At 43.8% G+C, this 72,089-nt stretch overlaps 2 protein-coding genes across 2 annotated transcripts in view; both read right to left on the bottom strand.

Annotated features, from left to right (window-relative positions):
* Positions 1–4,154, bottom strand: part of LOC311107193 (fibronectin type III domain-containing protein 4-like) — a gene marked incomplete at both ends in the record, with an annotated part of 83,488 nt that extends 79,334 nt beyond the window's left edge. Inside the window, one exon of the mRNA XM_084149681.1 lies at positions 4,079–4,154. Within this exon, the coding sequence (XP_084005807.1) occupies positions 4,079–4,154 (76 nt within the window). The remainder of the gene's footprint in view (positions 1–4,078) is intronic.
* Positions 4,155–37,914: 33,760 nt separating this feature from the next.
* blk (BLK proto-oncogene, Src family tyrosine kinase) lies at positions 37,915–65,556 on the bottom strand. The gene is made up of 13 exons (XM_084149678.1): positions 65,476–65,556; positions 64,048–64,191; positions 61,167–61,197; positions 60,739–60,832; positions 60,007–60,105; positions 59,710–59,813; positions 59,267–59,416; positions 53,325–53,477; positions 52,780–52,959; positions 50,538–50,614; positions 48,956–49,106; positions 41,051–41,182; positions 37,915–38,784 (listed from the first exon to the last, which is right to left on the bottom strand). The coding sequence occupies exons 2-13, from the start codon at positions 64,138–64,140 to the stop codon at positions 38,582–38,584; spliced, it is 1,467 nt and encodes a 488-aa protein (XP_084005804.1). The 5' UTR covers positions 64,141–64,191; positions 65,476–65,556; the 3' UTR covers positions 37,915–38,581.
* Between the last annotated feature and the right edge of the window lie 6,533 nt (positions 65,557–72,089).

Genomic DNA, 72,089 nt, shown 5'->3' with positions numbered 1-72,089 from the left:
ACAAAATATAATCTCTATTTATTTAACTCAATTTAAGGTTTCCTTGCTTCACATTTCCCGCATTGTGTCGGAGGTCGGTGTGTCTGTGTCAGTCAATCTGCTATGGTTGACCATTCCTATATCCTAGGCCCGAGACTATCACTTTGTCTTATGAGAAAATACTTCTGTTACACATATACAGTGCCTTCAAAGAGTATTTACACAGCTTGACTTTCTCCACATTTTGTTGTGTTAGAGGCTGATTTTTAAATGGATTACATTTTGATTTTGTGTCACTGATCTACAAACAATACCCCATAATGTCAAAGTGGATTTAAAAAATATATTTTATTTGACAAATTAATTAAAAATGAAATGGCTGAAATGTCTTGCGTCAATAAGTATTCAACCCCTTTGTTATGGCAAGCCTGAATACTTTTTAAAGATGACTGGCAAAAGTATCAAACAACATAACACTTAATAATAATAATAATAATAATAATAATGCTCATTTAGGCTTCATTACATTTTGTGAAGATGTCATTTTCTGGCCACAGAATGCAAGGATGACATCACTTCAGGGCGAAAAGAACAATGACTTACTACAAGGAACACAAGCTACAGACATGACTTACTGCAAGGAACACAAGCTACAGACATGACTTACTGCAAGGAACACAAGCTACAGACATGACTTACTGCAAGGAACACAAGCTACAGACATGACTTACTGCAAGGAACACAAGCTACTGCCATGACTTACTGCAAGGAACACAAGCTACAGACATGACTTACTGCAAGGAACACAAGCTACAGACATGACTTACTGCAAGGAACACAAGCTACAGACATGGCTTACTGCAAGGAACACAAGCTACAGACATGACTTACTGCAAGGAACACAAGCTACAGACATAACTTACTGCAAGGAACACAAGCTACAGACATGACTTACTGCAAGGAACACAAGCTACAGACATGACTTACTGCAAGGAACACAAGCTACAGACATGACTTACTGCAAGGAACACAAGCTACACCCATGACTTACTGCAAGGAACACAAGCTACAGACATGACTTACTGCAAGGAACACAAGCTACAGACATGACTTACTGCAAGGAACACAAGCTACAGACATGACCTACTGCAAGTAACACAAGCTACAGACATGACTTACTGCAAGGAACACAAGCTACAGACAGACCTACTGCAAGAAACACAAGCTACACCCATGACTTACTGCAAGGAACACAAGCTACAGACAGATCTACTGCAAGGAACACAAGCTACACACATTGCTTTTTAATGTTCTAGATCAGAAATAACACTGGCATGATTTGAGAAGACACTTGTAAATCTGGGCAATAAACACGTATGTCAATAATGATTACTCGTACGCCGATGATGAGATATGGTCTAGCTTGCTAACTAACATACTGTATCAAGGATACTAAATCAACCCGGACCAAAATATTACTGTAGATCATTTTATTATGTATTATTTAGCAGTTGAATAAAGAAAGGTTTGGAAAAACAGGGAAACCTTTGCCTGTCACCTTTAATGACAGTCTCTTCATAAGGAGATCGTATAGGGAGCTTCCTCACATCAATGCCTTGTTAGTAAGATATATTAAGGTGAGTAATTCAGTAACCATGTGTTAATAATCACTGGCTAATTAGGAACAGGTTATAGGTTACTTATAAAAGTTGAGGTAAACAATCAGGTCATTAAAATATGCCAGATATGAGTCTGAATCATTTGTGATTACTTGATAACAATTCAGCACAACATGGTGCAGCAAATACAGCTGCACCCACAGCATTAACCCCCCATCCTACCCACAGCATTAACCCACCAACCTACCCACAGCATTTACTCACCAACCTACCCACAGCATTAACCCACCACCTACCCACAGCATTAACCCACCAACCTACCCACAGCATTAACCCACCAACCTATCCACAACATTAACCCACCAACCTACCCACAGCATTAACCCACCAACCTACCCACAGTATTAACTCACCAACCTACCCACAGCATTAACCCACCAACCTACCCACATCATTAAACCACCAACCTATCCACAACATTAACCCACCAACCTACCCACAGCATTAACCCACCAACCTACCCACAGTATTAACCCACCAACCTACCCACAGCATTAACCCACCACCTACCCACAGCCTTAACCCACCAACCTACCCACAGCATTAACCCACCAACCTACCCACAGCATTAACCCACCAACCTACCCACAGCATTAACCCACCAACCTATCCACATCATTAACCCACCAACCTACCCACAGCCTTAACCCACCAACCTACCCACAGCCTTAACCCACCAACCTACCCACAGCCTTAACCCACCAACCTACCCACAGCATTAACCCACCAACCTACCCACAGCCTTAACCCACCAACATACCCACAGCATTAATCCACCAACCTACCCACAGCATTAACCCACCAACCTACCCACAGCATTAACCCACCAACCTATCCACAGCATTAACCCACCAACCTACCCACAGCCTTAACCCACCAACCTACCCACAGCATTAACCCACCAACCTATCCACATCATTAACCCACCATCCTACCCACAGCATTAACCCACCAACCTACCCACAGCATTAACCCACCAACCTATCCACATCATTAACCCACCATCCTACCCACAGCCTTAACCCACCAACCTACCCACAGCATTAACCCACCAACCTACCCACAGCATTAACCCACCAACCTACCCACAGCATTAACCCACCAACCTACCCACAGCATTAACCCACCAACCTACCCACAGCATTAACCCACCAACCTATCCACAGCATTAACCCACCAACCTACCCACAGCATTAACCCACCAACCTATCCACAGCATTAACCCACCAACCTACCCACAGCCTTAACCCACCAACCTACCCACAGCCTTAACCCACCAACCTACCCACAGCCTTAACCCACCAACCTACCCACAGCATTAACCCACCAACCTACCCACAGCCTTAACCCACCAACATACCCACAGCATTAATCCACCAACCTACCCACAGCATTAACCCACCAACCTACCCACAGCATTAACCCACCAACCTATCCACAGCATTAACCCACCAACCTACCCACAGCCTTAACCCACCAACCTACCCACAGCATTAACCCACCAACCTATCCACATCATTAACCCACCATCCTACCCACAGCATTAACCCACCAACCTACCCACAGCATTAACCCACCAACCTATCCACATCATTAACCCACCATCCTACCCACAGCCTTAACCCACCAACCTACCCACAGCATTAACCCACCAACCTACCCACAGCATTAACCCACCAACCTACCCACAGCATTAACCCACCAACCTACCCACAGCATTAACCCACCAACCTATCCACAGCATTAACCCACCAACCTACCCACAGCATTAACCCACCAACCTATCCACAGCATTAACCCACCAACCTACCCACAGCATTAACCCACCAACCTACCCACAGCATTAAACCACCAACCTACCCACAGCATTAACCCACCAACCTACCCACAGCATTAAACCACCAACCTATCCACAACATTAACCCACCAACCTACCCACAGCATTAACCCACCAACCTACCCACAGCCTTTAACCCACCAACCTACCCACAGCATTAACCCACCAACCTATCCACAGCATTAACCCACCAACCTACCCACAGCTACAGCGCATATGTCTGCACCCACAGCATTTACCCACCAACCTACCCACAGCATTAAACCACCAACCTACCCACAGCATTAACCCACCAACCTACCCACAGCATTAAACCACCAACCTATCCACAACATTAACCCACCAACCTACCCACAGCATTAACCCACCAACCTACCCACAGCCTTTAACCCACCAACCTACCCACAGCATTAACCCACCAACCTATCCACAGCATTTACCCACCAACCTATCCTCCACGGGGACTGCGCATACAATGTCCCCATGTGCAGTTGGATATTATATTTTGACACAGTGATTGAGAGAGGATTGCTAGAAACAGTTAATTAGAGACTATAACCAAACATATTCTATATTCACTTACTTGCTCTGACCAAGAACATGTCGCTGGCGAAGAGCAACAGGATCACACAGTTCACAAACACCAGCACACAAGACATGGCTTGGTGTTTTAGTCTTCTCAGATCTATAGATCAAAATGTATAGATGTCCGATATTCAAGCACCCACTTGTAGGCTACTTAATTCATAGCATATTGCTTTTTTTTTTACTATTAATTTCCCGAATCATCCCTTATTATCCAAGCGACCATCGAAACCGTTGAGTCGAAGTATTCAGAGTAGATCAATTAACTTCAGGTATGTGACAAAAGAGATCATATTGACGAACATTTTGTCAACACTTCCCGGTACATTCATGTCCACAATAATCCCATATGTATTCCTTAACCATCACACCGACTTCTCTCCTTTCTCAAACCGCGGTACCCAAATGGAATCTCACGGCGTTCTGATGCCTCCGAACTACTCCAAGGCTTTTAAAGGAGGCTTCTTAGAAATCGAAAGTTTATGCCTGTGATTCTCAATCTCCTATTATGTGAGTTCGTCGTGCCTCTCGTGGTCAGTGCATATAGGCTACAGGTAACCTGTGACTGAACACGAGGTCCCTGAGGGGACGCGTTGAGAAGGTTCAGCGCGCTGGAACTATAGACAGACAGCGCCTTGGGCAGCAGGCAGCGCGCCTCTCTCTCTGGTGGCCAGCGCTGCTTTCTGATTATTTATTCATGTTGATCTGTTATTCTGCAGTGCCACTCTCTCTCTCTCTCTCTCTCTCTCTCTCTCTCTCTCTCTCTCTCTCTCTGCTTCAATGGAATTCTAAAGACCACAGCCTTTTTTATAGCAGCCTTTTTTTTTATAGCACTTGGCACAACAATGTACAATTGGAGCATGTGTTTAATTCGAGATTATAGTAAATTGACGCTCTATATCGGATGATGACCAGTGAGTGATTGTATTTGTTCTTGCTGTGTAATGGGCTCTCGCTCACAGCGAGCTCTTTTTTTTTTCTAGGGAGATGTCAAATGAAACCGTGTTCACCGCAATATGATTTAGCGAGACGCTTGTATGATAGCGATAGGCTAATAATCACAGGGTTTAGAACTACAGTGCGAACATTTTTTGCTGTCACGTCTGAACGTAACAACCTGTTTCTGTTTCTCTCCCTCGAGCCATAGTTTTTATTTATTTACGCAAAATCCTCCTCCATGCATGGAATTAAATCGTTCGTGTGAAATTCGGTGTATAGTCCTCAATACAAACTATTTTATTTATTTTTTTAAACTCCACCTGTCATATCATTATTGAAATTATTGGCAATGATTCCTTTCAAGAATCATACCTATTATGTAGTCTCAGACAGATCCACAGCCATGTATTTAGATATATGCCTCTGGCCAGACACAAATTGCGTTTTTGGATTGTCTGTGGGCGTGGTGGTTATAGTGGCTGCATGGGTGGGGTGCGTGTCTCTCTCAGCTCACGTTGCACACATGCACACGCACACCATTCATTACATTAGGAGTTAGGAGCCTAACCCTCTGATGCATGTTTAATGGGAAACGTGCGGTTCCTCCGAAGTTGTAGGCTAACGTGGAGGCAGGATTTTAGCCTAAGGATGAAGAAAAAAAAAAAGTTGCTCATTTTCTTCCACAGCCTGAGGCTACATGCTATCCTATCCCAGTCTCAGCAAATGTGTGATGAAAGCCGACACAGTGCATGGTCACGATAACTCCTATTAATAATTGGCTGTATCCATTCATCGTAGGCCTAGGACTGATTTGAGGTCCATATCTAATGCCTCTGTAGCTAGCCTGTTGGGTGTTGCGAGCAGCACACCATGCAGTAAATTCCCTTTTGAAAACTGTCTCTCCAAAAGCTGAAAAGTGCGGTAATGCACACAAAATGTACAGTAACCTATCAATGTACCTCATGTTTTAGGCCTACCTCATTTGCCTATTAATCAGTTTGAATATCGACATTTGAATGTTTTTATTCTATCAGCATAGATGGGGTTAAATTGAACTCAGAATTCCATTGACCAGATTGGCACATTCAACAAATCTCTGATCTAACAAAGTGGATATTCATCAAATCCGTCATGATTTATGGACAGTGAGGGGAAAAAAAGTATTTGATCCCCTGCTGATTTTGTATGTTTGCCCACTGACAAAAAAATGATCTGACCTCCTCCCTATAGGCTGTCTCACCATTGTCGGTGATCAGGCCTACCACTGTTGTGTCATCAACAGTGGTAGGCGGGGCGGCAGGTAGCTTAGTGGTTAAGAGCGTTGTGCCAGTAACTGAAAGGTCGCTGGTTCTAATCCCCGAGCCGACTAGGTGAAAAATCTGTCGATGTGCCCTTGAGCAAGGCACTTAACCCTAATTGCTCATGTAAGTCGCTCTGGATAAGAGCGTCTGCTAAATGACGTAAATGTAAATCAGCAAACTTAATGATGGTGCTGGAGTCGTGTTTGGCCATGCAGTCGTGGGTGAACAGGGAGTACAGGAGGGGACTAAGCACGCACCTCTGAGGTGCCCCAGTGTTGAGGATCAGTGTGGCAGATGTGTTGTTGCCTACCCTTACCACCTGGGGGCAGCCCGTCAGGAAGTTTAAGATCCAGTTGCAGAGGGAGGTGTTTAGTCCCAGGGTCCTTAGCTTAGTGATGAGCTTTGAGGGCACTATGGTGTTGAATGCTGAACTGTAGTCAATGAACAGCATTCTCACATAGGTGTTCCTTTTGTCCAGGTGGGAGAGGGCAGTGTGGAGTGCGATTGAGATTACGTCTCAATCGATGGTGCTGTCATGCATGCTTCAGTGTTGCTTGCCTCGAAGCGAGCATAAAATGCATTTAGCTCGTCTGGTAGGCTCGTGTCACTGGGCAGCTCGCGGCTGGGTCTCCCTTTGTAGTCCGTAATAGTTTGCAAGCCCTGCCTCATCCGACGAGAGTCAGAGCCGGTGTAGTAGGATTCAATCTCAGTCCTGTATTGACGCTTTGCCTGTTTGATGGTTCATCTGAGGGCATAGCGGGATTTCTTATAAGCGTCCGGATTAGTGTCCCTCTCCTTGAAAGCTGCAGCTCTAGCCTTTAGCTCGCTGCGGATGTTGCCTGTAATCCATGGCTTCTGGTTGGGATATGTACGTACGGTCACTGTGGGGACGACGTCGTCGATGCACTTATTGATGAAGCCGGTGACTGAGGTGGTATACTCCTCAATGCCATTGGAAGAATCCCGGAACATATTCCAGTCTGTGCTAGCAAAACAGTCCTGTAGCGTAGCATCTGCGTCATCTGACCACTTCCGTATTGAGCGAGTCACTGGCACAAAGCAAGGTCCATACAGAATTGGTTTGTCGAGATCGTTTTAAATTGTCATGCTACTTTACACGGTTGCTAAAGTAATCGTCCCGCAATCCCTTCTCTTAAGTCAAGGTATGAGTCGAGAAATCTGCCTACTTTCCTCGAATGTATGTAATGTCATGATTCCAAAGCTATACGATACTACAGATGGCAAGTTAATTATCTCACATCTCGGAAAAGATTTGTAATGTTTTACCCATCTCCTCAAAAGTATCTTTACCTAAGATAGGCCAAAGCCTGTCATTTCCAATGGGAGCAAATGAATCATAGTGGGCAGAACAAGCAAGGAGGTGGTCAGAGCCAAGCACGAGCTAGTGAGATCCTATTGGAGCGTTCTAGCACTTATTTGCATATTTCCGTTAGGGAACGCCTACCCTGTAAAGTGCGCGTGACTCAATAACTCAATTCACCCTTGCACTCCTTCTAAACACCATTAAAAAAAACTTTGACAAAGTGTAAAGTCTACAAAACGCAGTCCACTCTGTTTGTTACAGATTACAGTTTTGGAAACAGAAAACTGTATGGAGATCAAATGTTTAATTGATAATAAAATTAGCAGAATGTATGCCAAAATCCATCTAGCTCCATCATCTCCCACTGCCGGCCACTGGGCTTCCTCTCATCACCATATTTGGTAGTGAATGGAAACGCCAACCGGACGCTTCACATTTATACATCCAGTGAAATATCTGGCTCATCGTTCTATCTCTGGTTCCCGGTATTTCCATGGTAGCTCTTGGTGATGCCATGTTTCAAAACAACTTTTATGTGTGGCTGTATACACGTATTCATCGTTTGTTGGGGTATTGATCTGTGGAAAGTTTCTACCATCAATATCAGCCAGCAGGATGCTAATAGAGCTTTTCTTATATATGGATGTTGTCATGGTTTCTATGCGCTCAACATCATCAACCTTCTGGGCACCCGCCGTTCAGTGGAGACGCAAAAACTAAAGCAGGAAGCACCAGTGACTCGGTCAATAAAAAAGTGGTCAGATGAAGCAGATGCTAAACTACAGGACTGTTTCGCTAGCACAGACTGGAATATGTTCCTGGATTATTCCAGATGGCATTGAGGAGTACACCACATCAGTCACTGGCTTCATCAATAAGTGCATCGATGACGTCGTCCCAACAGTGACTGTACGTACATACCTCAACCAGAAGCCATGGATTACAGGCAACATCCGCACTGAGCTTTCAAGGAGCGGGAATCTAACCCGGAAGCTTATAAGAAATCCCGCTATGCCTTCCGACGAACCATCAAACAGGCAAAGCGTCAATACAGGACTAAGATTGAATCGTACTACACCGGCTCCGACGCTCGTCGGATGTGGCAGGGCTTGCAAACTATTACAGACTACAAAGGGAAACACAGCCGCGAGCTGCCCAGTGACACAAGCCTACCAGATGAGCTAAATTACCTCTATGCTCGCTTCGAGGCAAGTAACACTGATACATGCGTGAGAGCATCAGCTGTTCCGGATGACTGTGTGATCACGCTCTCCTTGGCCGGTGTGAGTAAGACCATTAAACAGGTCAACATTGACAAGGCCGCAGGGCCAGACAGATTACCAGGACGTGTACTCCGAGCATGCACTGACCAATTGGCAAGTGTCTTCACTGATATTTTCAACATGTCCCTGACTGAGTCTGTAATACCAACATGTTTCAAGCAGACCACCATAGTCCCCGTGCCCAAGAACACTAAGGTAACCTGCCTAAATGACTACAGAACCGTAGCAATGAAGTGCTTTGAAAGGCTGGTCATGGTTCACATCAACAACATTATCCAAGAAACCCTAGACCTACTCCAATTTGCATATCGCTCCAACAGATCCACAGATGATGCAATCTCTGTTGAACTCCACACTGCCTTTCACACCTGGATCCTCAACACTGGGGCCCCTCAGGGGTGCGTGCTCAGTCCCATCCTGTACTCCCTGTTCACTCATGACTGCATGGCCAGGCACGACTCCAACACCATCATTAAGTTTGCCGACGACACAACGGTGGTAGGCCTGATCACCGACAACGACGAGACAGCCTATAGGGAGGAGGTCAGAGACCTGGCCATGTGGTGCCAGGATAACAATCCCTCAACGTGACCAAGACAAAGGAGATGATTGTGGACTACAGGAAAAAGAAGAGGACCGAGCACGCCCCCATTCTCATCGACGGGGCTGTAGTGGAGCAGGTTGAGAGCTTCAAGTTCCTTGGTGTCCACATCACCAACGAACTATCATGGTCCAAACACACCAAGACAGTCGCGAAGAGGCCACGACAAAGCCTATTCCCCCTCAGGAGACTGAAAAGATTTGGCATGGGTCCTCAGATCCTCAAAGGTTTCTACAGCTGCACCATTTAGAGCATCCTGACTGGTTGCATCACCACCTGGTATGGCAACTGCTCGGCCTCCGACCGCAAGGCACTACAGAGGGTAGTGCGTACGGCCCAGTACATCACTGGGGCCAAGCTTCCTGCCATCCAGGACCTCTATACCAGGCGGTGTCAGAGGAAGCCCCTAAAAATTGTCAAAGACTCCAGCCACCCTAGTCGTAGACTGTTCTCTCTGCTACCGCACGGCAAGCAGTACCGGAGCGCCAAGTCTAGGTCCAAAAGACTTCTCAACAGCTTCTACCCCCAAGCCATAAGACTCCTGAACATCTAATCAAATGGCTACCTGGACTATTTACATTGCCCCCCCCACCCCTCTTTTATTCTGCTGCTACTCTCTGTTTATTATCTATGCATAGTCACTTTAATAACTCTACCAACATGTACATATTACCTCAATTACCTCGACTAACCGGTGCCCCCGCACATTGACTCGGTACCGGTACCCCCTGTATATAGCCTCGCTATTGATATTTTTACTGCTGCTCTTTAATTATTTGTTACTTTTACTTCGTTTTATTTTATATAGTATTTTTCTGTGAATTTTTTTTTTGTATTCTTTCTTAAAACTGCATTGTTGGTTAAGGGCTTGTAAGTAAGCATTTCACTGTAAGGTCTACACCTGTTGTATTCGGCGCATGTGACAAATAAAATGTGATTTGATTTGATTTGATATAGATGTGTCCCAAAAAAAAAGCTTTTGAGTCCCAAATGGCACCCTATTCCCTATATAGTGCACTACTACCCCAAAAATAATAAGTTCACTAATATAGGGAATAGGGTGCCATTTGGGACTCGAAAGCTTTTTGTCCAGCCTGACATTGGCCTACTAAATATTACATTAGAGTTGCCATGGCAGCTGTCCTGATCCCACAGTGTCTATTTGTAGAACTAGCGGCAGAATACCTCCGACCATTACAGGGTATTGGGGATCTATTGTGAATGGTTTCTCCTTAAAAACAGAACCTGTATGCTCTCAACATTGACAAACAAACACCATCTGAGCTTTCCTTGTTATGACATGGCTGTCTAAAGCTGGGATTCATTCAAACCCGACATAGCAATGTTTACACAGTGTCTTTATTTACAGTATTCATCCCGGGCCCACACACTTCTAATTCTGAACAGTGAAAGCTGTGAGGGGGGGCGGGGGGGCGGTGGGGCGGGGGGGGGGGGGGGGGGGGGGGGCGGGGGGGCGGGGGGGGGGGGGGGGTCGCCCTGGTAGTAGGTGTAGGTTTTTATACAGGACCCAAGACCAGTCTGTGAGGTAATTTGACCATTGGAAAAATAGCTACTGTGTAAATACTGCAATGCAGGTTTGATTGAATTGAGGCTACTGTAACAGGTGTAAGAAGGAGATTAGACGTGTTAAAGATGTTAGAGGTGTTAGTTTAAATGAGTTCGAACATTGACATTTTATTTTACGCAAATAATAAATTTATCCAGCTCTGATGGTGCTGTCACTGTTTAAAATGCACAGGGGCTCGCTTCCCAAACCCACACAACATCTTAGGCTTTTGGACTCAACACAGAAGGGGCATACATTTCTCGCTTCACCCTCCCTGCGTCAGCTGAACCATCTTTCCTTAATATTGTTAATGACTTTAATTATCCTGATGAGTTTTGTAGCGTCCAACAACCCCAAGGTTGCCTAAGGAGAGAGAACGCCCAAATTGTAAAATTTCCCCCTCGCTGGCTTTGGGAGAGAATCAAATGTTAATTGCTTTTGTATTCAGTGCTTTGTAAAAGTACTTGGTGAGAAACACCAGAGCTTTAAATGGAGTCCAGGGATGAGTCGCAAAATGGGACCCTGGTCAAAAGTTATGAAATATATTTACATTGTAGTCATTTAGCAGATGCTCTCATCCAAAGCGACTTACAGTTAGTGCATACATTTTATACTGGCCCCCCCGTGGGAAACGAACCCACAACCCTGGCGTAGCAAGCACCATGCTCTACCAACTGAGCTACAGGGGACTTAGAGAATAGGATGCCATTTGACACGTACCCGAAGAGTTTGAATGGAGTTGCTTATGGAAATAGCTAAGGCCTTTCCACTTCCGTCCTTCTCTTGGATGCCTTTAGAATACTTAAATTGGAAACATTACGATGGGGGTGTACTTGTACATTAAGCTGCTTCATGCTACAGAAACAGGAGATAGACTAGTGTCCTGTCCAGGGGGTGTACTGTACATCAAGCTGCCTCACTACAGAAACAGGAGATAGACTAGTGTCCTGTCCAGGGGGTGTACTGTACATCAAGCTGCTTCATGCTACAGAAACAGGAGATAGACTAGTGTCCTGTCTAGGGGGTGTACTGTACATCAAGCTGTCTCACTACAGAAACAGGAGATAGACTAGTGTCCTGTCCAGGGGGTGTACTTGTACATCAAGCTGTCTCACTACAGAAACAGGAGATAGACTAGTGTCCTGTCCAGGGGGTGTACTGGTACATCAAGCTGTCTCACTACAGAAACAGGAGATGGACTAGTGTCCTGTCCAGGGGGTGTACTGGTACATCAAGCTGTCTCACTACAGAAACAGGAGATAGACTAGTGTCCTGTCCAGGGGGTGTACTGGTACATCAAGCTGTCTCACTACAGAAACAGGAGATAGACTAGTGTCCTGTCCAGGGGGTGTACTGGTACATCAAGCTGTCTCACTACAGAAACAGGAGATAGACTAGTGTCCTGTCCAGGGGGTGTACTGTACATCAAGCTGTCTCACTACAGAAACAGGAGATAGACTAGTGTCCTGTCCAGGGGGTGTACTGGTATATCAAGCTGTCTCACTACAGAAACAGGAGACAGACTAGCGTCCTGTCCAGGTGGTGTACTTGTACATTAAGCTGCTTCATGCTACAGAAACAGGAGATAGACTAGCGTCCTGTCCAGGTGGTGTACTTGTACATTAAGCTGCTTCATGCTACAGAAACAGGAGATAGACTAGCGTCCTGTCCAGGTGGGGTACTTGTACATTAAGCTGCTTCACGTTACAGAAACAGGAGACAGACTAGCGTCCTGTGAGCCGTTCTCGCTCGGACAAGGCTTCCTTATTTGACTGATGATGGAGGATTCTTTCCAAGTTCAAAGAGTGTTTCTGGCTTGGCTGATGTGGCCCTAGTATCATGGTCACATCATCAAATGAAATCAAATGTTATTTGTCACATGCTTCGTAAACAACAGGGTCCTCATTTATCAGTATTGCGTAGTAACTATTCTAAAATTGTACTTACGAACGGAATTTACAATGGTCGTATGCATAGAAAATGTGTGATTTATCAAATAATCCTTCCAGCGTCGTATGTACACCGATGGGAGATAACCATTGATAATTACCAGTTGTTGTCAGTCTCAGTGCTCGTGCACAACCTTGGCTGTTTTGCATTTCGAAACGCCCCTAATTAACCATATACGGTCAAAATCATCCCTTTAACCCGCGGGGAATACACAACGCCATACCATGAAATAAAAAAAGCACAACCAAAAAAAGCTACGAAAAATAAAACATTCCGAGACTGAAATAGAGGTGCTAGTGTCAGAGATTGAGTACAACCAAAAGGTTTGATTTAAAATCAAATCCCACAAAAAATGTCACATGCGCCGAATACAACAGGTGTAGACCTTACCGTAAAATGCTTACTTGCAAGCCCTTAACCAACAATGCAGTTCAAGAAATAGAGTTAAGAAAATATTTACTAAATAAACTAAAGTCAAAAATAAAATAAAAAGTAACACAGTAAAATAACAATAACGAGGCTATATACAGGGGGGTACCGATACTGAGTCAGCGTGCAGGGGTACAGGTTAGTCCAGGTAATTTGTACATGTAGGTAGGGGTAAAGTGACTATGCATAGATAATAAACAGCGAGTAGCTGGGTGGGCATTTTATTAATTGTTCAGCAGTCTTATGGCTTGGGGGTAGAAGCTGTTAAGGAGCCTTTTGGAGCTAGACTTGGCGCAACGACACCCTAGATCCACTCCAAATTGGAGTGGGGTCTAGCGTGTCTGGGCTGATGGAGTTGATGTGTGCCATAAACATATATACTTCATGATTACAGATGTCATTGTGGCATGAAGCCTTAGAGTTCATGGGGACAGGAATGATGGTGGTCATCATAAGACATGTGGGGATTACAGACTGGAACAAAAAAGAGGTTGAAAATTACATTGAATATGCCAGTTGAACTGTGCATGCACTGAGCACGCGCCCTGAAACACCGTCCGGCCCCGCGGCCTTGTGGGTGTGACCTCTAAGTAGAACGCGCCCTGAAACACCGTCCGGCCCCCCCGAATTCCTCTTTATTTTTCCAATGGTTTTGCCAAAGAGAGAGGCGGGCTGACGTTTATTGTCATGAATCTTTCCCGAAGTCAAAATTAATTAAGACAAAAAAACATTATGGTTAGCAGTGTGATTAAGGTTACGGTTAGGATTAAAATCTGATTGTATGACTTTGTGGCTGTGCCAGCTAGTGACCACTCTACAGAGCTGCCCCCAGTACATGAGTCATCCCAAAGAATGCTAACGAGAGAGAGAGAGAGAGAGAGAGAGAGAGAGAGAGAGAGAGAGAGAGAGAGAGAGAGAGAGAGAGAGAGAGAGAGAGAGAGAGAGAGAGAGAGAGAGAGAGAGAGAGAGAGAGAGAGAGAGAGAGAGAGAGAGAGAGAGAGAGAGAGAGAGAGAGAGAGAGAGAGAGAGAGAGAGAGAGAGAGAGAGATCTGAATATTTACGAGCAGCATGTTTCTTCTGCTATATATTGACATTTGGTACAGAGACTACTGGCAGGGCTGTGACACACACACACACACACACACACACACACACACACACAGTGACACAAGAGGCCTTTAAACTAGAGGGGCCACAGTTCCGCATACTGATCTGAGATAATGCGCCATGTCTTAGAGGTCACCTAGCTAGTGAGACACTGGAACCATGGTGACGGGCGATATAATAAGGTGTTATATCAACAAGATATCATGATTTTACTTCAGTATTCAACGTTTGTCCGGGGGGGGGGGGGGGATTAATGTCTATGGGTGAATTAAACAAGGTAAGGGTTGTTAAAACAGAAAAACTTGATGGTTAATTACAAAACTGGAAGTTTAAGTTTAGGCATTAATTCCGACTGGTTAAGGTAAGGGGTCCTAGCAAGCCGCGAGCCTACTTGGTGGTAATACTTCGCCCATATTGGACAGTATTGAGGTCATCTCTCGATGGAGACCCGGACAAACGTCAAATATAGAAGTCATATCCGGTGTGATCTTGCTGGTTATATAGATTCTGTGGCTTTTGTGAATGAAGCATGTCTCTTAGGGTTAGGGTTAGGGTAAAGCACGTCTCTTAGGGTTAGGGTTAGGGTAAAGCACGTCTCTTAGGGTTAGGGTTAGGGTAAAGCACGTCTCTTAGGGTTAGGGTTAGGGTAAAGCACGTCTCTTAGGGTTAGGGTTAGGGTGAAGCACGTCTCTTAGGGTTAGGGTTAGGGTAAAGCACGTCTCTTAGGGTTAGGGTTAGGGTGAAGCACGTCTCTTAGGGTTAGGGTTAGGGTAAAGCACGTCTCTTAGGGTTAGGGTTAGGGTAAAGCACGTCTCTTAGGGTTAGGGTTAGGGTAAAGCACGTCTCTTAGGGTTAGGGTTAGGGTAAAGCACGTCTCTTAGGGTTAGGGTTAGGGTGAAGCACGTCTCTTAGGGTTAGGGTTAGGGTAAAGCACGTCTCTTAGAGTTAGGGTTAGGGTAAAGCACGTCTCTTAGGGTTAGGGTTAGGGTAAAGCACGTCTCTTAGGGTTAGGGTTAGGGTGAAGCACGTCTCTTAGGGTTAGGGTGAAGCACGTCTCTTAGGGTTAGGGTTAGGGTGAAGCACGTCTCTTAGGGTTAGGGTTAGGGTAAAGCACGTCTCTTAGGGTTAGGGTTAGGGTAAAGCACGTCTCTTAGGGTTAGGGTAAAGCACGTCTCTTAGGGTTAGGGTTAGGGTAAAGCACGTCTCTTAGGGTTAGGGTAAAGCACGTCTCTTAGGGTTAGGGTTAGGGTGAAGCACGTCTCTTAGGGTTAGGGTTAGGGTAAAGCACGTCTCTTAGGGTTAGGGTAAAGCACGTCTCTTAGGGTTAGGGTGAAGCACGTCTCTTAGGGTTAGGGTTAGGGTGAAGCACGTCTCTTAGGGTTAGGGTTAGGGTAAAGCACGTCTCTTAGGGTTAGGGTTAGGGTAAAGCACGTCTCTTAGGGTTAGGGTTAGGGTAAAGCACGTCTCTTAGGGTTAGGGTTAGGGTGAAGCACGTCTCTTAGGGTTAGGGCTAGGGTAAAGCACGTCTCTTAGGGTTAGGGTTAGGGTAAAGCACGTCTCTTAGGGTTAGGGTTAGGGTAAAGCACGTCTCTTAGGGTTAGGGTTAGGGTAAAGCACGTCTCTTAGGGTTAGGGTTAGGGTGAAGCACGTCTCTTAGGGTTAGGGTTAGGGTAAAGCACGTCTCTTAGGGTTAGGGTTAGGGTGAAGCACGTCTCTTAGGGTTAGGGTTAGGGTAAAGCACGTCTCTTAGGGTTAGGGTTAGGGTAAAGCACGTCTCTTAGGGTTAGGGTAAGGGTAAAGCACGTCTCTTAGGGTTAGGGTAAGGGTAAAGCACGTCTCTTAGGGTTAGGGTTAGGGTAAAGCACGTCTCTTAGGGTTAGGGTAAAGCACGTCTCTTAGGGTTAGGGTTAGGGTGAAGCACGTCTCTTAGGGTTAGGGTTAGGGTAAAGCACGTCTCTTAGGGTTAGGGTTAGGGTAAAGCACGTCTCTTAGGGTTAGGGTTAGGGTAAAGCACGTCTCTTAGGGTTAGGGTGAAGCACGTCTCTTAGGGTTAGGGTTAGGGTGAAGCACGTCTCTTAGGGTTAGGGTTAGGGTGAAGCACGTCTCTTAGGGTTAGGGTTAGGGTAAAGCACGTCTCTTAGGGTTAGGGTTAGGGTGAAGCACGTCTCTTAGGGTTAGGGTTAGGGTGAAGCACGTCTCTTAGGGTTAGGGTTAGGGTAAAGCACGTCTCTTAGGGTTAGGGTGAAGCACGTCTCTTAGGGTTAGGGTTAGGGTGAAGCACGTCTCTTAGGGTTAGGGTAAGGGTAAGGGTTAGGGTTAGGGTTAGGGTTAGGGTAAAGCACGTCTCTTAGGGGAAATATACTATCACTTCTGCTCGTTCTTAGTTAACTGCCTTCACAATTAAGAGGATTGAAGATGATACTCTGTTGTATATTGTATTATTATGTATATGTATATTGACTCTCTATGTCCCCTATCCTCCCAGCCGGCTCGGTCCTCCCCTCCTGCTCCGTTGCTTGACGACTCATTGTGAGCTCACAGAACAGGGCTCCGGGCAGCCGAGCGGAAAAATTGAGGAAAACTAGACTCCCTGCGGACCTGGCATCTTTTCACTCCCTCCTCTCTACATTTTCTTCCTCTGTTTCTGCTGCTAAAGCCACTTTCTACCACTCTAAATTCCAAGCATCTGCCTCTAACCCTAGGAAGCTCTTTGCCACCTTCTCCTCCCTGCTGAATCCTCCTCCCCCCCCCCCCTTCTCCCTCTCTGTGGATGACTTCGTCAACCATTTTGAAAAGAAGGTTGACGACATCCGATCCTCGTATGTTAAGTCAAATGACACCGCTGGTCCTGCTCACACTGCCCTACCCTATGCTTTGACTTCTTTCTCCCCTCTCTCTCCAGATGAAATCTTGTGACTTGTGACGGCCGGCCGCCCAACAACCTGCCCGCTTGACCCCATCCCCTCCTCTCTTCTCCAGACCATCTCCGGTGACCTTGTCCCTTACCTCACCTCGCTCATCAACTCATCCTTGACCACTGGCTATGTCCCTTCTGTCTTCAAGAGAACGAGAGTTGCACCCCTTCTCAAAAAACCTACACTCGATCCCTCCAATGTCAACAACTACAGACCAGTATCCCTTCTTTCTTTTCTCTCCAAAACTCTTGAGCGTGCCGTCTTTAGCCAACTCTCTTGCTATCTCTCTCAGAATGACTTTCTTGATCCAAACCAGTCAGGTTTCAAGACTGGTCATTCAACTGAGACTGCTCTTCTCTGTGTCACGGAGGCTCTCCGCACTGCTAAAGCAAACTCTCTCCTCTGCTCTCGTCCTTCTAGACCTATCTGCTGCCTTTGATACTGTGAACCATCAGATCCTCCTCTCCACCCTCTCCAAGTTGGGCATCTCCGTCGCGGCTCACTCTTGGATTGCGTCCTAACTGACAGGTCGCTCCTACCAGGTGGCGTGGCGAGAATCTGTCTCCGCACCACGTGCTCTCACCACTGGTGTCCCCCAGGGCTCAGTTCTAGGCCCTCTCCTATTCTCGCTATACACCAAGTCACTTGGCTCTGTCATATCCTCACATGGCCTCTCCTATCATTGCTACGCAGACGACACACAATTCATCTTCTCCTTTCCCCCTTCTGATAACCAGGTGGCGAATCGCATCTCTGCATGTCTGGCAGACATATCAGTGTGGATGATGGATCACCACCTCAAGCTGAACCTCGGCAAGACGGAGCTGCTCTTCCTCCCGGGGAAGGACTGCCCGTTCCATGATCTCGCCATCAGGTCCTAATCCAGGCACTTGTCATCTCCCGTCTGGATTACTGCAACTCGCTGTTGGCTGGGCTCCCTGCCTGTGCCATTAAACCCCTACAACTCATCCAGAATGCTGCAGCCCATCTGGTGTTCAACCTTCCCAAGTTCTCTCATGTCACCCCGCTCCTCCGCACACTCCACTGGCTTCCAGTTGAAGCTCGCATCTGCTACAAGACCATGGTGCTTGCCTACGGAGCTGTGAGGGGAACGGCACCTCCGTACCTTCAGGCTCTGATCAGTCCCTACACCCAAACGAGGGCATTGCGTTCATCAACCTCTGGCCTGCTGGCTCCCCTACCTCTGCGGAAGCACAGTTCCCGCTCAGCCCAGTCAAAACTGTTTTTGCTGCTCTGGCACCCCAATGGTGGAACAAGCTCCCTCACGATGCCAGGACAGCGGAGTCACTCACCACCTTCCGGAGACACTTGAAACCCCACCTCTTTAAGGAATACCTGGGATAGGATAAAGTAATCCTTCTACCCCCCCCAAAAAAAAAGAACTATTGTAAAGCGGTTGTCCCACTGGCTATCATAAGGTGAATGCACCAATTTGTAAGTCGCTCTGGATAAGAGTGTCTGCTAAATGACGAAAAATGTAAAATGTAAGTGTAACTTCACCACCTTTGAGTCAGATGCCAAAACACAAAACACGTGTACAAACAAATGTCCAAACATTTACGTTCATGTGTACTTTCTATTTGTCTTTGCTTCATATGTTCTAGTAACGTAAGTATTACTATAGCACTTACACTTGGGGAAGAAACGGGCCACCCACAAATCTATCGTTGCCCCCTTGTGCTGCAGGTCTGTAGATCAGGACCCTCAGAGGAAACTCCATTAGTGGCCACTTCATAAAAATCTACGTTGGTTCTAGAAATAATGGCATCTAACTGTAATGTATGAGCAGGGGAGCAGCTAATGAATTCAATCTCTTTCCAAGTCCATTTCTTAATTTTTCATTTTTTTCCGCCTGCTTGGCATTCTCCTCACTCGTTCAACGCTGACGGTTTGGAAAAGGAGTCAGAGGCAAAGTGGCGTCTCACTGAGATGTTATGATGGCAATGTAGGGAGAAAAAGATGGACAAAGAGAGATTTTCTTTCGCTCCATCTGTGGAGTGAATTTGATTAACATATAGAGCTCTCCCCAAGTGCACTAAATAGGTTGGGGATATCTGCTGCACTCAGTTGCAATATGCAAAGTTCCAATTAGTAAGACTTACAACGAGTGGATCTGGCAGTCTTCAAATGTTGTCTTTACTCAATTGCATTGCCTTGATTCCTTGCCCCCTCTCTCCTTGCCCCCTCTCTCCTTGTCCCCCCCATCCTTGCCCCATCTCTCCTTGCCCCCTCTCTCCTTGCCCCCTATCTCCTTAACCCCTCTTTCCTTGCCCCCTCTCTCCTTGCCCCCTCCATCCTTGCCCCCTCTCTCCTTGCCCCCTATCTCCTTGCCCTATCTCTCCTTGCACCCTCTCTCCTTGCCCCCTCCCTCCTTGCCCCCTCCCTCCTTGCCCCCTCTCTCCTTGCCCCCTCTCTCCTTGCCCCCTCTCTCCTTGCCCCATCTCTCCTTTCCTCTTTCTCAAAACCATTAGATCCATTTATGGACTTAAAGGACATTTTCACCCAAAAACTATCTTTTGGTATTTGTTTCATTATTCCCTTGTTGACATAGTCCCAAAATGTTTTGCTTGTCAGCAATCAAGTTTTCAAGATATGTAACTTTCAAAATACAGAAATCATCCATGAATGATGCATTTTACACCATATGATGCTACGTTTTGCATCATCATGTAAACTAACACTGTATAGCCTCAAAACATGGTTTAAACTATACTGTGGATCTCATGGATGGTCAGTCCTTGCATCCATAGCTCTGTCTATACATTTGAGAGTGGTTACATTTCTCCAGCCCCATCCCTCAGCTTTTTACTGAAACCGTGGCGGGGAGGATGCTTTGTTATTGTTGTCCACCACGATGAAATCGGGGAGGGGACTGTGGATCTGTCTCCGTACGTTTGTCCTTTCGTACATTCCTACGTTAGTCACACACGATTTCTCAGACAGCACTGGCCCAATTTTTGACAAAACTTGGGTGAATGATGGGTCTTGCCATAGAGATCCGTCATTTACAAAATTACACTGATTGGCCAGATGGTGGCGCTATAACAAGAGAATGCAAACTTTGAAAGGTCATGCCCATCTCCCCGTTTGACATAAAGTCATACAATTCGGTCCCTCTCCTCACAAGGAACACATTTGCATCAGGGACCCATAAGGTCCGCCATGATGGATTTTCCGCCATTTAGAATTTAGTGAAAACCACTTAAAAATGCTACTTTTCTGGCACCGCATGATTGGTCTGCACAAAACTTGATATGTGGCATCTATGGACAAAGGTCTCTCCAGTATTCTCCAGGCTAGGACCTAAAACAACATGGCCGCCGCTATTGACCAATAAACATTCACGTGGGCGTGGTCTGGCACATAAACGCATATATATATATATATAAGTCAAGGATATTCATATTGTAACACATGTTGCAAACACTGTCAAGGCTCAACATATTCAAGAACATTCATATCGACCACACGGTGGCGCCATAACGGGCAAATGTTTATATCTCTCTGATCTGTTTGACTTAGATTGATGGAATTTGGCACACATGCTCAGGGATATGAGTCTAGCTAACCCACACGATATCTCAGACACCACTGGCCCGATTCTGACGAAACTTGGGTGAATGATGTGTCTTGCCATAGAGATCCGTCATTTACAAGGGGGGCCCGATGCATCATTCGTCGGGGGACGACATGTTTACGGTTGCCTTGTTTTAAATGCTGATTACCACTTTAAAAGCTGCCTTTCAGGTTGTCTTCCTTCTGTCGAGGTTCAGCGCAGATCCAAATTCCAGCACCAAGCATCACCTACCTTTATAATATACCTTGTAATATGGTGCTTCCCCAAAGAATATCTGCTGAGACATTTTTATGTTGTTGGATGTACTTTTTTTTTTGTCTTCGACTTCTGTCGTTATGAAAGGGAAGTGTTGTTTTGTAACACAGAGAAAATAACCTTGCCTAGTATCCATATCAAAGGGGTTGGAAATAACTTATCGGAAACCTGTGGAAAGACAGAACATGTGTTGCTGTGTTTTTAGAGCCCCCCTGTACAGACACTTTCGAGAGAACGATTACTCCTGTTGTTGTTTTACCAAGTAGATAAACTGTCTTAAAAGACCCATAAAAACAGCCATAGAGTCCAGAATGTACGACAACAATGATCATTGGATCTATTTGGTCACCATAGAGGCCAAGCAATCAACACATTTATACTAGACACATTTAAACCAGTATCAGTCTCAGATTTTAACGAATTAACTTTGTTTGACATTGTAAACATATTTTATCTGAGTAACTTTAAGATGGCCATTCAATACATTGAACCTCTCTAGTTAAGAAAAAAAATGGAATCTTAAGTCAGGAGTCAACAACAAGAAACAGGAACATCATCAATGTAAACCCATATCTTTCATATCAGTGCTAGTGATGGGCTCATTGTTACCCAGAGGACTTTGCAAGGGGGCTTCCGGCAAGGTGCACGTTCTGTCCACATCTCTCTATTGTCTACGTCTCAAATGGCACCCCTATTCCCTATGTAGTGCACTACTTTTGACCAGGGACCATAGTTATTACACTAGGGAATAGGGCACCCTTGTGGTATATAAACTATGTCTTGACATCAGAGGATGTTCCCAAGGTGAGACTGGCTATGAATCAGACTGTAGAGTTTCTGTATTTATTCAGGTAAGTCATTGAGAACACGTTGTCTAACTATAAAGTCCAAAAGTTGTCACGCCCTGGCTCTGGGGACTCTTAAATGTTGAGCCAGGGTGTGAATTTGCTATGTTTAGTTTTTCTATGTTTTTGTTCTAGATCGGTTAGATCTATGTTGGCCAGGGGTGGTTCCCAATCAGAGGCAGCTGTAGCTCGTTGTCTCTGATTGGGAACCATACTTAGGCAGCCTGTTTTGCACTAGTCTTTGTGGGATCTTGCATCCGTAAAGGTTTGTTGTGTTATAACCTCAGGACTTCACGTATCGTTTCGTTTTGTTGTTTTGTGTCGTGTGTTGTGTACGAATAAAATGATGTACGCTTATCACGCTGCGCCTTGGTCCGTGTCTTCAGTCAACGAACGTGACAAAAGTTTTGGGTGGAGTTACAAAGTTGGCTGTTATAATGTAAATTTACTTTAAATCTGTGTGCCTGCATACTTCAAGACATGTCATACGAGGGTGCAGTGAAATACCCGATGGACTGGACAATGCACTTCTTGTCAATTATCTTGAGAAAAAAAAACGTATACTTAAAAACTGGAAATCAACCAATCCTCCATCGTTAAGACAATGGAAAAATCATATGCTTCATTATCTAAAATTTGAAAGAGCGTGGGCGACGGTGAGGACATGTGGTGGAGGGTAGTGCAGGCACTGGAGAGAGGGCTGAGAACAGGTGGGTCTGGGTAGGTGTGATGTCATTGATGTTTGTGTGCTTTCGTACGTGTATGTTTTTATTTTTTATTTTTTATGTAGATGTTTTTTTTATTTTTTTTGTACACATTATCTTTTGCTTTTATTTAATCAGGTAAGTTGTTGAGAAGACATTGGCACTGTCCAAATACCCTTTACACTGTCCAAATACCCATCCTAAATATTAGGCCGTTTGAGTATGTGAAAAAAGAAAGTTTAATAGTATGCAACATTTTGAAAATCAAGTATACTTTAAATGCCCGGATGTCATACTCATTTTGGCTTTGACAACAACTGATATGATGAGACACGGGAGGAGCTACCGGCGTCAACGAATAGCGGGAAACAACGCAATCATGCAATTATTTAAAAATGGAGTATGATTTAAATGCCAGGATGTTGTACTCTTCTTAGCTCTTCATCTAGTAGAATTAACACTTTTCCTTGGAAGTGGTGGGCTGCGAGTGATAGGCCCTAGTTCTCTTCAAGTAGCCAAACAACAAAACTAGGCTACTTAATTGGGAAGTTGCCGAATGACAAAGCTTTTGCGGTGGTGTTCAAATGTACACTGATCAAAAAATATAAACGCGTGAAATAAAATATCCCAGAAATTTTACATACGCACAACAAGCAAAAAGCTTATTTCTCTCAAATGTTGTGCACAAATTTGTTTACATCCCTGTTAGTGAGCATTTGTCCTTTGCCAAGATAATCCATCCACCTGACAGGTGTGGCATATCAAGAAGCTGATTAAACAGCATGATCATTACACAGGTGCACCTTGTGCTGGGGACAATAAAAGGCCACTCTAAAATGTGCAGTTTTGTCACACAACACAATGCCACAGATGTCTCAAGTTTTGAGGGAGTGTGCAATTGGCATGCTGACTGCAGGAATGTCCACCAGAGGTGTTGCCAGAGAATGTAATGTTCATTTCCCTACCATAAGCTGCCTCCAACGTCATTTTAGAGAATTTGTCAGTACGTCCAACCGGCCTCACAACCGCAGACCACGTGTAACCACACCAGCCCAGGACCTCCACATCCAGCTTTTTCACCTGCGGGATCGTCTGAGACCAGCCACCCAGACAGCTGATGAAACTGTGGGTTTGCACAGCCAAATAATGTCTGCACAAACTGTCAGAAACCGTCTCAGGGAAGCTCATCTGCATGCTCATTGTCCACACCAGGGTCTTGACCTGACTGCAGTTCGTCGTCGTAACAGACTTCATTGGGGAAATGCTCACCTTCGATGGCCACTGGCACGCTGAAGAAGTGAGCTCTACACAGATTAATCACGGTTTCAACTGTACCGGGCAGATGGCCGACAGCATGTATGGCGTCGTGTGGGCGAGTGGTTTGCTGATGTCAACGTTGTGAACAGAGTGCCCCATGGTGGCGGTTGGGTTATGGTATGGGCAGGCATAAGCTACGGACAACGAACACAATTGCATTTTATCGATGGCAATTTGAATGCACAGAGATACCGTGACGAGATCCTGAGGCCCATTGTCTTGCCATTCATCCCCCGCCATCACCTCATGTTTCAGCATGATAATGCACGGCCCCATGTCGCAAGGATCTGTCCACAATTCCTGGAAACTAAAAATGTCCCAGTTCTTTCATGGCCTGTACACTCACCAGACATGTCACCCATTGAGCATGTTCGGGATGCTCTGGATCGACGTGTACGACAACATGTTCCTGTTCCCTCCAATATCCAGCAACTTCGCACAGCCATTGAAGAGGAGTGGGACAACATTCCACAGGCAACAGCCTGATCAACTCTATGTGAAGGAGACGTGTCGCGCTGCTTGAGGCAAATGGTGGAAACACCAAATACTGACTGGTTTTCTGATCCACGTTTAGTTTAGAACATATGGATTATTTTAGTTGTGTATGGATCAAGCCTTAGCAGTCGGATCTCCTTCCCAATGATCAGTGCTTTAGTTTATTATGTTGCTGTCCAGTGGTTCCCCCGACTGTCCACGTTTTTCTGTGCAATAGCCTTTTGGACAACCTGACCAAATTAACATAGAAATGTGAGTTATAGATATGTCATTCTCATTGAAAGCAAGTCTAAGAAGTGGTAGATATGTTCTATGTGTGTTATTTCTACGCTTCCAGTTCTTAAGTTTAGTTTTTGCGTCTTTTACTTCCGGTTTTGTACACCAGCTTCAAACAGCTGAAAATACAATATATTTTTGGTTATGGAAAATATATTTTACAGAGGTTTAGATGGTACAATGATTCTCTATACTATACTTGCTTGTTTGGTCACATAAACTGAAATTAAGTGAACTTTTAGAATTTTAGCAACCAGGAAATGGCTTTTTCTGCATAGTGCACCTTTAATCAGGGAAGTCGTTGAGAACACATTATCTTTTGCCTGTATTTAATCAGGTAAGTCATTGAGAACACATTATCCTTTGCCTGTATTTAATCAGGTAAGTCATTGAGAACACATTATCTTTTGCCTGTATTTAATCAGGTATGTCAATGGGAACACATACTTTTTTGCAAAACGATTGTGTTGTTATGCATGTAGAGTAGTTGATGGCTTTGGTGACGGGTTCCCAATACTATTTAATGGCTTTGGTGACTGGTCCTAATACTATTTATTGGCTTTGGTGACTGGGTCATAATACTATTTAATGGCTTTGGTGACTGGTTCTAATACTATTTAATGGCTTTGGTGACTGGTTCCCAATACTATTTAATGGCTTTGGTGACTGGTTCATAATACTATTTAATGGCTTTGGTGACTGGTCCTAATACTATTTAATGGCTTTGGTGACTGGTACCTAATACTATTTAATGACTTTGGTGACTGGTTCTAATACTATTTAATGGCTTTGGTGACTGGTTCTAATACTATTTAATGGCTTTGGTGACTGGTTCTAATACTATTTAATGGCTTTGGTGACTGGTTCTAATACTATTTAATGGCTTTGGTGACTGGTTCTAATACTATTTAATGGCTTTGGTGACTGGTTCCTAATGCTATTTAATGACTTTGGTGACTGGTTCTAATACTATTTAATGGCTTTGGTGACTGGTTCTAATACTATTTAATGGCTTTGGTGACTGGTTCCTAATACTATTTAATGGCTTTGGTGACTGGTTCTAATACTATTTAATGGCTTTGGTGACTGGTTCTAATACTATTTAATGGCTTTGGTGACTGGTTCGAATACTATTTAATGGCTTTGGTGACTGGTTCGAATACTATTTAATGGCTTTGGTGACTGGTACCTAATACTATTTAATGGCTTTGGTGACTGGTTCTAATACTATTTAATGGCTTTGGTGACTGGTTCCCAATACTATGTAATGGCTTTGGTGACTGGTTCTAATACTATTTAATGGCTTTGGTGACAGGTTCTAATACTATTTAATGGCTTTGGTGACTGGTTCTAATACTATTTAATGGCTTTGGTGACTGGTACCTAATACTATTTAATGGCTTTGGTGACTGGTACCTAATACTATTTAATGGCTTTGGTGACTGGTTCTAATACTATTTAATGACTTTGGTGACTGGTTCCCAATACTATTTAATGGCTTTGGTGACTGGTTCTAATACTATTTAATGGCTTTGGTGACTGGTTCCTAATACTATTTAATGGCTTTGGTGACTGGTTCTAATACTATGTAATGGCTTTCGTGACTGGTTCTAATACTATTTAATGGCTTTGGTGACTGGTACCTAATACTATTTACATTTTACATTTTAGTCATTTAGCAGACGCTCTTATCCAGAGCGACTTACCGGTACATCCCTGCCGGCCATTCCCTCCCCTACCCTGGACGACGCTGGGCCAATTGTGCGCCGCCCCATGGGTCTCCCGGTCGCGGCCGGCTACGACAGAGCCTGGATTCGAACCAGGATCTCTAGTGGCACAGCTAGCACTGCAATGCAGTGCCTTAGACCACTGCGCCACTCGGGAGTTTAATGGCTTTGATGACTGGTTCTAATACTATTTAATGACTTTGGTGACTGGTTCCCAATACTATGTAATGGCTTTGGTGACTGGTCCTAATACTATTTAATGACTTTGGTGTCTGGTTCCCAATACTATGTAATGGCTTTGGTGACTGGTCCTAATACTATGTAATGGCTTTCTGTTTCGTATCCTGGCCTTTCTGAGTAAAGGCGTTCTGATTAATGAATTAATGAGAAATGTTTCCATTATTTGGCTTTCATCCACACACCAAGGGATTATTTAGCAACCGTCTTCAAAATTGTTAAAAGGTTTTAAAAACAAGTTTAATAGATGCAACAGTTGGACAATGGATGAAGATTCTCAGAACTTTTATAATTTGTTTTAATCCATAAAGATATTGACTGAATTATAGCACGTAAAACCATCTTACTGGCACGGACAACTAATGAATGGAGTTCAAGGATTTTGGTGGGAATTCAGTTATTCAATTTATTGTCAAATGTCACATTTTCTTCAAAGAACGCACTCATATACACATGTTATAATGATATCAGTTTTTTATTTGTATATTTTTTTTGTGTTAAAATCAAAAAAATAAGATGTGCTTAATTTGCATATATGAATAAATTAATATAAAGTGGTGGAACAGGGCTACTCTGTCCAGGTCTACCTGCGCTGTCTAGACTGCCTCATTAAGTACTGTTGTTGCCACACTCTCTTGCATAATTCAACAAGTGTGTCAATAGCAGGACACCCTCAGATAAAAAATCAACAAGCTTGGCTCTTGATTACACCTATACATACATACTCGTATGGCGGTCACATATGGCTCCCGTCTGGTGCAGTTGGTAGAGCATGGTGCTTGCAATGCCAGGGTTGTGGGTTCAATTCCCATGTGGGACAAGTATGACAAATATATGCACTCACTACTGTAAGTTGCTCCGGGTAACAGCGTCTGTGAAATGATTTAAATGTACTTCATTTTTGGAAGTTGCTTTCATTTCAGCGCGTCTCATTTCTAATTTCAACAGTTTAAAATGAACACCCCATCAAAATAAAGATATCTTTCTTCTCTTTGTGATGTAAGGGTCAAGAAGATGCATTAAATCCCTGAAGATGCTTTAGAGTTCTTTATAGATGCAACGGAAAGACAATGCATTCCATTGAGACCATTTCAGCCGTTACCGGGGTGTGTTTGACAGGACATTACAAACATCTCCGTGGTCGTAACGGTTAACGGGGAAAAAAAAACGACAGGCACAAGCAAGAGTATGAAAGAGTCGCAGGAGTAAAATGAAAGCATTTTACGTGGATTTTGCTTAAAGTTTATTACAAGGAGAGAACACCACGAAAGGATACTATTGGAGAATATTGGGACACAGGCAGCCAATGAATGGATAGAACCGTAGCCCCTACTTTAGGTTCCCTCATTTGAATACACTCTGTTGTTATTGGTTTTGTTGTTGTTGACTTCCGCCCAGCGGTTTCTTTTACAGTTTCACATGAAGTTAATCTAATCTTTCGTTTCTCTGGTAGACATCAGAGGTTGTATCCCAAATGGCACCCTATTCCCTACATAGTGCACTACATTTGACCAACCGCTGTTATGATTTAATGGATAAAAAGGGGTACCACTTTGCAGGATTGTATTCTAAACACCTCAATTGGATTAGTGTGTGTTATGGTAACAAGGGGACTGGGACCCTCCTCCCTCTCCTTTCTCTGTAAATTGGATTTGCCTCGACTTGACTTTTCTAATATGATTTGGGCATGTGTAATATTACATAAATACAAAAATAACGTTTGAAAAAAATATGAAAATCCTCTGCCAACATAATATAAAAAAAAAAAAGAAGGTGATTATTTTGGATTTCAAAAAAATCTACGTTTGATGTCCGAAAACCACTAATTGCTGAGTGTTCACAGGGAAGCCAGAGTTAAAGCTCATTCGATGACAGAATAGGGTTATTTATCAGGACTGACATGCGCCCCAAACGGCACCCTATTCCCTACATAGTGCACTACTTTAGACCAGAGCCCCTATTGGCCTTGGTCAAAAATAGTGCACTATATAGGAAATAGGGTGCTAGGGAAGCAGATTGATATTTGTCATAGGCACAGGCCTCTGGTTTGACCTCTACCGTTAACACACGTTCATCATCTCACTGACCTCTAGTTTGACCTCTACCATTATCACACGTTCATCATCTCACTGACCTCTAGTTTGACCTCTACCGTTAACACACGTTCATCATCTCACTGACCTCTAGTTTGACCTCTACCGTTAACACACGTTCATCATCTCACTGACCTCTAGTTTGACCTCTACCGTTAACACACGTTCATCATCTCACTGACCTCTAGTTTGACCTCTACCGTTAACACACGTTCATCATCTCACTGACCTCTAGTTTGACCTCTACCGTTAACACACGTTCAGATACTCATATGACATAATATGAACAATATGTTTTGTAACACTAATGGAATACATTACATGCCCACTTTTCACAGCTGAGATACTTTGTCTACTTTCTACTTGATACCACTCGTTCTACTTGATACCACTCTTCCTACTTGATACCACTCTTTCTACTTGATACCACTCTTTCTACTTGATACCACTCTTCCTACTTGATACCACTCTTTCTACTTGATACCACTCTTCCTACTTGATACCACTCTTTCTACTTGATACCACTCTTCCTACTTGATACCACTCTTTCTACTTGATACCACTCTTTCTACTTGATACCACTCTTCCTACTTGATACCACTCTTTCTACTTGATACCACTGTTTCTACTTGATACCACTCTTTTTACTTGATACCACTCTTTCTGACATCCATAATACAGTATGTCTGTAACTCTATCCTACCCTATCCTACCTTATCTTACCCTATCCTACCCTATCCTACCTTATCTTACCCTATCCTATCCTACCCTATCCTACCCTACCCTATCCTACCCTATCCTACCCTACCCTATCCTACCCTATCCTACCCTATCCTACCCTATCCTACCTTACCCTATCCCCACCATTCCTAGGTACCTAATATCTCTGTCCCCCCATTGCAAACCATCCTTGCTCTTCTCCCGTCCTCAACACAACCTGTGGTTTAGTTGCAGAACGTTATTGAGCGTTGCAGATAGAAATGCCATGAATAGAGCTGACATGATTTTTTTTGTTCTAAAAGGGGCATGTTTGTTCTAGATTAAAAAAAACATCTATCTGAACTCTACAAAACGTTTTGTCTTACTGAACGCACCCGTGGTTTCCTGCAGCGCAGCGGAGCTCCCCCTGACAGCCTGTCAGATTGTGTGACACTGACCTCTGCAGGTCAGTCTGACAGACCGCGTATTGGTCTGCTTGTAGATTAGTGCTTTCAGATAAAGTGGGTAGGCCTCTTTACTGATGGTTTTCTGGTCAGCGGAAGCCTCTCCAGAGTGTAACCGCTGCAGCGTTCAGAAAGATTGCAAAGAGAAACTGACGTGTTTGACGGATTATACTATACATTACACATTCCTTAGAAATATAAAATGTATGCAGATGTAAAATGCTGTTACTCAGTTAAAGATGTCCGTGATGATAAAGTGAGTGGCTCTCTTCAGTGGTGATCTATAGTCACTCAAAGCCTCGACTCTAGAATGCATCATAACCTCTCAAAGATAAGCCTCAGCCCATAACCACGGGAAGTAGTGTAGGGGTGGGTGTGAAGAAATGTGAAGCAAAAATTCTTTACAAACGCCTGCACTGTGCACTACTTTTTGATTTATTTTTAACGAAACGTATTTTTATTTCAATGTTTACCAGCGTTTGTAACTTGAGTCTGATAATTATCTGTACAAAACAGTTTATCTGATAATACTTGTGGAATATAAAAATACTTGCTTGATGTATGTGCTCCAGTTAATTGAAATACTTTGCAAATGCAACTTATTTCTATGTGAAAACTGAAATGGTCTCTTCATTCCTTTTCCATTTTAGTAGACGCTCTAATCCAGAGTAATTTACAGTAGTGAGTGCATACATTTTTACACTTTGTCGTATTGGTCCCCCCGTCAGAATCAAACCCACATCCCTAGCTTTGCAAGCACCACGCGCCACCAACTGAGCCACATCATCACAAACCGCTTGATGTCTCAATCACTGTATTGTTTTTCTTCATGGTGATGGAAAGTCTACAGGTACAAACCTAGATGACATTTTAGTCATTTAGCAGACGCTCTTATCCAGAGCGACTTACAGTTAGTGAGTGCATACATTTTTCATACTGGTCCCCCGTGGGAATCGAACCCACAACCCTGGCGTTGCAAGCGCCATGCTCTACCAACTGAGCTACACGGAACAGCCTATGTACAATACAGTAATGCACATTTACATTAAGTGGTTTGTAAGGATGGTAAATCAATACTGCACAAAAAGTGGGGTTTTTCCCATGTTATTTGATCAAGAAAAATATTGAATTTGATGTAGATGTTTTGTGTCTTTGCCCATAACTTTGCACCTTTTGATGTAAATGTTTGAGGACAGGGTTTTGTTCTTTCTGGATTCCATTAGAATGATAATCACAGAGAAAGGGACAGGGAAACAACTCTTACAGAAAGGGACAGGGCAACAACTCTTACAGAAAGGGACAGGGCAACAACTCATACAGAAAGGGACAGGGCAACAACTCTTACAGAAAGGGACAGGGCAACAACTCATACAGAAAGGGACAGGGCAACAACTCTTACAGAAAGGGACAGGGCAACAACTCTTACAGAAAGGGACAGGGCGACAACTCTTACAGAAAGGGACAGGGCAACAACTCATACAGAAAGGGACAGGGCAACAACTCTTACAGAAAGGGACAGGGCAACAACTCTTACAGAAAGGGACAGGGCAACAACTCTTACAGAAAGGGACAGGGCAACAACTCTTACAGAAAGGGACAGGGCAACAACTCATACAGAAAGGGACAGGGCAACAACTCTTACAGAAAGGGACAGGGCAACAACTCTTACAGAAAGGGACAGGGCGACAACTCTTACAGAAAGGGACAGGGCAACAACTCATACAGAAAGGGACAGGGCAACAACTCTTACAGAAAGGGACAGGGCAACAACTCTTACAGAAAGGGACAGGGCGACAACTCTTACAGAAAGGGACAGGGCGACAACTCTTACAGAAAGGGACAGGGCGACAACTCTTACAGAAAGGGACAGGGCAACAACTCTTACAGAAAGGGACAGGTCAACAACTCTTACAGAAAGGGACAGGGCAACAACTCTTACAGAAAGGGACAGGTCAACAACTCTTACAGAAAGGGACAGGGCAACAACTCTTACAGAAAGGGACAGGGCGACAACTCTTACAGAAAGGGACAGGTCAACAACTCTTACAGAAAGGGACAGGGCAACAACTCTTACAGAAAGGGACAGGGCGACAACTCTTACAGAAAGGGACAGGGCAACAACTCTTACAGAAAGGGACAGGGCGACAACTCTTACAGAAAGGGACAGGTCAACAACTCTTACAGAAAGGGACAGGGCAACAACTCTTACAGAAAGGGACAGGGCGACAACTCTTACAGAAAGGGACAGGGCGACAACTCTTACAGAAAGGGACAGGTCAACAACTCCTACAGAAAGGGACAGGGCAACAACTCTTACAGAAAGGGACAGGGCGACAACTCTTACAGAAAGGGACAGGTCAACAACTCCTACAGAAAGGGACAGGGCAACAACTCTTACAGAAAGGGACAGGGCGACAACTCTTACAGAAAGGGACAGGGCAACAACTCATACAGAAAGGGACAGGGCAACAACTCATACAGAAAGGGACAGGGCAACAACTCATACAGAAAGGGACGGGGCAACAACTCTTACAGAAAGGGACAGGGCAACAACTCTTACAGAAAGGGACAGGGCAACAACTCTTACAGAAAGGGACAGGGCGACAACTCTTACAGAAAGGGACAGGTCAACAACTCTTACAGAAAGGGACAGGGCAACAACTCTTACAGAAAGGGACAGGTCAACAACTCTTACAGAAAGGGACAGGGCAACAACTCGTACAATTCCAACTATTGAACCCTGCAAGATACTCTTCTTAAATATACAACTACTTTCTTTTGCCAAAGCTGAGATGCTGAATTTTTGTTTTGGCCTGCGCTACAGACCTCTATATCGGTCCACTAATACAGGACTAGTAAAGGCCCAGTGCACAACTTTTGTGAAAAAATATTTAGTTCATTAAAAAATATATATTATTGATTTTTTCTTCTGATTTTTCAGGGGGTGCTGCTCCGCTGGTGCCTGTCTGGAGTAATGCCTTTTATTGAGGGATAGCTAACGCTACATTCTGCTCTGCTGGTGCCTGTCTGGAGTACTGCCTCTTATTGAGGGATAGCTAACGCTACATTCTGCTCCGCTCCAGCCTGTCTGGAGTACTGCCTCTTATTGAGGGATAGCTAACGCTACATTCTGCTCCGCTGGTGCCTGTCTGGAGTACTGCCTCTTATTGAGGGATAGCTAACGCTACATTCTGCTCCGCTGGGGCCTGTCTGGAGTACTGCCTCTTATTGAGGGATAGCTAACGCTACATTCTGCTCCGCTGGTGCCTGTCTGGAGTACTGCCTCTTATTGAGGGATAGCTAACGCTACATTCTGCTCCGCTGGTGCCTGTCTGGAGTACTGCCTCTTATTGAGGGATAGCTAACGCTACATTCTGCTCCGCTGGGGCCTGTCTGGAGTACTGCCTCTTATTGAGGGATAGCTAACGCTACATTCTGCTCCGCTGGTGCCTGTCTGGAGTACTGCCTCTTATTGAGGGATAGCTAACGCTACATTCTGCTCCGCTCCAGCCTGTCTGGAGTACTGCCTCTTATTGAGGGATAGCTAACGCTACATTCTGCTCTGCTGGTGCCTGTCTGGAGTACTGCCTCTTATTGAGGGATAGCTAACGCTACATTCTGCTCCGCTGGTGTCTGTCTGGAGTACTGCCTCTTATTGAGGGATAGCTAACGCTACATTCTGCTCCGCTGGTGCCTGTCTGGAGTACTGCCTCTTATTGAGGGATAGCTAACGCTACATTCTGCTCCGCTGGTGCCTGTCTGGAGTACTGCCTCTTATTGAGGGATAGCTAACGCTACATTCTGCTCCGCTCCAGCCTGTCTGGAGTACTGCCTCTTATTGAGGGATAGCTAACGCTACATTCGCTCCGCTCCAGCCTGTCTGGAGTACTGCCTCTTATTGAGGGATAGCTAACGCTACATTCTGCTCCGCTGGTGCCTGTCTGGAGTACTGCCTCTTATTGAGGGATAGCTAACGCTACATTCTGCTCCGCTGGTGCCTGTCTGGAGTACTGCCTCTTATTGAGGGATAGCTAACGCTACATTCTGCTCCGCTGGTGCCTGTCTGGAGTACTGCCTCTTATTGAGGGATAGCTAACGCTACATTCTGCTCCGCTGGTGCCTGTCTGGAGTACTGCCTCTTATTGAGGGATAGCTAACGCTACATTCTGCTCCGCTCCAGCCTGTCTGGAGTACTGCCTCTTATTGAGGGATAGCTAACGCTACATTCTGCTCCGCTCCAGCCTGTCTGGAGTACTGCCTCTTATTGAGGGATAGCTAACGCTACATTCTGCTCCGCTCCAGCCTGTCTGGAGTACTGCCTCTTATTGAGGGATAGCTAACGCTACATTCTGCTCCGCTCCAGCCTGTCTGGAGTACTGCCTCTTATTGAGGGATAGCTAACGCTACATTCTGCTCCGCTGGGGCCTGTCTGGAGTACTGCCTCTTATTGAGGGATAGCTAACGCTACATTCTGCTCCGCTGGTGCCTGTCTGGAGTACTGCCTCTTATTGAGGGATAGCTAACGCTACATTCTGCTCCGCTGGTGCCTGTCTGGAGTACTGCCTCTTATTGAGGGATAGCTAACGCTACATCCCCTCCCACCGTGGTAGAGGAATGCAGCTCAGCGGTAGGACCTGCTCTCTGGGTGGTGGAGTCAGTCACCTGTCTTATCTCTGATCCACAACCCTCCATGTCCACAACCTATTAGAGCATCAGAACCTCTAACTGGACTGGACTATTAGAGCATCAGAACCTCTATCTGGACTGGACTATTAGAGCATCAGAACCTCTACCTGGACTGGACTATTAGAGCATCAGAACCTCTAACTGGACTGGACTATTAGAGCATCAGAACCTCTAACTGGACTGGACTATTAGAGCATCAGAACCTCTAACTGGACTGGACTATTAGAGCATCAGAACGTCTAACTGGACTGGACTATTAGAGCATCAGAACCTCTAACTGGACTGGACTATTAGAGCATCAAAACCTCTAACTGGACTGGACTATTAGAGCATCAGAACGTCTAACTGGACTGAACTATTAGAGCATCAGAACCTCTAACTGGACTGGACTATTAGAGCATCAGAACGTCTAACTGGACTGGACTATTAGAGCATCAGAACCTCTAACTGGACTGGACTATTAGAGCATCAGAACCTCTAACTGGACTGGACTATTAGAGCATCAGAACCTCTAACTGGACTGGACTATTAGAGCATCAGAACCTCTAACTGGACTTGACTATTAGAGAATCAGAACGTCTAACTGGACTGGACTATTAGAGCATCAGAACCTCTAACTGGACTGGACTATTAGAGCATCAGAACCTCTATCTGGACTTGACTATTAGAGCATCAAAACCTCTAACTGGACTGGACTATTAGAGCATCAGAACGTCTAACTGGACTGGACTATTAGAGCATCAGAACGTCTATCTGGACTGGACTATTAGAGCATCAGAACCTCTAACTGGACTGGACTATTAGAGCATCAGAACCTCTATCTGGACTGGACTATTAGAGCATCAAAACCTCTAACTGGACTGGACTATTAGAGCATCAGAACCTCTATCTGGACTGGACTATTAGAGCATCAGAACGTCTAACTGGACTGGACTATTAGAGCATCAGAACCTCTAACTGGACTGGACTATTAGAGCATCAAAACCTCTAACTGGACTGGACTATTAGAGCATCAGAACCTCTAACTGGACTGGACTATTAGAGCATCAAAACCTCTAACTGGACTGGACTATTAGAGCATCAGAACGTCTAACTGGACTGAACTATTAGAGCATCAGAACCTCTAACTGGACTGGACTATTAGAGCATCAGAACCTCTAACTGGACTGGACTATTAGAGCATCAGAACCTCTAACTGGACTGGACTATTAGAGCATCAGAACCTCTAACTGGACTGGACTATTAGAGCATCAGAACCTCTAACTGGACTGGACTATTAGAGCATCAGAACCTCTAACTGGACTGGACTATTAGAGCATCAGAACCTCTAACTGGACTGGACTATTAGAGCATCAGAACGTCTAACTGGACTGGACTATTAGAGCATCAGAACCTCTAACTGGACTGGACTATTAGAGCATCAGAACCTCTATCTGGACTGGACTATTAGAGCATCAGAACCTCTAACTGGACTGGACTATTAGAGCATCAGAACCTCTATCTGGACTGGACTATTAGAGCATCAAAACCTCTAACTGGACTGGACTATTAGAGCATCAGAACCTCTATCTGGACTGGACTATTAGAGCATCAGAACGTCTAACTGGACTGGACTATTAGAGCATCAGAACCTTTGACTGGACTGGACTATTAGAGCATCAGAACCTCTAATTGGACTGGACTCTGGAGTGCTTAGAAGAAGTTTGACAAGGGGCATTTGGAGACCACAGTCAAACATGAGAAGTTCAACAGGTCTGAAGACGCAAAAAGAAGGGACATTTACAGGAGCACCAAGGCCTAACTTTACCCATACACTACCAAGGTTTTACAGCTGACAGCTTTGACCTACTACAGTGGCTATGTTGGTTTACTGTATTTTAAACAACATGTTGCCTACTACATGTGTAGGTTGCTTTAGATTCGAACCATATGAAACAGAATGGTCTTCCTTTTAAATAGAGAGCAAAGGTTGACCCAACTGACAAAGCAGAGTGCACTCAGTAAATAGGACTGCTTAGTTACATTAAATATACCACCACTACATTTTTTGCTTGATTGAGAACTCGATAGTCTTCATTGTTATTTTAGTTGTCAAACTGTGTTTGAAGTGTGTAAATAAAATAATCTGTGAGTTCTGCGTGGTGACTCATTATGTGGTTTCCTGCTTGTCAGTTTCTAGTTACTGCTTATATTTATAGGTAATAAATAGTTGCATGATGGGAGTATCCATAATTAGCATGGGGGGGGGGTTGTTGTTAGGGTTGCTTGTCACAATCTGACAACCATCCCCATTGTAACCAGTAAGATGCTACCCATCCATCATTTACATCATTTAGCAGACGCTCTTATCCAGAGCGACTTACAGGAGCAATTAGGGTTAAGTGCTTTGCTCAAGGGCACATCGACACACTGCTATTAAATCAGCTAGTAAATACTGCTACAGCAGCACTGAGAGTCATTTTACCATGTAAGGCTTATTGTAAGCTCATGTCATATGGTTCTCAAAATTCACTTGAAGCAAGCTTAAATTAAATGAGCAATAATATACATCTTTATTGGTCAAATATCATAATTCAGGGGCCCTATAGCGTTGTATTAAAATGACTGTATAAAGGAGCAGAGGAGGCCAAAAATAGAGATATGCTCTGTGGGGTTCTCTCACAGTGGGGTTCTTCTCTCTTATAGAAGCCTTTTTTTCCATGAGGAACCAAGAGGAAGAGTAGGACGTAGGAAGGTCCGCGAGGTCCTGTCCCGACCGTGTCCATACCATAACCATCACCATGCCAAAACACTGTCGCACCCCACCCACACACCCACCCACCCACAGACCCACACACCCACCCACCCACCGACCCACACACCCACCCACCCACCCACCCACAGACCCACACACCCACCCACCCACCCACCCACCCACAGACCCACACACCCACCCACCCACCCAACCACCCACCCACCCACCTACCCACCCACTCGTCTCAGGATCAGTTTGTGTCTATCAGTCCCATGTCCTCATCTTGGTCAATCCATTGGCCTCTCATTTTGTCTCGTTGTCCATGTATCTTTATATGGCTTGACACAAGTCCTTAAAAGACAAGGGCCGACGTAAATCAGTGCAGTCAGATGCAGAAGTCTGTTTCCACTTCCAACTCCGTGAGGTTTCCATTGCCGTCCTCTTTTTTATTAATGAACCAGTCTCAGGGCTGAATCTCGTTCTGTGGTGTGAAGAAGTCATTGTGCTCTTTTCACACTACTGTGCCGACCAGAACCAAGCTGTCCTGGCTTGGAGATGTTCTTATCTTTTCACAGGGTCCTTTTCCTGGCTTGGAGATGTTCTTATCTTTTCACAGGGTCCTTTTCCTGGCTTGGAGATGTTCTTATCTTTTCACAGGGTCCTTTTCCTGGCTTGGAGATGTTCTTATCTTTTCACAGGGTCCTTTTTTTAGTATGGTTCCAGGCAGCAACTGTAGTATATTTGTGTTGAGTAACCAGGCCAAACTGGCCAGCTCACTACATCATAGCTTTGGCTCAATCAGGGCTGAATCTCGTACTGTGGACGTGTAGGGATGTAGAGATGTAATGTCCATGTATTCCTCAAGCATTACAACAACAACTTTAAAATGTTGACATTTGTCCCAAAACTTTTTTGACTTTGACATAAGCGTTGAATTGTGACTTTGAGTCCGACCTCAGGGCTGCATCTCGTACTGTCCCTCAGTGGCGATGAAGAAGTCATTGAGAGTTCCCTGCAGGTGTTCGAAGGTGGGCCGTTCCTCTGATCTCTCCTTCCAGCATGTCATCATGAGGTCATACAGCTCCGCAGGACAACCCTCTGGACAGGGCATCCTGTAACACTTGTCCAGGTTACGGATCACATCAGGGTTTGTCATACCTGGTGGAGGAGGGAGGGAGGGGAGGGGAGGGAGGGAGGGAGAGGGAAAGAGAGAGTTGGGCAGGGTTACAAGAGAGAGAATGGGAGAGGGAGAGAGGGAGGGAGAGGGGGGAGTTAAGAGAGAGAGAGGATATTCCTCCTGCCCAGGTCTGGTCTAGTGATGTTGCTGATGACTCCAGACCACCGCTGGCGACGAGGGTTTGAGCCCTGTCTCTGGCATTCCTGTCTGTGGTTTGAGCCCTGTCTCTGGCATTCCTGTCTGTGGTTTGAGCCCTGTCTCTGGCATTCCTGTCTGTGGTTTGAGCCCTGTCTCTGGCATTCCTGTCTGTGGTTTGAGCCCTGTCTCTGGCATTCCTGTCTGTGGTTTGAGCCCTGTTTCTGCCATTCCTGTCTGTGTTTTGAGCCCTGTCTCTGCCATTCCTGTCTGTGGTTTGAGCCCTGTCTCTGCCATTCCTGTCTGTGGTTTGAGCCCTGTCTCTGCCATTCCTGTCTGTGGTTTGAGCCCTGTCTCTGGCATTCCTGTCTGTGGTTTGAGCCCTGTCTCTGCCATTCCTGTCTGTGGTTTGAGCCCTGTCTCTGCCATTCCTGTCTGTGGTTTGAGCCCTGTCTCTGCCATTCCTGTCTGTGGTTTGAGCCCTGTCTCTGGCATTCCTGTCTGTGGTTTGAGCCCTGTCTCTGCCATTCCTGTCTGTGGTTTGAGCCCTGTCTCTGCCATTCCTGTCTGTGGTTTGAGCCCTGTCTCTGGCATTCCTGTCTGTGGTTTGAGCCCTGTCTCTGGCATTCCTGTCTGTGGTTTGAGCCCTGTCTCTGGCATTCCTGTCTGTGGTTTGAGCCCTGTCTCTGGCATTCCTGTCTGTGGTTTGAGCCCTGTCTCTGGCATTCCTGTCTGTGGTTTGAGCCCTGTCTCTGCCATTCCTGTCTGTGGTTTGAGCCCTGTCTCTGCCATTCCTGTCTGTGGTTTGAGCCCTGTCTCTGGCATTCCTGTCTGTGGTTTGAGCCCTGTCTCTGCCATTCCTGTCTGTGGTTTGAGCACTGTCTCTGCCATTCCTGTCTGTGGTTTGAGCCCTGTCTCTGGCATTCCTGTCTGTGGTTTGAGCCCTGTCTCTGGCATTCCTGTCTGTGGTTTGAGCCCTGTCTCTGGCATTCCTGTCTGTGGTTTGAGCCCTGTTTCTGCCATTCCTGTCTGTGGTTTGAGCCCTGTCTCTGGCATTCCTGTCTGTGGTTTGAGCCCTGTCTCTGGCATTCCTGTCTGTGGTTTGAGCCCTGTCTCTGCCATTCCTGTCTGTGGTTTGAGCCCTGTCTCTGCCATTCCTGTCTGTGGTTTGAGCCCTGTCTCTGCCATTCCTGTCTGTGGTTTGAGCCCTGTCTCTGGCATTCCTGTCTGTGGTTTGAGCCCTGTCTCTGGCATTCCTGTCTGTGGTTTGAGCCCTGTCTCTGCCATTCCTGTCTGTGGTTTGAGCCCTGTCTCTGCCATTCCTGTCTGTGGTTTGAGCCCTGTCTCTGCCATTCCTGTCTGTGGTTTGAGCCCTGTCTCTGGCATTCCTGTCTGTGGTTTGAGCCCTGTCTCTGGCATTCCTGTCTGTGGTTTGAGCCCTGTCTCTGGCATTCCTGTCTGTGGTTTGAGCCCTGTCTCTGGCATTCCTGTCTGTGGTTTGAGCCCTGTCTCTGCCATTCCTGTCTGTGGTTTGAGCCCTGTCTCTGGCATTCCTGTCTGTGGTTTGAGCCCTGTCTCTGGCATTCCTGTCTGTGGTTTGAGCCCTGTCTCTGCCATTCCTGTCTGTGGTTTGAGCCCTGTCTCTGCCATTCCTGTCTGTGGTTTGAGCCCTGTCTCTGCCATTCCTGTCTGTGGTTTGAGCCCTGTCTCTGGCATTCCTGTCTGTGGTTTGAGCCCTGTCTCTGGCATTCCTGTCTGTGGTTTGAGCCCTGTCTCTGCCATTCCTGTCTGTGGTTTGAGCCCTGTCTCTGCCATTCCTGTCTGTGGTTTGAGCCCTGTCTCTGCCATTCCTGTCTGTGGTTTGAGCCCTGTCTCTGCCATTCCTGTCTGTGGTTTGAGCCCTGTCTCTGGCATTCCTGTCTGTGGTTTGAGCCCTGTCTCTGCCATTCCTGTCTGTGGTTTGAGCCCTGTCTCTGCCCCTCTTCTATCTCTCTCCCTCTCTATCTCTCTCCCTCTCTATCTCTCTCCCTCTCTACTTTCCTCAATGTTCTTTCGATTGGAATTCCAATTTCTTTTAAAAAAAGACATTATTCCTGTAAGCAATGTTTTTACCTGGATAGGGAATTCTTCCATAGGTGACTATCTCAGTCAGCAGGATGCCGAAAGACCAGACGTCTGACTTTATACTGAACGTCCCAAAGTTGATAGCCTCCGGAGCTGTCCACTTAATGGGAAACTTAGCACCTGATGTGTGTGAGAGAGAGAGAGAGAGAGAGAGAGAGAGAGAGAGAGAGAGAGAGAGAGAGAGAGAGAGAGAGAGAGAGAGAGAGAGAGAGAGAGAGAGAGAGAGAGAGAGAGAGAGAGAGAGAGAGAGAGAGAGAGAGAGAGATGAACTTTGATGTGATCCATAACCTGGACAGGTGTTACAGGTTGTAAATACAACCCATATTTATGTTTATTTATTTTCCCATTTGTACTTGAACTATTTGCACATCGTTACAACACTGTATATAGACATAATATGACATTTCAAATGTCTTTATTCTTTTGGAACTTCTGAGTGTAATGTTTACTGTTAATATTATATTGTTTATTTCACTTTTGTTTACTATCTACTTCACTTGCTTTGGTAATGTTAACATACGTTTCCCATGCCAATAAAGCCCTTAAATTGAAATTGAATTGAGAGCGAGAGAGAGAAAGAGCGAGAGAGAGATTGAGAGAGAAGTTTGGAAATGTGCTGTGTTAAATGAATCATCAATCCATTTCTTAAGCAATAATGTTATTTTCTCAAAGTGGAAAATGATACACATTTAGAACGGAACCACAGATAAGCTTCAACAGCGATTAATTTTAGTTTTGAGATAAGCAAAGGCGTAGACCACAAAGCAGGATAGATTAGTTAGCCAGCTAACTTGCCTAAATATTCTAATATTCTGAAATAACTTTTTATTTTGGGGAAAGATCAACTTGAAATGGGCACGGTCTAATTGACTCAACAACCAAAAACACATATCTAAGTTTAGATGTCTTAATGAACCAGAACATCTATAGTTATTTCTGGTTGCTTATCAAAGTTAGCTGGCTAACTCACTGATCCTGTGCTGTAGTATACCTGTCTGTTCTCACTAGTTCTCAATCAACAACAATCAGTTTACAGTCAGACACTTTGGAATATTTGCATCTAATTAGTTACATTTTTCTTGTGCCATTTCTGTGACTATTTATCTGAACCAGAATGCTTACACCTCCCAGTAATGACCTACGCTATCATCTAAGGCCGGGATTCAATCTGATCGCGCTTTGTTGACAATGTTTTAAAGGCAACGTTCCTGCATTCACGACACCGCAGTCACGGTAAACGCTGCGGTACGTCGGCTCAACCGGAAATTACCTTTAAATGGCACATTGTTGATAAAGTGCGATCGGATTGAATTCCGGCCAGTGTTGTCATCTAAGTTATTAGTTGTCTTGGAAACTAAGAGCCGTGTTACTTCCCACCACTAGGCTACACGTGTTACTGAAATGTAAACTGACGTACTTACTACATCTCGATAGTTGCCCCCCTTGAAGCAGGGCACCATAAACATAATTGTCTCATTGAGCCAACACTCCTACAGTATAAATGGAAATGTATAGAAGATTTTGCTAATATTTTAGACTTGTTTTATTGCGTTTTTACCTGAAATTGCAGTCACAGCCTGTTACATTCTGAAATTGTCGTTAGTAGCTGCCGGCTGCACTGAGCCACGCGAAACTAAGGAAGCTCATTCCCACCACCAAAAACATGTACAATTTAGATCATACAAATAGGATATGTACTTTCATTTGTAACATTGTGTGGTGATTTCAGAGGTGGCACCACAGGTCCCAGAGTGTGTGTGTGTGGGGGGGGGGGGGGGGGGGGAGGGATTGTTTTCCTGGGGCCCAGAGTTTTTCTTGATCTGGTAGTAGGCTAACCTAACCAACTCCGGACCCTTATTGTAGCATATGACCAGGCAGGTCGTTCAAGATTGATGTCGAAATTGGACGTCTATCCATGTCCTGAGGACGTCAGGAAATGCCTTCAAAACCGGCCACTAGGGGCAACAGTGACCCCAATTACCATCAAGTAGGCTGGGTTTTATTAGGGCATTGTGGACGGGGATGGTGGATCAACATATTCCCATGACTCTGCATCAGAAGGTTGCGTGTTTGATCCCAGTGGTGGACACTGGTTTTGTATTTTTTATTTTAACCCTGTCCCAAACCTTAACCCTTACCATAACCATTTGGAATGAATGCCTAAACTTCACAGACTCTGTGGCTGTGTTATCTAGTGGGAACCCATTAGCACAGCAGGCTCTGGTGCCTTCTTCCCGTGGGCTCAAAATGAAAGAGAAAATCCTACCTGCTCGCTCTAATTCTGTAGAACCTCGTCTGTTCTCCTTTTTGTTTTGTCAACTTTTCGGCACGTTCTCTGTGAAGTAAGCTAAGGGAGTTTTGTAACTTTTTCCACCTAGGCTTGGTGCCATCTGGAATCTATCTATTTAGGATTTTTCTCACTATAGCTGTTGGATTTTCCCTGACCATCTGATGGGCCGCAGCCATCAATCTGTAAGTCTCTGCTCTTTTGATCTGTGGTTTTGTTTTAGTTGTGTTGTGTTAGTTGTGTTCTAGCAGGTCTCCAGTAGTTGGGCTCTAGCATGCCGACCGTAACCATGGTGGTTGGCAGGGACGGCTTGTTCAATAGGGCGATATGGGCGACGCACTGCCAAACGGGAAAAGGAAGGGATTTTTTTTCTAATCAATTATATCACGGCAACAGCAGTTATCAGTGTTCACGTCTGATCTGCCAGCCACTAAATGTCAAATCAGGCTAAAGTCGTGCTTCAAATGGCCCCGCCCGTTTTTGGGGCGATTTCAGTCAAGTTGAAAATCGCCCAGAAGTCTCTCATAGCCTGTCATGTAAAATCTATTTTTTTCACATTTCAAAGCTTTCAATACATTCTCTATGGGTGTCTGTGGGCTTGCACTTACGCGCTTTCGTCATACGTGACGTAACGTTGAACGTAACTAAGACAATGGCGGCTAGAAGCGTCTCTGTTGCGACCTGCAGTACAGTGGATTTCCAGTGGTTGGTTTTGGACTGATCTTGTTGATCGTGTACATACCCGCTACGAACGGACTAAATAATGAAAACGCTGCTGGCAGCTGAATCCCAATACAGCTGGGAGACTTGGCTGGATGAGTCCCGGACAGAGAAGTGGAGCCGGCCACCTTCACCCTGGTCAGAGCGGACCGCGATCCTGGTAAGAGAGCGACTCTGTACCCCGACATTGAACTGCTTTCTGTGTCATTGCGACCTTACTATCAATTCAATTCAATTTAAGGGCTTTATTGGCATGGGAAACGTGTGTTAACATTGCCAAAGCAAGGGAAGTAGATAGTAAACAAAAGTGAAATAAACAATAAATATTAACAGTAAACATTACACTCAGAAGTTTCAAAAGAATAAAGACATTTCAAATGTCATATTATGTATATATACAGTGTTGTTACAATGTGCAAATAGTTAAAGTACAAATGGGAAAATAAATAAACATAAATATGGGTTGTATTTACAATGGTGTTTGTTCTTCACTGGTTGCCCTTTTCTTGTGGCAACAGGTCACAAATATTGCAGCTGTGATGGCACACTGTGGTTTTTCACCCAGTAGATAAGGGAGTTTATCAAAATTGGGTTTGTTTTCGAATTCTTTGTGGATCGCTGTAATCTGAGGGAAATATGTGTCTCTAATATGGTCATACATTTGGCAGGAGGTTAGGAAGTGCAGCTCAGTTTCCACCTCATTTTGTGGGCAGTGTGCACATAGCCTGTCTTCTCTTGAGAGCCAGGTCTGCCTACGGCGGCCTTTCTCAATAGCAAGGCTATGGTCACTGAGTCTGTACATAGTCAAAGCTTTCATTAAGTTTGGGTCAGTCACAGTGGTCAGGTATTCTGCCACTGTGTACTCTCTGTTTAGGGCCAAATAGCATTCTAGTTTGCTCTGTTTTTTTGTTTGTTCTTTCCAATGTGTCAAGTAATTCTCTTTTTGTTTTCTCATGATTTGGTTGGGTCTAATTGTGTTGTTGTTGTTGTTGTTGTTGTTGTCCTGGGGCTGTGTGGGGTCTGTTTGTGTTTGTGAACAGAGGCCCAGGACAAGCTTACTTAGGGGACTCTTCTCCAAGTTCATCTCTCTGTAGGTGATGGCTTTGTTATGGAAGGTTTGGGAATCGCTTCCTTTTAAGTGGTTACTATCTGCCCCGTGAGTTCCCCCAATTGTTTGTTACCGTTGTGTACTGTTGATAATCACAAGTTTACTGGAGAACTGAGACCAAGTAGAGACTTTGGACAGGGTGGATATGGTATAATAAAGGCAGTTTATTCAGAGGTAAAGATATCTGGAATCGCGTGCACGGACTCGTGCACGTGTGTAGGTCACCTAAATCATCAGAAAAATTGCCCCTCCTGAGAATTTTTTCAGGAGCCGCCACTGGTGGTTGGTTAGGCTGGCTAGGCTAATAACTAGTTGGCTAAATAGCTAACATTAGCTGGCTGGCTAGCTTGCTGGCTAGGATAACTGCATATAGCTAACATTATTTGATAACTGGTTAGATGGTGTTATGTATCTCCAAAACTTTGGTTTAATTTACTTCGGAAAGTATTCACACCCCTTGACTTTTTCCACATTTTGTTGTGTTACAGCCTGAATTTTAAATTGATTAAATTGATATTGTTTATTTCACTTTTGTTTATTATATATTTCACTTGCTTTGGCAATGTTAACATATGTTTCCCATCCCAATAAAGCCCTTAAATTGAATTGAATTGAGAGAGAGAGCGAGAGAGAGCGAGAGAGCGAGAGAGAGAGAGAGAGAGAGAGAGAGAGAGAAAGAGGGAGAGAGAGAGAGAGAGAGAGAATTTAGGAAATTTGCTGTGTTAAATGAATCATCAATCCATATCACAAGTGTAGTGTATTAAGATTATGACTTTCTTAATGGAACCAGAGGGGATGTTTATGTTAGTTCAAAAGTAGCCATTTGTAGGGTGACGCCCCAGGGGAGACAGGTGATTGGACAGCAGAGGGAGCAACCCATATTTTTGCATTGTTTATAAGTATATGCTGGAGGAAGAAGAGGTTAGAGCAGCCATTGCAATCTGGGACGTTGCTCTCCGGGTGATCTTGACACCTGTAACTCATGCTGAAAGCTTGTGATATGAATAAACTTATGATCAAGGTTCAGTATGAGCGGACTCCTTTGTTTATCAGCAATGACTAGCAACTTTTACTCGATACCACACAAGCAATAATGTTATTTTCTCACAGTGGAAAATGATACACATTTAGAACGGAAACACAGATAAGCTTCATTGCATCAGTGATTAATTTAGTTTCGAGATAAGCAAAGGGGTAGACTGCAAAGCAGGCTAGATGAGTTAGCCAGCTAACTGAAATAACTTTTTATTTTGGGGAAAGATAAACTTGAAATGGGCACGGTCTAATTGACTCAACAACCAAAAACACATATCTAAGTTTAGATGTCTTAATGAACCAGAAAATCTATAGTTATTTCTGGTTGCTTATCAAAGTTAGCTGGCTAACTCACTGATCCTGCGCTGTAGTATACCTGTCTGTTCTCAAGGGTGTGAATACTTACATAAATTAGATATCTGTATTTCATTTTCAAAAAATGTGCAAAAATGTCTAAAAACATGTTTTCACTTTGTCATTATGGGTGATACATTTTTTTTTTTTACTCAGGCTGTAACACAACAAAATGTGTAATAAGTCAAGGGGTATGAATACTTTCTGAAATCACTGTAGCTGTAAGCTAGTTGTTGATAGCAACTGGCTGACTAATTCAGTGCTAAAATAACTTTAGCAGGCTAGTAAGGCTAACGTTAGCATGCTAGTTGGCTAACATTAGCAGGCTAGTTGGCTAGCAACCATGCAAGTTGATCTGTATTTGCTTTGTAAGTTGGCCAAACATTTTATCGAAACCAGTAGTCATGAGTGCAAACGATCTGGTTTAGTTTGAAGTTATGCATTTGAAGTTATTCAAGTTGGAGTTTACATTATAGGGTCCTCCATATTACATCACGCCCCGGAAAAACATTTTCCACATGACTTCAGCATTCTTCAGAATTCTTGATCGACTTCATGTAATAGAAAAGTGAGGTGTAACACCTACCACCTGGAACTTTGCACGTGAGGTGCGACAGGGACTTTTCATGCATATACTAATGCAAATCCATATGTTACACGTGGTTACGTTTACGCTACCTACCCTTTAACCGGCAGGTAGCTTAGTGGTTAAGAGCGTTGTGCCAGTAACCGAAAGGTCGCTGGTTCTAATCCCTGAGCCAACTAGGTGAAAAATCTGTCGATGTGCCCTTGAGCAAGGCACTTAACCCTAATTGCTCCTGTAAGTCGCTCTGGATAAGAGCGTCTGCTAAATAATGTAAATGTAAACCCTTAACTTTTAACCTTTAACCATTCGGAATGAGTGTCTAAACATGACCCTTAACTTAGAAATGGGACGATGCAGCAGCAGGAGCAACAAAAACACTTTGAAATCTGACGTTTGGAGCAACTTCGAAATCTGACGATTGTAGCAACTTCGAAATCTGACGATTGGAGCAACTTCGAAATCTGACGATTGGAGCAACTTCGAAATCTGACGTTTGGAGCAACTTCGAAATTTGACGTTTAGAGAAGGTGGATGTACCTCTAATTCTAGAATGATGACTGTGAGAGCTTGCAGTAAAAAATCAGCTGTAAAAAAAAACGGTTTTATATGGGCTATGATGGGACCAGATAATTTTTCTAATCAGGTCGTATGTTGTTGTTTTTTAACTCCTGGAAAAACTCCTGGCCCTAAGGAGGATGAAAACATTAAAACCCTTTACACTGACAAATAAATAACAACTGCTATTGGACCAAACCTAACAGGGCTGAGCTAGCTGTATGCAGGGTTGCAGGGTCTGTAATTTAAAGATACTCAGGCAGTATGTCATCACTATTGTGTTGATTGATTAATTCCAGTCAATCAGTTTGGATTAAAAAGGCCCAGGTAGTCTAACCACCTGAAGTGTGAGTATAAAACCACATTTGATCACATTCACATTTTCTCAGAACACAAATAAATGGGCCTATTTTAGGCCATAAAAAACATGACGCTGAGTTTACAGATGGGATCAAGATGGGATCAAGATGGGATCAGGTGGGATCAGATGGGATCACCGGCAGCTGTGGTTGTTAACAGTAGACTTCAGTTGATCAGACTGAAGCACAGACTAATTGTGCATGTTGGCAAATCTTTTTTTATTATTATTTTTTTGCTGGTTGGTATGAGCTCCCATATAAAACAGCCCATTGTGGTGAATTCACTTACACCCACTTTTTCAGTCGCAATTTTGCTTTTCCTACATGTAATGATTGATAAAAATGAAGCCTGGTTTGTTGTAATGTTTAAGGTAGGCGTACTGTACTGTTATGTTCGCATGAGAGGGTTAATCATTCAAGGCTAGTGCTACTTGAGGAAGACATGCCGTTAGCAACTCTGTGCTTTTGTCTTGAAGCTAAAATTGCTGTATTATTCAACGGTGTAATATGGTTTGGTTGCATTATTCACTATTGTAATATGTTTTAGAAGAAACGTTTCTGTCATTGTCTAATAGTTTGTGGTTCTTTCTGGCTAGTGGCTACTGTGATATTTACGGTTAATTTGAGCTGCGGACGAAGAGCGTCGCGTTGCAACGAAAGGTAAGACAAGGATGTGAATTGAAAAGCAGAATTCTCTTCCGCCATCCGGCACCTCTCCTTCATATCTCGTAGAGGGAATATGGCCTAAAGTTTTGTTTTTCACAGGCAGACCATTTCTGATCTTTTGCCAGTAATTGGTCTTTTGACCAATCAGATCAGATCCTTTGCCTATAATTGGCCAAAAGATCAGAATTGGGCTGCCTGTATAAACGCTGCCTAATAGTCGTACCTTCCTGTGCTGTGTACTCGGTTTCTATGATTCTGGCCAGGCCAAAGTCTGCTATCTTGCAGTGGAGAGTCTCATTGACCAGAATGTTGGCAGCTCGCAGGTCTCTGTGGATATAGTTCTTCTTCTCAATGTAGGCCATACCTTCAGCTATCTAGTATATGAGAGAGAAAGAGAGAGAGAGAGAGGGAGAGAGAGAGGAGAGAGAGGAGAGAGAGGAGAGAGAGAGAGAGAGAGAGGAGAGAGAGAGAGAGAGAGAGAGAGAGAGAGGAGAGAGAGAGAGAGAGAGAGAGGAGAGAGAGAGAGAGAAGAGAGAGAGAGAGAGAGAGAGAGAGAGAGAGAGAGAGAGAGATCAGTTAGACATTTCTAGACAGTCATTTTTACAAAAAGCTTGCTGAGTTCTAAGTTAGATCAAATAGAATCATTCTGATTGACCCAAATGATTGCTAAAAACACAGAGCCTCGTGTAGGCTTGACACATGCATCACCGGATGTCAGACCATTTCAACACTGTTACTTATTTTGTTCCTATGCAGTCTTAAGAGTGTATCTCCCCACAACGCCCCTTCACTCCATTCTGGTAAGACCTCGGGGTACAGGGTGATACTGGCACAGTCATGTGTGTCCCAAAATGGCACCCTATCCCTTATATAGTGCACTACTTTTGACCAGGGCCCAGGGTCAAAAGTAGCGCACAACATAGTAAAAAAGGATGCCATTAGGAACGCAACCCCTTGACACAGTAAAGTGGGTTTAGACAGGATATGTCCTCTCAAAGGAAGTGACACGTGTGGTCTCAGGGGGGCGCATGCCACGGTGGCTGGAAGAAGAAAAAAAATCACTTGACTTCCTGTCCGGATGTTAATGATGGAGGCAGCAGGGTGGGGCTGGAAGACCCAGCAGTACACAACCAGCTCTTCTTAGCCCGCCGCAGGAACCACCTCATTTTACACACTAGCGAGCTAGATCTGACACTTTCCACATACTTGTGCAGCAACAAAAAAAAAAAAAAGAAGAAGAAGCCTGCTTTTAAAACGTGTGGTGCGATGGACTATAAATAGTTGAGTTCTTTGAAATGTTTAGTTTTGTTTCCTCAACTGGTGAACAACTCAGTAGCTGCCTCCCAAATGACACTTTATTCCCTACCTAGTGCACTGCCCATAGGGGCTATGGTCAAAAGTAGTGCACTATATAGAAATAGGGTGCCATTTGGGACACAAGATAAGTAGTGCATACGGTATTCAGAGAGAGAGGAAAACAAGCGTTTACATGTCTAGCGTTTCGGCTCAGGGATTTGAAGCTCTTCAAATTGCCAACAGCCAACTGTTTGGCAAAGAGCTGGCCATCTTTCAGCATTTTAAATCAAGACATGGTTTTAGGAGATTGAATATAGGCGAATAGCAGTTGGCATATGATACTGGTCAAATGCCAAACATAATATAATATACATCTTAGAGAAGAACACTGAATACACAATCTACCAGATCACGTTTTCAATTTCTTCTGGGCATTTTTTATTTTAATTTTTTACATTTGACTCCTACAATGAAGTCAATTTAGAAGAATGACTTGTGTGAGGTCCCACCTGGGCTGACATGTCTATCAGCTTGGGGAGCTTCAACTTCTTGCCCTCGTCTGTTTTTAGGAAATCCAACAGGCTTCCTATAGATGAGAAAACATGAAGCACCAAAAACCCATTAGAACTGTAGCACTTTACTTCACAGTAACATAAATATCTAGGTACTATCTATCTAGGTTACCCGAATGCAGAAACCCTAACCCATTGTTACCACATAATGTACATTTCTACAAAAAAAATACCAGGTTAATACCAGCTAAGTACCAATGGAAAGACCATAAAAGAAAGTGTAACCCATTTTCTTAATAACATTTCCTGCAACGCCTAAAGCATACAGCGGTGTCCTTCCCGTTGAGATCTTATAATTTACTAGAATGGCCGATAATGGTAGCCATCTTGGTCAGGAATAAATTGCAATAGGTCGTTATCAATAAAAACGTAACAATAAGCTGCGTTCCATTTGCCTTCTGGGGGGGCAAGGAGACGTCCACCTCCACTAAAATCATTGACAACTGCCGTTTTCAAGGGATTGCAAATAATAAGCCATTTAGCAGACGCTTTTATCCAAAGCGACTTACAGTCACGTGCGCATACATTTTTACGTATGGGTGGTCCCGGGGATCGAACCCACTACCCTGGGCGTTACAAGCGCCATGCTCTACCAGCTGAGCTACAGAGGACCAACAGTAAATGTTACCATTATTTGGTTGTAATATCGTCACCTCTCGAAGAGCATAGTCAGACCTATTCATTTCTGATTCTTCCTTGCGAAACTATTGCACACATTTATCTCTATCGTCAGAGTTGCATGCTTTTCGTGATCAGTTGATCAGATTTCTTGGCGGCTAATATCTCGTTAATATTGGCCGCCATTTAATTGGGCATTTAAGTGATATAAAGTTAAAGTACCTGACAAGTATGACCTTATGGTTTAGGCCTTTGTGGGCTCTGCCTGTCAAGTAGCATGTTGGCTAAGTTAGCTGATAATGTTTACTTTGCAATCTACTGGTAGCTAGAAATGTTGTACAGTTGGCTAAACATTTGGTGGTAAGTAATGTACTTTTTTTTTTCTCCAACCAACATAGCTACCTAGGTTAGCTAACGTTATCCCTTTTCCAACAGAGCTACCTAGGTTAGCTAACGTTATCCCTTTTCCAACAGAGCTACCTAGGTCAGCTAACGTTATCCCTTTTCCAACAGAGCTACCTAGGTTAGCTAACGTTATCCCTTTTCCAACATAGCTACCTAGGTTAGCTAACGTTATCCCTTTTCCAACATAGCTACCTAGGTTAGCTAACGTTATCCCTTTTCCAACATAGCTACCTACGTTAGCTAACGTTATCCCTTTTCCAACAGAGCTACCCAGGTTAGCTAACGTTATCCCTTTTCCAACATTGTTTTTTAGAGCGTTTTAATCGTGATTGCTGCTGATCAGACATGAGAGGCTACATTGATTGATGGACCACGTCAAATTGGCTAGCTAGCTAGCTAATGACAGATCACGCCATTAATAGTATTTAATTAGCTAACGTTCAATGGGATAAACTAGATGCCTATATCCAAAAATTGTTTGATTTGCTTGCCATCTATAGTAGTGATGACAGTTGTCAGTAAAAATAGGCTAGTGTCAATTATTTCCAAAAAAGCATAATCTCCGATGAAGCAAGCCAAATGACACAAGTTGTTTGCTTAGCTAGCTAGCTACATACCAAATGGATAGGTTATTATAACTGTAACGATAGAGCTAAATGTGCGCAATTGTTTAGCATGAAATAATCGTAAGTGTGTAGTTCTGACTGTTGTTTTAGTAGTTCTGATCTTTATTAAAACCAAATAGTTGTAACATTTATTTGATAATCCCTTGAAAACGGCACACAGTTGTCAATGGCTTTATAGGAGCACGGGGTTCTCCTTGCTCCCCAGCAGGCAAAATCGAACGTTCTGCAGTGTATCGATAACAACCTATCGTTTTAGTCATGTTGCTAGGATACCAACGTCCACTCTAATGTCTCTATATGTAATTCCATGGTCAAAACACACAGACTCTCTCTCTCTCTCTCTCTCTCTCTCTCTCTCTCTCTCTCTCTCTCTCTCTCTCTCTCTCTCTCTCTCTCTCTCTCTCTCTCTCTCTCTCTCTCTCTCTCTCTCTCTCTCTCTCTCTCTCTCTCTCTCTCTCTCTCTCTCTCTCTCTCTCTCTCTCTCTCTCTCTCTCTCTCTCTCTCTCTCTCTCTCTCTCTCTCTCTCTCACCATTGATCATGAACTCTGTGACGATGTAGATGGGTTCCATGGTGACGACGGCGTGGAGGCGTACCAGTCTGTCGTGTTGCAGCTGCTTCATCAGGTTAGCCTCCTGGAGGAAGGCCTCGGGCGCCATGGTCCCTTCCTTCAGGGTCTTCACCGCCACCTTCTGACTGCCCTTGTAGTAACCTGGCCATTGGGACGAAATATGGGAGCCCTTATAGTAACCTGGCCATAGGGACGAAATATGGGAGCCCTTATAGTAACCTGGCCATAGGGACGAAATATGGGAGCCCTTATAGTAACCTGGCCATAGGGACGAAATATGGGAGCCCTTATAGTAACCTGGCCATAGGGACGAAATATGGGAGCCCTTATAGTAACCTGGCCATAGGGACGAAATACGGGAAGAACCCCCGAGTCATAAGACTTATGTAACGGACTGATGACAGACTTATGTAACGGACTGATGACAGTTTGGAGAAAAGTGGGAAGAACGTTAATGCAAAGCTAAACACAAACAAACACAAACGTTGCCTCAGCATCTCTCGTACCCATCCAGACTTCTCCAAACTGTCCTGCTCCCAGCTTCCTGACCATTTTCAGCGTGTCTCTGGGGATCTCCCACTCGTCCTGGGCCCACGGCTGCATGGGGGCCTTCGATTTGCAGGGGGCATTCAGACGCTGACACAACCCATCACCCGTACCTGTGACACGGCAACAGACCCCAGAGAGAATTACATCCTGTCAGCCGTCCCTGTGACACGGCAACAGACCCCAGAGAGAATTACATCCTGTCAGCCGTCCCTGTGACACGGCAACAGACCCCAGAGAGAATTACATCCCGTCAGCCGTCCCTGTGACACGGCAACAGACCCCAGAGAGAATTACAAGCTGTTCCCTATGTATTGCACGTTATTGTTATTGATTGCGGTAGAGCACCCAGCCAGAAGGCATCTGAAGACCTATAACAAAGGTGATTTGGTGAACCATGCTCGCTAGCTGAGTAACGTTTCCAGAGGCCTGAAGATTTGCATACACAGAAATAACACACAAAAAACTCTGCCATGTTTTTAAAGTCTTCCCTTTACACGACATGGATTCAATCAGATCAAGTGTTAAATGGTGATAGCAGGCACCCACATAGCGGATGTTTTTGATGTCGGAGGTGAAACTGTGTTGGAGCAGTCAAATCAGTGAACAGCTGCTCTTGAGACCATTGTCTTGAAGCCACACCCGCCCCACTCATGTTAGAAGTTCAGTACGAGAAATTGTAGAAATAATTACGCACACATTTTAAAAAATCATGCAACAAAATAAAGAGGATTTCTATCATCATAATGGAGGTGTAGATTACATCTCACATCCAAGTGTTGGAACTTGGAAACAAGGCTGCATGTTTACAAGGTCCAAAACAGGACGTTTCCGCAGATCCTTTTTATCATATGCTATGAGGCTTTTTTTTTAACACCAACACTTAGTTTTTTTTATATATTAATTGATGATGTTTGTGTATCCTTGTTGCGGTTTTATGGTGTATTTATTGGCAATGTATGAATTGGCTGGTGCAATCAAATTTCCCCTCTGGGGGATTCGTAAAATACTATCTAATGGTAACTCTGGTTTAGATGTAACGCCAGGAGCTACTTGTGGATTTAACGGTTCTAAAGCAGTTCCACCTCCGACACGTCATAACAACCGCTATGCGGATGTCGGCTAAAACGGATCTGATTGGATAGAGCCCCATAATGAGAGAAACATTATGTGTGACATAAAAAATAAAAAAAAAGATGGCGCCGATGGAGAAGGCCGACATCTTACGAGTTCCAACCCGACTTTGCTATTTAGTGACTTTTTTCGACTTCAACTCCGACTCAGCTGTTCCGGAGTGTTCCCTTCTTCAAACCGGACCCTATTCCCTTGTTTCATCAGCTACCAACATGCTGCAGGTGGTAGACGGGCTGACGGTAGACGGGCTGACGGTAGACGGGCTGACGGTGGACGGGCTGGTGGTAGCGGGCTGACGGTGGACGGGCTGGCGGTAGACGGGCTGACGGTGGACGGGCTGGTGGTAGCGGGCTGACGGTGGACGGGCTGGCGGTAGACGGGCTGACGGTAGACGGGCTGACGGTGGACGGGCTGACGGTAGCGGGCTGACGGTAGCGGGCTGACGGTGGACGGGCTGACGGTAGACGGGCTGACGGTAGACGGGCTGACGGTAGACGGGCTGGTGGTAGACGGGCTGACGGTAGCGGGCTGACGGTGGACGGGCTGGCGGTAGACGGGCTGACGGTAGACGGGCTGACGGTAGACGGGCTGACGGTAGACGGGCTGGCGGTAGACGGGCTGACGGTGGACGGGCTGACGGTAGCGGGCTGACGGTGGACGGGCTGGCGGTAGACGGGCTGGCGGTAGACGGGCTGGTGGTAGACGGGCTGGCATCCTGCTGAGACTGAGATTAAGAGAAAAATGTCCTCCAGAATTTGATGGATCATTCTAGAGTCTCCTATCAGAATAGCGGTACTCAGTGATGTGTTGTGTTGGATTTGCCCCAAACATAACACTTTGTATTCAGGACAAAAAGACAAAAAGTTATTTTGCCACATTTTTTGCAGTATTACTTTAGTGCCTTATTGCAAACAGGATGCATGTTTTGGAATATTTGTTGCACTATATTCTGTACAGGCTTCCTTCTTTTCACTCTGTCATTTAGGTTAGTATTGTGGAGTAACTACAATGTTGTTGATCCATCCTCAATTTCCTCCCATCACAGCCATTCAACTCTGTAACTGTTTTAAAGTCACTATTGCCCTCATGGTGAAATCCCTGAGTAGGTTCCTTCCTCTCCGGCAACTGAGTTAGGAAGGACGCCTGTATCTTTGTAGTGACTGGGTGTATTGATACACCATCCAAAGTGTAATTAATAACTTCACCATGCTCAAAGGGATATTCAATGTCTGCTTTTTTTTTTTACCCATCTACCAATAGGTGTCCTTCTTTGCAAGGCATTGGAAAACCTTCCTGGTCTTTGTGGATGAATCTGTGTTTGAAAATCACTGCTCGACTAAGGAACCTTTCAGATAATTGTATGTGTGGGGTACAGAGATGAGGTAGTCATTCAGAAATCATGTTAAACACTATTATTACACAGAGAGTGAGTCCATTAAACTTATTATGGGACTTGTTCAGCAAATGTTTACTCCTGAACTTATTTAGGCTTGCTCTAACAAAGGGTTTGAATACTTATTGACTCAAGACATTTCAGCTTTTCATTTTAAATTAAGTTGTAAAAAATTCTAAATACATAATTCCACTTTGCCATTATGGGGTATTGTGTTTAGGCCAGTGACACGACATCTCAATTTAATCCGTTTTAAATTCAGGCTGTAACAGAACAAAATGTGGAAAAGTCAAGGGGTGTGAATACTTTCTGAAGGCACTGCACACACACAGACCGACGCAACACAAACACACATACATACACATTACACTCACACACACACTCACACACTTTCACACTCATCATTGCTGCTGCTACTCTGTTCTTTATTGTACCCTTATTATTATATATCCTGATGCCTAGTCACTTTACCCTGCCTTCATGTACATATCTACCTCAAATACCTTATTATTATCTATCCTGATGCCTAGTCACTTTACCCTGCCTTCATGTACATATCTACCTCAAATACCTTATTATTATCTATCCTGATGCCTAGTCACTTTACCCTGCCTTCATGTACATATCTACCTCAAATACCTTATTATTATCTATCCTGATGCCTAGTCACTTTACCCTGCCTTCATGTACATATCTACCTCAAATACCTTATTATTATCTATCCTGATGCCTAGTCACTTTACCCTGCCTTCATGTACATATCTACCTCAAATAGATTATTATTATCTATCCTGATGCCTAGTCACTTTACCCTGCCTTCATGTACATATCTACCTCAAATACCTTATTATTATCTATCCTGATGCCTAGTCACTTTACCCTGCCTTCATGTACATATCTACCTCAAATACCTTATTATTATCTATCCTGATGCCTAGTCACTTTACCCTGCCTTCATGTACATATCTACCTCAAATACCTTATTATCTATCCTGTTGCCTAGTCACTTTACCCTGCCTTCATGTACATATCTACCTCAAATACCTTATTATTATCTATCCTGATGCCTAGTCACTTTACCCTGCCTTCATGTACATATCTACCTCAAATACCTTATTATTATCTATCCTGATGCCTAGTCACTTTACCCTGCCTTCATGTACATATCTACCTCAAATACCTTATTATTATCTATCCTGATGCCTAGTCACTTTACCCTGCCTTCATGTACATATCTACCTCAAATACCTTATTATTATCTATCCTGATGCCTAGTCACTTTACCCTGCCTTCATGTACATATCTACCTCAAATACCTTATTATTATCTATCCTGATGCCTAGTCACTTTACCCTGCCTTCATGTACATATCTACCTCAAATACCTTATTATTATCTATCCTGATGCCTAGTCACTTTACCCTGCCTTCATGTACATATCTACCTCAAATACCTTATTATTATCTATCCTGATGCCTAGTCACTTTACCCTGCCTTCATGTACATATCTACCTCAAATACCTTATTATTATCTATCCTGATGCCTAGTCACTTTACCCTGCCTTCATGTACATATCTACCTCAAATACCTTATTATTATCTATCCTGATGCCTAGTCACTTTACCCTGCCTTCATGTACATATCTACCTCAAATACCTTATTATTATCTATCCTGATGCCTAGTCACTTTACCCTGCCTTCATGTACATATCTACCTCAAATACCTTATTATCTATCCTGTTGCCTAGTCACTTTACCCTGCCTTCATGTACATATCTACCTCAAATACCTTATTATTATCTATCCTGATGCCTAGTCACTTTACCCTGCCTTCATGTACATATCTACCTCAAATACCTTATTATTATCTATCCTGATGCCTAGTCACTTTACCCTGCCTTCATGTACATATCTACCTCAAATACCTTATTATATATCCTGATGCCTGGTCACTTTACCCTGCCTTCATGTACATATCTACCTCAAATACCTTATTATTATCTATCCTGATGCCTAGTCACTTTACCCTGCCTTCATGTACATATCTACCTCAAATACCTTATTATTATCTATCCTGATGCCTAGTCACTTTACCCTGCCTTCATGTACATATCTACCTCAAATACCTTATTATTATCTATCCTGATGCCTAGTCACTTTACCCTGCCTTCATGTACATATCTACCTCAAATACCTTATTATTATCTATCCTGATGCCTAGTCACTTTACCCTGCCTTCATGTACATATCTACCTCAAATACCTCGTACCTCTGCACATTGATCTGATACTGGTACTTCCTGTATATAGCTCCACATTGATCTGATACCGGTACTTCCTGTATATAGCTCCACATTGATCTGTTTCTGGTACTTCCTGTATATAGCTCCACCTTGATCTGGTACTGGTACTCCCTGTATATAGCTCCACATTGATCTGGTACTGGTACTCCCTGTATATAGCTCCACATTGATCTGGTACTGGTACTTCCTGTATATATCTGGTACTTCCTGTATATAGCTCCACATTGATCTGGTACTTCCTGTATATAGCTCCACATTGATCTGGTACTTCCTGTATATAGCTCCACATTGATCTGGTACTTCCTGTATATAGCTCCACAGTGATCTGGTACTTCCTGTATATATCTGGTACTTCCTGTATATAGCTCCACAGTGATCTGGTACCTCCTGTATATATCTGGTACTTCCTGTATATATCTGGTACTTCCTGTACATAGCTCCACAGTGATCTGGTACTTCCTGTATATATCTGGTACTTCCTGTATATAGCTCCACAGTGATCTGGTACTTCCTGTATATATCTGGTACTTCCTGTATATAGCTCCATTCTTGTGTATTTTATTCCTCTTATGTTACACATTTTTATTTTCTGCGTCTTTGGAAAGGGCGCGTAAGTAAGCATTTCATTTTAAAGTCTACAACCGTTGTTGTTTTTTTCTCGCCGCAGGTGACAAATAAAATAATTGGATGTGATTTAATGAGAGAGAACCTTTCTGCCTTACAGGCCTGCTTGTTTGGTTATTGGGCTGTTTCTGGGGTGGAGAGCTGGCCTGCTTGTTTGGTTATTGGGCCACCGCAGCAGAGGAAAGAGCACTGCTTACCTCGACAGGAAATGAAGCACAACGTGAGGCAGAGGTCCTCCTTAGCTTTTAATCAAGATAACTCTACTCCACTATATGAAGAGTTGACTTCCTGCCAGCTGGTTAATAAGATCCATTTTAACTCTAATAAAGACAATAAAGCACAACCTGACGGCCATTTTAACTCTAACAAAGACAATAAAGCACAACCTGACGGCCATTTTAACTCTAACAAAGACAATAAAGCACAACCTGACGGCAATTTTAACTCACGGGTGTAATGCTTGATCAGCTCCTGCAGGGAGGAGAAGGAGGTGGAAGGGGAGATGTAGAACCCTCCGTTGTCCAGGCTGCGGATCTTGTAGTGTTTCACCACGTCCCCTTGCTCCGCCCCTGCGTCTCTGATGGACAGGGAGAATGCACCTTTGGGGGCGACATGACAACGATACGTACGGTATTAGTGTGGTTTTAGCTCACAGCTTTCTGAGGGCTTTCAGTCCTTGTGATATCAGTTAGTTTGTACGTCGGTTCTGTTAATGTCAGTTGTATGGTTGCACGTACAAGATGGATGATTTGACCATTCCAAGTCTTTCAGTGTTAAAAGATCCCAACAGGGAAATATTTGATGGAGCTATTTTGAATAAGAAAATGTTGTGTTGTTATGGAAATGGTGATCTTTGTACTTTAAAAGGCAGAGAGGATGTAATGATTCAGACCTTTACTGGTCTCACTCTCTCGGACTAGAAACGATCCCACTTTATTCCCCGGAGCCAGGAGCAGACGCTCAGTCTCTCTACGACTCAGGTCCTTGAAAAACCATCTACAATACATGATCAGGGAAGAGTTGTCATATAATGTGTTACGTACTTAGCATAATGATACAGGAAAGGAAAGTGGTTTTCATTTCCTTTCAAGGTGAAGTACGTACTGTAACCGTATCATAACCCATGCATCGAAATGTTAAGTTATCAAAAAAATTAAAATGGCTGACATGTGTGAGAAGATTAACTTACTTTTCTACTTCTAGTGTGTCCGCTCTGGCCACGTATGTACATGGAATGTACCCCTCCTCTCCCGTCACCAGTGACCTAGCAAGCCACCAGTCCCCATTCCTTCAAAGAACAACGAGAAAGAGCACCGTTGGGAAAGATATGGCATACGGAAGCAAAACCGGATGGACATCATGAAAATGATCGGAGAGGTGGAGGGTAGAAGAAGTTCAGGAGGAAAAAAACAAAAACAAAATATATAATTATTGTAAAATTGACTGTGTCCATAAAATGTATATAGTAAGTATAAGCTGGAAGTAGAGGCCTGGGCGTTGTTGTTCACTAGTTTACCCCAAGTAGGGAAAGGGGTGGTGGGGTTGAAAAGTAATTAAGGGGAATAAAAAAAATAAAAAAATAAAAAGAACAACGACAGAGTATGTTTGTGTATGTTGTTACACATCAAACAGAAGCTAGGTACGGTGCCTCCAAAGGTACTATCCTTTCTTATCAGATTGAGCATATGTTATCAGGACCGTTGTCTGAGAACTATACATTAGCATGACATCTCCCCTAATATTTATATTTTTTTATTTAACTAGGCAAGTCAGTTTAGAACAAATTCTTATTTACAATGACGGCCTACACCGGAATCAAACCAGGGTGGCTGTAGTGACGCCTCAAGCGCTGAGATACAGTGCCGTAGATCGCTGCGCCACTCGGGAGCCCTTATCATGAATTAGGCTGTATTGTACTCACTCCTGGAGGATCTGAAGTTTCTCTCCCTTTCTGAACGGCAGGTCATTGTCAGTGGTTGGTTTAAAGTCGTGCAGAGCCATGACAAGGTCTTCGTCTGGAAGGGACAGGAATATATGTAAGGGTAAAGTTTGCTTCATATCAAGAAATAAGGATTTCATATCAATACAACTCAGTGTAGTCTCTGACAAAAGTGGTCATTGTAAAAGGGTTTCCAAAATGATGTTCTGAAATAGGTTGACAAATGATGTTCTGAAATAGGTTGACAAATTATGTTCTGAAATAGGTTGACAATTGATGTTCTGAAATAGGTTGACAAATGATGTTCTGAAACAGGTTGACAAATGATGTTCTGAAACAGGTTGACAAATGATGTTTTGAAATAGGTTGACAAATGATGTTCTGAAACAGGTTGAGAAATTGTAACTTACCATTACCGGAAGCCTGTTCTCTATTGTGTGCCTGAGTGGAGAAAACATATTTGTGAGAATGATAACATGCCACATAATCATTATTCATAAGACACAAAATAAATCTAGAAAAATCAGTAACCATATTTATCCCTGATTACATTCACATCTTGGTTGTCATACATGATTGGGGAAAATATTTGGAAAAGTGTCAAATAAACTTCCTGTTTTGAGAAAGGGTGAAATTAATTGTCCACTTTCGTTACTCTATTGTCATATTTCATACTTACTGTGTGGTTGGAGGAGTTGGGTGTACAGTGTATTCAGAAAGTATTCAGACCCCTTCCCTTTTTCCACATTTTGTTACGTTACAGCCTTATTCTAAAATGTATTACATTTATTTATTTCCTCATCAATCTACAGACAATAACCCATAATGACAAAGCAAAAACAGGTTTTTAGACATTTTAGCAAATGTATTTAAATTAAAAACAGAAAGACCTTATTTACATAAGTATTCAGACCGTTTGCCATGAGACTCAAAATTGAGCACAGGTGCATCCTGTTTCCATTGATCATCCTTGAGATGTTTCTACAACTTGATTGGAGTCCACCTGTGGTAAATTAAATTGATTGGACATGGTTTGGAAAGGCACATACCTGTCTATATAAGGTCCCACAGTTGACAGCGCATGTCAGAGCAAAAACCAAGCCATGAGGTCGAAGGAATTGTCCGTAGAGCTCCGAGACAGGATTGTGTCGAGGCACAGATCTGGGGAAGGGTACCAAAAAAAGGTCTGCAGCATTGATGGTCCCCAAGAACACGGTGGCCTCGATCATTCTTAAATGGAAGAAGTTTGGAACCACCAATACTCTTCCTAGAGCTGGCCGCCCAGCCAAACTGAGCAATCGGGGGAGAAGGGCCTTGGTCAGGGAGGTGACCAAGAACCCGATGGTCACTCTGACAGAGCTCCAGAGTTCCTCTGTGGAGATGGGAGAACCTTCCAGAAGGACAACCACCTCTGCAGCACTCCGCCAATCAGGCCTTTATGGTAGAGTGGCCAGATGGAAGCAATTCCTCAGTAAAAGGCACATGACAGCCCGCTTGGAGTTTGCCAGAAGGCACCTAAAGGACTCTCAGACCATGAGAAACAAGATTATCTGGTCTGATGAAACCAAGATTGAACTCTTTGGCCTGAATGCCAAGTGTTGCGTCTGGAGGAAACCTGGCACCATCCCTACGGTGAAGCATGGTGGTGGCAGCATCATGCTGTGGGGATGTTTTTCAGCGGCAGGGACTGGGAGACTAGTCAGGATCGAGGGAAAGATGAATGGAGCAAAGTACAGAGAGATCCTTGATGAAAACCTGCTCCAGAGCGCTCAGGACTTCAGACTGGAGCGAAGGTTCAACTTCCAACAGGACAACGACCCTAAGCACACAGCCAAGACAACGCAGGAGTGGCTTCGGGACAAGTCTCTGAATGTCCTTGAGTGGCCCAGCCAGAGCCCGGACTTAAACCTGATCGAACATCTCTGGAGAGACCTGAAAATAGCTGTGCAGCGACGCTCCCCATCCAACCTGACAAAGTTTGAGAGGATCTGCAGAGAAGAACGGGAGAAACTCCCCAAATACAGGTGTGCCAAGCTTGTAACGTCAAACCCAAGAAGACTCGAGGCTGTAATCGCTGCCAAAGGTGCTTCAACAAAGTACTGAGTAAAGGGTCCGAATACGTATGTAAATGTGATGTTACACTTTTTTTATTTGTAATAAATTTGCTAACATTTCTAAAAACCTGTTTTTGCTTTGTCATTATGGGGTGTTGTATTTTAGAATAGGTCTGTAACGTAACAAAATGTGCAAAAAGTCAAGGGGTCTGAATACTTTCTGAATAGCTTTGAGTTGGGTGTTTATAGATAGTTACTGTGTGGTTGGAGGAGTTGGGTGGATATAGCTACTTACTATGTGGTTGGAGGAGTTGGGTGGATATAGATAGTTACTGTGTGGTTGGAGGAGTTGGTGGATATAGATAGTTACTGTGTGGTTGGAGGAGTTGGTGGATATAGATAGTTACTGTGTGGTTGGAGGAGTTGGGTGGATATAGCTACTTACTATGTGGTTGGAGGAGTTGGTGGATATAGATAGTTACTGTGTGGTTGGAGGAGTTGGTGGATATAGCTACTTACTATGTGGTTGGAGGAGTTGGTGGATATAGATAGTTACTGTGTGGTTGGAGGAGTTGGGTGGATATAGCTACTTACTATGTGGTTGGAGGAGTTGGTGGATATAGCTACTTACTATGTGGTTGGAGGAGTTGGTGGATATAGATAGTTACTGTGTGGTTGGAGGAGTTGGGTGGATATAGCTACTTACTGTGTGGTTGGAGGAGTTGGGTGGATATCGATAGTTACTGTGTGGTTGGAGGAGTTGGGTGGATATCGATAGTTACTGTGTGGTTGGAGGAGTTGGGTGGATATAGCTACTTACTGTGTGGTTGGAGGAGTTGGGTGGATATCGATAGTTACTGTGTGGTTGGAGGAGTTGGGTGGATATAGCTACTTACTGTGTGGTTGGAGGAGTTGGGTGGATATAGCTACTTACTGTGTGGTTGGAGGAGTTGGGTGGATATAGCTACTTACTGTGTGGTTGGAGGAGTTGGGTGGATATAGCTACTTACTGTGTGGTTGGAGGAGTTGGGTGGATATCGATAGTTACTGTGTGGTTGGAGGAGTTGGGTGGATATCGATAGTTACTGTGTGGTTGGAGGAGTTGGGTGGATATCGATAGTTACTGTGTGGTTGGAGGAGTTGGGTGGATATAGATAGTTACTGTGTGGTTGGAGGAGTTGGGTGGATATCGATAGTTACTGTGTGGTTGGAGGAGTTGGTGGATATAGCTACTTACTGTGTGGTTGGAGGAGTTGGTGGATTGAGAGCATTTCCCTGAGGGATGAGTTTCATCTTTCTGATGTTTCTGACCACTGCAGCTGGAACCCATTGTTTTTAAACGGTCCGATCCACATCAGTTTCTCTCGGGTCATGCCCCGGGCTGAAAATTAAAATAGCAATTAATCGATCAAGCAATCAATCAATCAATTAATAAATCAATCAAATCAATTAATCTAACTTTCTACCCCAGAGGAGAGAAAGTTGATTTGTGAAAAGGGGAAACATGAGTCCATACAAAAGAGTGTAAAAAAATAATAAATAAAAAAAGGCTAGTGTTTATCTATTAACCTTCTTGGAACCATAAAGTGAATATTAACTTCACGGTCCTGTCAGTTTGTGGATACAACACCTAACACTAACATGCTGGATCCAAACAGTTGCTAGTTCACCTACTGCGTACCGCGTACAGCAATGCTCTATACGTCTCAAAGAAAGCTGTAGAGGATCTGAGATGTCCTCTGCGTCTGAGGTGGCACCCTATTCCCTAGTGCACTACTACTGCCAGCATGGGGCCTGGTCAAAAGTAGTGCACTACATATAGGGAATAGGGTGCTATTTGAGACGCAGATCGGTTTCCCGCATTCGATGGTTCTTTTAAAATGCATCATTACTACAGTACAATGTTAACACCTAAAGTGTTTCAAATAAACCCTCCTGAGTCAGGTAGCGCCTGATCCGGGTGAACGTGTGTAGATGTACACTGAATGTACAAAACATTAGGAACATCTTCCTAATATTGAGTTGCACCCCCTCACCCCCTTTTGCCCTCAGAACAGCTTCAATTCGTCGGGGGCGTGGACTCTACAAGGTGTCGAAAGGGTTCCACAGGGGATGCTGGGCCCATGTTGACTCCAATGCTTCCAACAGTTGTGTCAAGTTGGCTGGATGTCCTTTCGGTGGTGGACCATTCTTGATACACACGGGAAACTGTTCAGCGTTCTTGTGTTACAGTTCTTGACACACTCAAACCGGTGCGCCTGGCACCTACTACCATACCTCGTTCAAAGGCACTTAAATATGTTATCTTGCCCGTTCACCCTCTGAATGGCACACATACACAATCCATGTCTCAATTGTCTCAAGGCCTAAAAATCCTTATTTAACCTGTCTCCTCCCCTTCATCTACACTGACTGAAGTGGATTTAACAAGTGACATCAATAAGGGATCTTATCCTTCACCTGGATTCACCTGGTCAGTCCATGTCATGGAAAGAGCAGGTGTACATAATGTTTTGTACAATCAGTGTATAATGCTTTCAAATATATAATAACATTTTATCATATCAAAAATTACTTTGGCAAGTAAAAATATAATTTCACAAACAACTCTAAAACACAAATTCATATAGCTACAATATTAATTATTATATGTGTTCTTAAATACCTTGAACTTGGTCTTCAGTTGTGTCATCAAAGGTATTCCAGTTTGAAGTGTCTGCTATTTCCTTATTCAATTCTCTCTCTGTCTCTCTCTGTCTGTCTCTCTCTGTGTCTCGCTCTCTCTGTCTCTCTCTCTCTCTGTCTCTCTCTCTCTCATTCTCTCTCTCGCTCTCTCTCGCTCTCTCTCGCTCTCTCTCTCTATCTGTCTCTCTCTCTCTCGCTCTCTCTCTCTCTCTCTTTCTCTCTCTCTCTCTGTCTCTCTCTCTGTCTCTGTCTCTCTCTCTCTTGCTCTCTTTCTCTCTCTCTCTCTCTCTCTCTCTCTCTCTCTCTCTCTCTCTCTCTCTCTCTCTCTCTCTCTCTCTCTCTCTCTCTCTCATAACTCAATCATTCAGAAGACACAAACACACAAACACATTGTTAAGCGCCCTGTGGCTTTCCTTAGGGACCACATTAGTTTAACTAGATTAGACAGTAGTTGTTGTGTTTATTTATACTGACGGTCCACTCCCTTTCCTCTATTGGGATGTCCACAATTTCAAAACGGTAGGCAATGCTAATCATATGGTGTGTGTGTGTGTGTGTGTGTGTGTGTGTGTGTGTGTGTGTGTGTGTGTGTGTGTGTGTGTGTGTGTGTGTGTGTGTGTGTGTGTGTGTGTGAGTGCTTGCGTCTGTGCGTGCGTCAGCGGTTTGCAGTGGTCATACATGACTCGTTGACTACAAAAACAATTATGTTAAGCTAACGATTTCTGTTCTATTAGACTACTTATTTCTGTGTTTGGCAGAAGGTTTTTAATAGGTGTATGTACGGGGGTGGGGATATTAAATACTGTTTTATTAGGTGTATGTACGGGGGTGGGGATATTAAATACTGTTTTATTAGGTGTATGTACGGGGGTGGGGATATTAAATACTGTTTTATTAGGTGTATGTACGGGGGTAGGCATATTAAATACTGTTTTATTAGGTGTATGTACGGGGGTGGGGATATAAAATACTGTATTATTAGGTGTATGTACGGGGGTGGGGATATTAAATACTGTTTTATTAGGTGTATGTAGGGGGGTGGGGATATTAAATACTGTTTTATTAGGTGTATGTACGGGGGTGGGGATATTAAATACTGTTTTATTAGGTGTATGTACGGGGGTGGGGATAATAAATACTGTTTTATTAGGTGTATGTACGGGGGTGGGGATATTAAATACTGTTTTATTAGGTATATGTACGGGGGTGGGGATATTAAATACTGTTTTATTAGGTGTATGTACAGGGGTGGGGATATTAAATACTGTTTTATTAGGTGTATGTACAGGGGTGGGGATATTAAATACTGTTTTATTAGGTGTATGTACGGGGGTGGGAATATTAAATACTGTTTTATTAGGTGTATGTACGGGGTGGGGATATTAAATACTGTTTTATTAGGTGTATGTACGGGTGTGGGGATATTAAATACTGTTTTATTAGGTGTATGTACGGGGGTGGAGATATTAAATACTGTTTTATTAGGTGTATGTACGGGGGTGGGGATATTAAATACTGTTTTATTAGGTGTATGTACGGGGGTGGGGATATTAAATACTGTTTTATTAGGTGTATGTACGGGGGTGGGGATATTAAATACTGTTTTATTAGGTGTATGTACGGGGGTGGGAATATTAAATACTGTTTTATTAGGTGTATGTACGGGGGTAGGGATATTAAATACTGTTTTATTAGGTGTATGTACGGGGGTGGGGATATTAAATACTGTTTTATTAGGTGTATGTACAGGGGTGGGGATATTAAATACTGTTTTATTAGGTGTATGTACGGGGGTGGGGATATTAAATACTGTTTTATTAGGTGTATGTACGGGGGTGGGGATATTAAATACTGTTTTATTAGGTGTATGTACGGGGGTGGGGATATTAAATACTGTTTTATTAGGTGTATGTACAGGGGTGGGGATATTAAATACTGTTTTATTAGGTGTATGTACGGGGGTGGGGATATTAAATACTGTTTTATTAGGTGTATGTACAGGTACTGTAAATAAGGTCCTGTCTCAGACCGGTACTGTAGCTTTGGGAATGAAATGTATAATAACTGCACATCTTTTGAAGGTGTGTGTGTGTGTGTGTGTGTGTGTGTGTGTGTGTGTGTGTGTGTGTGTGTGTGTGTGTGTTGGTTTTCCATGACGTCAGTCTCAGTTCCTGTGGTTTGGGGTCTCAGCTACTGTGAGTATCAGTCATGTCGGATCACTACTTTCACATACAGGTAACTGCCAAACTAAAGCAAACCCCAACATAAAGTGGCTTAACATGCACCTTGGAACTCAATTGGAGGGATTCTTTCACGAGAAATTCTATCTTTTGGTGTTTTGTTAATCTCCCATAAGTGTTCAGTTGGGTTGAGATCTGGTGACTGAGACGGCCATGGCATATGGTTTACATCGTTTTCATGCTCATCAAACCATTCAGTGACCGCTCGTGCCCTGTGGATGGGGGCATTGTCATCCTATGGGGGCATAGACATGGTAGCTAAAATAATGGCCTGCCCAGCAATTTTATACATGACCCTAAGCATGATGGGATGTTAATTACTTAATTAACTCAGGAACCACACCTCTGTGGAAGCACCTGCTTTCAATATACTTTGTATCCCTCATTTAGTCACGTTCGTCTAACGACGGGTCAGACCAAGGCGCAGCGTGAAATGCGTACATGTTTATTAAACTAAATAAACACACGACAAAACAACAACCCAACGATACGTGAAGTCCCAAGGTAACACACAACAAACCTCACACGGAACAAGATCCCACCACTCAATAGTGCCCAATAGGCTGCCTAAGTATGGTCCCCAATCAGAGACAACGAGCGACAGCTGCCTCTGATTGGGAACCACACCCGGCCAACATAGAAATACACATACTAGATAATACAACATAGAACATACACAACAAAGAATATACACACCCTGACTCAACATATAAGCGACTCACATTTACTCAAATGTTTCCTTTATTTTGGCAGTTACCTGTATCTATCACTCTCTTCCACATCTAGAACCCTTCATTGACTGTGTCCCAAATGGCACCCTATTCCCTATTTGGTGCACTACTTTTGACCAGGAACCAATGGGACTCAAAGTAGTGCACTTTATAGGGAATAAGGTGCCATTTTGGGACTCAGAACCCCTTTTCATCCACTTTCAGTAGGAAGCAGTACCTATAGTCACCACAGGGTGGACTGAAGAGATTACAATGGGATTCAGTACATTTTACATTTTAGTCATTTAGCAGACTCTCTTATCCAGAGCGACTTACAGTTAGTGAACGCATAAATGTTTCATACTGGTCCCCCCGTGGGAATCGAAACCCACAACCCTGGCGTTGCAAGACGCCATGCTCTACCGACTGAGCTACACGGGACTGTACCAATACTCACCACAAGGTGGAGTGAAGAGATTACAATGAGGTTCCAGTGACATTTTCAGAGGCTTGTGTGTTTTTTGATACAAAGAGGACATGTGCTCATATTCACACTAGAGAGCAGTAGAGCACGTGTTTTTGAGCTAAAACAATGTAGCTGCTTTATACAAGGATAGGAAAATGACCAGCTGATAAATGCTTAGTCAATTCTTCAAAATGAAACAATGATCTACTTTTTCAGTTTATAACCTTGACTGGGTATTTCCTTCTTCTCACTTAGACACACACACTCACACTCACACACACACACACACACACACACACACACACACACACACACACACACACACACACACACACACACACACACACACACACACACACACACACACCAATCTGAATGGAGATGTATTGTATTTGCAGGAATATAAACATTTCTCTCTTTCAGGTGCTTCATATCCCTGCTGTCACACTGACAGAATGAATCAAAGAAAGAACAGATTACAAGGAAGACATCTTTCAGAGTATGTCAAAGACTATAAGAGGGGGGACAATAAATCTGGTAACACCAGGAAGTGATGTTTGTTTCCTATGGGAGTCGTGTAGGACACTGGGGTAGGATTACTGTCTGGGCAGCACTTCACAGCATTCTGTTTAGACCACCTGCGTGTGTGTGTCTGTGTGTGTGTGTGTGTGTGTGTGTGTGTGTGTGTGTGCGTGCGTGCGTGCGTGTTTTGTGTGTGTGTGTTTGTGTGAGTGTGTGCGTGCGTGCGTGCGTGCGTGTGTGTTTTGTGTGTGTGTGTGTTTGTGTGTGTGTGTGTGTGTGTGTGTGCGTGCGTGCGTGTTTTGTGTGTGTGTGTGTGTGTGTGTGTGCGTGTGTGTGTGTGTGTGTGTGTGTGCATGCGTGTTTTGTGTGTGTGTGTGTGTGTGTGTGTGCGTGCGTGCGTGCTTTGTGTGTGTGTGTGTGTGTGCGTGCGTGCGTGCGTACGTGTTTTGTGTGTGTGTGTGTGTGTCTCCAGGAGCATGGCACTGAGAGGTAAACAGGACTGAGGGGGAAAGTCCCCCTTTATTGTGCTGTAGAATACATCTCCTCCTCTCTCCCAGTGTTCAACACGGAAATAGACCCCTGCCAGCTAGCAGCTGCTTCCTACAACCTCCTATAACCTCTCGGACTATTTGCCCGCATTTCCAGAGGATTTTTGAGGGAACTACATTATGGACACGGTCCAAATCGGCCTCACCAACCCCATAGCGGGCATGCATTTAAATCTTGTTGTTTGCAATATTATATAATACGGTTACTCCTAAACATACCGGACCTGGGTTCAAATACTATTTCAAATATCACAATTACTTTCACATACATTCGAGGGAAGTATTCATATGTATTTTATTTGAAAAGACAAGTAGACATATTTTAATGTATCTGGAAATACACTTGGAAAGTATTTTACAGTATTTTTAAAATACCTTGGTTAAATCCATGGGAGTGTATTTGAGGATTTGAAATACAATTTGGCAGACAATTATTTTAATTTTTTTTACAAATAACCATTGAAATACTCAAATAAAAGTACTTGTTTTGACCTGATAAACAGTGTACCCGACCAATGAACTTTGATTTGTTTTCCAAATGACACCCTATTCTCTATGGGGCCGATTCCGACCCGAGTTAAGCGCGTAAATGGAACGTACATTTTTTTTTTTCATGCGCTTCTCTCTGTATGCGTATTCTGACCTTGAACTTAAGCATGAGTACAGCATGCTATTCACCCTGCTATTCGTTCTGGGTGGAGATCTAAGAAATGAATGTGTGGCAGAGGTGTGTCTACAGATACACCCTATATTGACCTTGACTTCATTTATTCATAACTAATTTATTCATAATTCCACCACCTTTACTTGTGAGGAAACCATGAATAAGGTCGAGGGAACCTGTCAATTCCATGTGTAAAAACTTTATTTTTCCTGATAGAAATAACAGCATTCTCCATGCACTGTAATTTATAAATTGATAAGAGCCATTGATAAGAGCTAGAGAAATGAGTAATCCGTTTGGATAAGGGGGACTGTAAATATACATACAGTGCCTTCAGAAATGATTCACACCCCTTGACTTTTCACTACATTTGTTGTGTTACAGCCTGAATTTAAAATTGATTAAAATAAGATTTTTGTCACTGGCCTATACTCAATACCCCATAATGTCAAAGTGGAATTATGTTTTTCGAGATTTTTAATCAAAAATTAAAAGCTGAAATGTCTTGAGTAAATAAGTATTCATCCCCTTTGTTATGGCAAGCCTAAATAGGTTCGGGAGTGAAAAAAAGGTGCTTAACAAGTCACACAATAAGTTGCATGGACTCACTCTGTGTCCAATAATAGTGTTTAACATGATTTTTGAATGACTACCTCATCTCTGCACCCCACACATACAATGATACAGTCGAGCAGTGAATTTCAAACACAGATTCAACCACAAAGACCAGGGAGGTTTTCCAATGCCACGCAAAGAAGGGCACCCATTGGTAGATGAAAAATAATTGAAAAAAAGCAGACATTGAATATCCCTTTGAGCATGGTGAAGTTATTAATTACACTTTGGATGGTGTATCAATACACCCAGTCACTACAAAGATACAGATGTCCTTCCTAACTCAGTTGCCGGAGAGGAAGGAAACTGCTCAGGGATTTCACCATGAGGCCAATGGTGACATTAAAATAGTTACAGAGTTTTAATGGCTGTGATAGGAGAAAACTGAGGATGGATCAACAACGTTGTAGTTACTCCACAATACTAACCTAAATGAGTGAAAAGAATGAAGCCTGTACAGAATAAAAATATTCCAAAACATGCATCCTGTTTGCAACAAGGCAAACTGCAAGAAATGTGGCAAAGAAATTAACATTATGTCCTGAATACAAAGCGTTATGTTTGGGGCAAATCCAACACAACACATCACTGAGTACCACTCTTCATATTTTCAAGCATGGTGGTGGCTGCATCATGTTATGGGTATGCTTGTCATCGGCAAGGACTAGGGAGTTTTTTAGGATAAAAATAAACGGAATAGATCTAAGCACAGGCAACATCCTAGAGGAAAACCTGGTTCAGTCTGCTTTCCAACAGACACTGGGAGACAAATTCACCTTTCAGCAGGACAATAACCTAAAACACAAGGCCAAATATACCCTGGAGTTGC

This window comes from Coregonus lavaretus, assembly GCF_964263955.1.
Source record: "Coregonus lavaretus genome assembly, chromosome: 31".
Lineage (NCBI taxonomy): Eukaryota > Metazoa > Chordata > Actinopteri > Salmoniformes > Salmonidae > Coregonus > Coregonus lavaretus.
Note: the sequence above shows the minus strand (reverse complement) of the source record. Positions and strands in the feature narration are given on the sequence as shown.

Excerpts from the sequence above, each read along its gene's own strand:
- blk (XM_084149678.1), bottom strand. The coding sequence starts at position 64,140 with ATGGGTTCCAGCTGCAGTGGTCAGAAACATCAGAAAGATGAAACTCAT. Across the intron at positions 60,106-60,738 it reads AAACTTCAGATCCTCCAGGA|GAATGGGGACTGGTGGCTTG; the intron begins GTGAGTACAATA and ends TGTTCTTTGAAG. Across the intron at positions 41,183-48,955 it reads CGAGTACACAGCACAGGAAG|GTGCTAAGTTTCCCATTAAG; the intron begins GTACGACTATTA and ends CACACACATCAG.